At 39.0% G+C, this 72,089-nt stretch overlaps 1 protein-coding gene across 2 annotated transcripts; it reads right to left on the minus strand.

Annotated features, from left to right (window-relative positions):
- Nucleotides 1-17,695: 17,695 nt before the first annotated feature.
- On the minus strand, nucleotides 17,696-46,514 carry CAND1 (cullin associated and neddylation dissociated 1). 2 transcript variants are annotated; one of them, XM_086472017.1, is made up of 15 exons: nucleotides 46,447-46,514; nucleotides 42,239-42,382; nucleotides 30,439-30,593; nucleotides 28,532-28,655; nucleotides 27,855-28,111; nucleotides 27,665-27,770; nucleotides 27,030-27,175; nucleotides 25,692-25,984; nucleotides 24,874-25,015; nucleotides 22,751-24,244; nucleotides 21,881-21,976; nucleotides 19,932-20,101; nucleotides 19,668-19,832; nucleotides 19,326-19,433; nucleotides 17,696-18,245 (listed from the first exon to the last, which is right to left on the minus strand). In XM_086472017.1, exons 1-15 carry the CDS (start codon nucleotides 46,512-46,514, stop codon nucleotides 18,021-18,023), a joined length of 3,693 nt encoding a protein of 1,230 aa, XP_086328143.1. In that variant the 3' UTR covers nucleotides 17,696-18,020. The 2 variants fall into 2 exon arrangements, with proteins under 2 accessions (XP_086328143.1, XP_086328149.1); XM_086472023.1 differs by lacking the exons at nucleotides 28,532-28,655; nucleotides 30,439-30,593 and having other exon boundaries at nucleotides 19,932-20,029.
- Between the last annotated feature and the right edge of the window lie 25,575 nt (nucleotides 46,515-72,089).

Here is a 72,089-nt window from a genome sequence, read left to right on the forward strand (position 1 = left end):
AGATAAATACAAATAGATAATAGGGTTTTACGTCCTACCTTTTCCTAACTATTTCCAATTTCATAGTCAAATACTTAACCCTTGATGCTGTTTGCTCCTAATTCTAAAGCTTTCTGGTTATGAACATCACATGCAAGCACAGAGGTAGGCACTGAATTTGCTGCTAGCTGTTGTTGCCACACTCTTGGAGCACACGCTAAGCACGCATTGCAGAGCTTTGGGGAGTGGGGCCCACGCTCTCTACCAGCCTGCAGGCACCAGCAGAAGGGTTGCTAACGATACACCCCATCTCAGAGATTACGTTCTGTAGATACAAGCCTGTATTTTACTGTATTATCTCTCTCATCTGTCCTGTTCTGCTTTCCAGGAATAACGAATACAAACAGGACAGGAGAGAGATCACCCCTTCTGTTGGGGCATTCAGAGATGAAGGTTCAATTCCCACCTCCACTATATATCTGGTATTTATTATCTAAATAAGAGCATTTAAACAAAGCAGAACAGCTCTAATAAGGCACCTTGAGGAATACTCACCTCAGACTAATCTACAGTCTCATGTTTAGGCCACTGAAACTTAATTTCCTGATCTGAATCAACCAAAGAACAAAAGCAGACTTGAGCTCTGCGAGGTGAAGGTGATGCTCTCACTGCTGCCTGCAATCTCTTCTTTGGAAATTAATAGAAACGTAAAGCAGTGTGGAGATACTATGCATTATTATAATGCATGCGAATATATGAACCCACAGAAAATAATTGAGAGTTATATTTAATTTTCACTTCTGCTCAGTCTAGATCTTCCAATGATTATTCTGGATTTTTAGCATTTTCCAGCAGAAACACTAAGACAGAAAAGTATCACATTTATTCTAGTACTCAAAGAGTCTTTGTGCAATTAAACACGGGATATATTTTAATTTAATTTGTTCAATTAATCATTATGATTCTTTGATTTTCCACAGGAAAGCAGAAAATACACTACTATTTGCAAAAAAATAAGAAATAAAAATAATGTCATTAAATGTGGTAAATGACCACATGACAATGGTATGCCAGCCACTGGCAATCCTGTGAAATAACTGGCCTTTCTTTCACTGGCACCTACACCTGGCTGATAGCCATTCTCCCTGCTCACTTGGGCATGGGTAGGAAATACTCTCATATTTTCTCTTGTAGCTGTCAATATTAGTTAACTATTTTAAAATAATATTTTATCTCCATATGTTTGGGTTTTTTTTTGACAAGGCACTAAAAACCCAGCCCTTTTTTCTTTGAAGGTTGACATTAAATCAGCAGCAGGATCCCGACTTGGCAGACGCTACAGTACCTCTTGTCAGTGATGTCTGAATGGGAGGCTGGGCTCAGCATTCATAATTCTCTTACATGTACACTTTGATAAATTCCTATCAAGCAGCTCTCTGGATTTTAAAACAATAGTACTCTGAAGTGATTTTGCAATAGCACAGAGAGAAACCTGGCAAGGAAATTGCAGTAGTAGCTCTACTAATCAATATTTCCATTATGCTAAAGAAAGAGTCATCTTTGATTTTTGTGTAAAAAGCGATTCTTTCAGTTTTGACGTTACTTGCACCTGAACTTAATCCTGGACAGAGCACCCTATTTTCACTCCTAGCCACATAAAGGGAAATGTTGTTGGAAAAGTACTTGGGGTTCCTGGTGGACACCAAGTTGACCAATACTGTTTAACATCTTTCATGACCTGGACAATGGGACAGAGTGCACCCTCAGCAGGTTTGCTGATGAAACAAAATGGGGAGGAATCATGGATACACCAGATGGTTGCGCTCCATTCAGAGGGATCCCAACAGGCTGGAGAAATGGGCAAATTTAATAAAGCTCAGCAAAGGGAAATGCCAAGTCCTGCACGTGGGGAGGAGTAACCCCAGATGCCATTATATTCTGGGGGCTGACCAGCTGGAAAGCAGCTTGGTAGAAAAGTGCCTGGTGGACACCAAGTTGGCCACAGGGCAGCAATGTGCCCTTGTGGCAGACGCAGCCAACAGCCTCCTGGGCTGCATCAGGCAGAGCAGTGCCAGCTGGTCGAGGGGGGTGATCCCTCCCCTGTGCTCAGCTCTGGTGAGACACACCTGGAGTGCTGGGTCCAGCCCTGGGCTCTCCGGTACAGGAGAGACACAGACATATTGAAGCAGGTCCAACAAAGGGCCACAAAGATGATTATGGGCTTGGAGCACCTGACATACAGAGGGTGAGGGTGAGAGAGCTGGGGCTGTTCAGCCTGGAGAAGGCTCGGGGGGGATCTCACCCCTGTGTATGGGCAAAGGTGAGTAAAGACGACAGGACCAGGCTCTTCTTAGTGACGCCCAGTGACAAGTCAAGGGGCGATCAGTGTAGAATGACAGAATCACTCAGGTTGGAAAAGACCTTCGAGATCATCAAGTCCAACCATCAACCCTACTCTAACAAGTACATCCCTGGACCATATCCCCGAGCACCACATCTAAACGACCTTTAAACACATTGAGGAATAGTGACTCAGCCACCTCCCTGGGCAGCCTATTCCAACTCCTGACAGCCTTTTCAGTGAAAAAATTTTCCCTAATGTCAAGCCTAAACCTACCCTGGTGCAGCTTCGGTCCGTTCCCTCTTATTCTATCATTAATCATCTGTGAGAAGGGACCAGCACCTACCTCTCTACAATGCCCTCTCAGGGAGTTGTAGAATGAATTGAAGTATAGCTGAAACAAAGAAAACACATTTGGGGTTTGGTTTAGGTTTTTTTTTGTGGGAGTGTTTTGTTTGTTTGTTTTCAGTGAGGGTGGTCAAGCACTGGAACAGGTGTCCCAGAAATGTTGTGGGGTCCCACCTTTGAGGATTCTCAAAACTCTACCAGACACAGCCCTAGGCAACCTGCTGTAGTTGACCCTGCTCTGAACAGAGGATTTCTTTCTGCAAGCCTTGCTTTGCATCAGAAAACTGGCACCACCACAGAAAGAAAAAGGCAAATAAGGAAAAAACCAAAACAACCACCAACCAAAACAAGAGAGCACTTTCCTTATTAGCAATCAGCATTTCTGGAATGGCATACACAAACACAGTCTTCATTACCACCACCGAATACACAGACCTCCAAAGCTGTACACCCACGACAGGGCCAGGCCACCTGACAGAATCAGGGACTGATTAGGAAATGCTCTAAAGACTTGATGCTCCACTGTGCCCAAACTCAGCTTCTATGGCACTTCTCTGGAGGCTCTGCAGAGAGTTATTCTTGACATCCCATTCCCAAAAGATTTTATATCACTGGTAAGGCGTAGCTCCTTTGCTAGCATTTCATGGCTAGCTTGTAATCTGGATGGATGAGGGAACGCCCTGCCTCACAGCTCCCCACAGCCATGTACATGAATTTGTTAACCACAACCATATACCTTTATTTATTAAAACGCTGAAAGCAGTTATCTGTGGCGCCATAGCAGCCTCATACAATCTCAGTTTATCCTCCAGCTGCCTCTATTCTGACAGTAATTCACTCCCAAATTCAGGATGCTCCGTCCTTCTGAGAAGATAATCTTTATTGTCAAGTCAGTGCTGCACAGCTGATAAAGCAGCCCAGATTGTAAGAGCTGAGCCAGATAACCTCTGCAGGGACAGAAAAGGGGAACAATGTTTTTCTCTCTAGCTTGTGCAGTTCCTATAACTATTCTGAGGCTAAAGCAAGTTATTTATAAAGTGTGAAATAATATTAAAATATGATTCTCAGAAGTAACTGACATGACAGTCACAGAGGCTAGGTCCTTTTGTTACCCATTAATAGGCATCTTGTGTATTCATGGCCTCTGTGGCCACATAGAGATATAATTTGTTTAAAGAACAACCAAAGTTAAACCAAAAGAGATATATTAATGCTTGTCAATATAAACTGAAACTTTAAAAATCATAAAAACTTAGGATTTTTTCCTACCTAGAGAAATTAACAGGATTACACACAAGGTAGATCAGACCAGACTCATGCCCCCAGTCATTCACTAGAATAAATATCAGCAAGGAACTGGATCTGAAAGTTCAAGCTGAGACCTCATGCCCAGGAAACCACAATTCAGGCAGTAGAGCTGTAAAAACTGCAAATAAAGGCCCATTTTGGCCACAGTGATCCAACGTACCCTCTTTGCCATTACAGAAGTAAATGTTTTTCTGAAGCTTGTGATGCAGGCCCTGTCAGCGAGGGTAACCACCGAGCCACCTGCTTTTCCCCCCCCATTGTAGCAATGGTGATGTTCCTGAGCGAAAGGAGCAGAGAGCCTGTAACCATGTAATCAAACCAGCCTTTATGTTTGTTCCATTCAGCTCCCAGCTGAATTGCATTCAGTTGTTGCCACTGGTTACGCTAGTACAAACTGTTTCAAAATGAACTTCAGTTATTAGAAAAGAATTTAAACTTCAGATTTTCTTCTCATTGACTTTTAACATTATATGAACTCAGTGAGAGGTTTTTTGCATTGCCATCTAGACACATGGGTTGTTAAATGAAGAATCTATGCATATTGCAATATTTGTTCTATCATATTGGACCTCCAGAATAACAGGATACATCTGAAGCCTGAAAAAAGCTCCTTGTTGCCTGCTTGTGCATCTAAAATTACCCATTCAGTTCTTGATAGCCAAGAGCACTCACATATGCCATGTTTATGACATTCCTTGTAGCTTTGTATGCTTTGGCTCTTCTAGAAACACCACACACAAGCTAATAAATACAGAACAGGTCCATAAGTACGGAGCAGTCAACTAGTGCATATATGAAAACAAGTTATCTTTTCCTTTTTGAAATTCCTCAAGACTCAAGATGTTTCAGTTGGTCGTCTCCAGTTCAGGTGTGTCAGGGGCGCAGCAGGAACAACCCTTGCCTTCATCATCTTCTGACAAAGGGATGATATTTAGAGCACCACTCTCTGAATGAGAATAGCGTTGTCAAACTGACTTCTTCAACAAAATTTCAGATAGTATTTTAGTCAGCACCATAAGTGTCATCCTTGACAAGCTGTTCATACAAAAAAAAATTTGTCACGATCTTAGTAAATTCATTGTAATTTTGATGCCTTAAATTCAGGCTGTTCCCACAAGGCAAAACTTGTAGTTGAAACCAGGTTCTGGCAAAAATAGCAAGTTCTGATAGCAAACTAAACAAACTGAGCATTACCATGTCCAGGTGTTAGAACAACTTAAGAATGTATTTGTAATTTTAGTTTTGAAATGTATACAAGTGCTATTTTTCCTTTCCTTTTTTTTTTTCCTTATGTACACATCTAGCTCTAAAAATTGTAGCCAAAGCTGCGGTCTCCTTCAGCACTTTTTCAGCTATAATGTTTGAGCAGATCAGCACTGAGTTTACATTTAGACTCCCAGCAAGCACGCAGAGCCCAGTTTCCATAAGCACAAGAATAAAATCATTCTTAAGCCCCATCGAAAAGCCTTTCCAGTGAGTAAATTTGGTTTCAGTTTCATTCTGAAGCTGTTTTCCAGAACGAGAAGTTGCTCCCCACATTGTACGTGGCAGGAGAAACCACCCAGTGAATGAATCTCTTTATTTAGGTGAAATTCAGAAAATCAAGGCGGATCAGAGAGACATCCTATCAGGTAAGAGAACTCTGTTGACCAGCTACAAAAGCCTGGATGTGATGTACCTTGGCTGTGGAACACTGTGAAGGAGTATGGCGGCACAGCAACAGTTCTGGGCTCAAAGAGACTGAGCCAGCATAAGAATGACAAGTTTAGATGCTGCAGAGCAAAGGGATCCCTCTGCAGGGGAACAGCAGTGTAGACTGTGTATGGATGGTGCTGAACTGAACAGGAGGCTCCAAAGAACAGGAGGCCAACAGGCATACACGCTGCTTGGAGCACCACGGATGAAGCCATGAGCAGTGCAGGCTTGTTAAGCTTAAGCAAACAGTGTAAAATAGCAAGGAGAGCTGGATGAGTTAGAAAATCAGAATCTACTTCAAGTCACCAAACTAGTCCTTCTGGGATGAGTTCTCTTCTTTCAAGATCTACTTGACTGAGAAGGAATAAACTCCTCCAAGCCACTGGGAAGCCAAAGGTAAAACTGTATGGAAAATGGCAAAGCCTGCTCAGGACCACGGCTGGGAGCAGGCGGTGCAGTACAGCCAGTCCATACCTGTATCTCATCTTCAGCTTCCCCAAATCCTGGGTCCAATACTTGCTGCTCTGCTTTTTTTCATTAACAAGAACCTAAGACAACACTCCTCTACAACTCCAATACAATGTGATAAACACTGTACTATCCTAGGACTGAATATGCTCCTCTGAGGCAACAAAGGCACGCAGACCGTTTGAACTTTTTTTGGTCTGGTGCTGGTATGAGCTGTTGGCACCAAGCGTGTAAGTGATAGCAGCATTTGGTCCCCAGATGAGCATCATACCACAGCCAGTGCCGAGGACATATTAAGATGTGTGGGTTAGAGAAAAGCCCTGTTCCAAGGGCACCTGAGGGCCAGGATAAAGGCTGAAATTAAAAAAAAAACCAAACACACACCAACACCATTAACCAAAAAAAAAAAACCTGCACAATTGAAAATGCAGAACAGGTTAAAGGTGAGATAAAACAACCTTCAGCCAGATATCCAAATGATGCCACACAGCAGTCTGCAAGGATGCATTTTGGTCTGTGCTCATGCCCACACTGGACTTGAAGGCTTTCTTTCCACCTCTCCTGCTGCCTGTGTCAGAAAGCAAGTGTCCACCTACAGCCATCACTGCGGTACGGTTGGACAGATCATTCAAAGCACTAATCACTTGGTTTTAAGTGTTCAACAGTAAGTTGAATAGTGGAATAGTCAGATTTTAGGGATTTGAGGGCTTTTGTTTGTGTCTATCCACACATTTGTATAACACAGATTATTCCAAATAAAATTTGGCTTTTGTTGAATCCTATCCCAAATAGCATCTGACACAGCAGCAGTGTTTATTTCTGTACTCGCAACATGCAGTGCAAGCCTATCCCCAGGCCTGCCAAAACAACTTCACCGAGCTTGTGAGCTCCTGAAGCTGCTGTTGGCTTACACACACATATCCAGGCAATTGCCTTCCCCAGTTGTTCTTACAATTATGGTGCAGGCTGTGGTTCATTAGAATTGCATACAGTTTGTTCTGTATTACTACAGTTTTCCTCCTTTCAGTCCATTTCTTTCTGGAATGGAAACCTCAGTTCAGCAGCATTACAGAATACTATGGTTGGAGCTGGGGGCTCGCTGGATTTTTTTGTTTGTTTGTTTTATGGTCAAATTCTAAAACAGTACCTGATGGGATTTTGTTGGTAGCCCATTTAAAAAAAAAAAAGCTCTCAGTAGCCATGGTAACTTGGAATAGAAATACAAATTAAAAATACACACACAGGTGTTTTTTTTTTTAAACTCTAGACTTGAAAATCAAACCAGTGTATTGTTACCCAAGCACCTCAATTTTAGCACTTTCAGGCAAGAAATTAATGCACTCATTCAGAAGCAGGTAAACACTGCTGACACATCAGTCTGCTCACCAGAACCTCACACCTAGTTTTGTTAGGTGTCTCATGTTAAGGACCACCATTCCCATTACAACTGCCTCCTGAAAGCCTGGGAGAAGGGAAATCATTAGCAAGGTAGAAAGAAAACAAGGAATTACACTCTGAAAACTGCTTTTTCAGCTATGTAACTCAGCCAGTGGGGCCCAGTGGTTTATTCCACTCCTTGCAGCAGTGCCAAGCCATCCAGACCATACCACCAAACATCTGGCTGTAGAAGGAGCACTGCTGTGGCGACCACCTACCTGCACAAAACGTTGCCAAACTTTACTGTATGGAAGCAAAGCTCAGAAATGACTTGCAAAAGATTGAAAAGAAACTTTGAAGTGAGCCAGTTGTAACAGAAAGCTTCCATATCTTGTAAAGAAAAATAAAATTACAAGATCCATTTCAAATCCATTCTTCAAATACTTGCACTTTCTTATCTGCAAAGCTATCTTGCTGGTTCCCCACCCCCCACCATTTGTTTGACATTTGTTAATGAGGTTACAGCGCCATCTCCTGGAAAAATATAACTTGCTGGAATTGCTCCAGAAATTTAATTTTCATTTAACTGTGCCCATACAGCCAGTTCATACACTACATTCTGCCATGACAGTGCAACAACGAGAAGTAGCCAGATGGGCAAAACACTGTATTAACCATTTTTTTCCTTAGCAGACTTTCCTTAGTAAACTGCTATAATGAACACAGGGAAAGAATGGAGAGGTTGATTTTAGCTACACCCTAACCCTTTGAGAGGAATCATTTACGTCCTGTATTTGAGAGGCAACAGTAGATTTACAATTATAGAACCAGCACTGGGAAAGCAGAGACCTGAGCAAACAGATCTGGCCATTCATTGATCCAAACAGAAACTAAGTTCTGGTTCAAGTCAGAGGGTATAAAACAAGGGTCCAAAAGGCCAGTACTATGATGAAATTAAAATAGCACCGCCAAATTATTTTAGCTTTCTGTTTGATTTCTTTACAAAAATAAATTAATTGTAATAAAATTACTTTCACATAAAAATGCCCTTGACAGAATTAATTCTAGCTTCTTAAAATAAAATATTACTACATGGTTTTATGTAACAGCATTGGAAAAATATCAAAGTGTATTTTTTTTCAGATGACTGAAACTTCTACAAATGCAATCCTGATTACTTGTATGCAGGAGGAACCGTAGCCTCAAAAAAATTAAAACACAAAGATGAGAAAAACACCCGTTCTCAGATACATGTGAACACATAAGCACACTGATCTAGTGGAGATTTTAGTGTGTTGGATTAGAGTGCCACCTGAAAGAACAGAGCACATTAATCAAGAAATACTAGCAAGCAGGTATCTTAATCCTGCAGCTATATACGACGTTAATACTCCTAGACACTTTGTTATATTCATGGCGCATTCTGAAAACTTTGTTACGTGGCATAAAGAATGTACTTTATCATCTGGGGTTACTATTGAAGTTATGAAGAAACAACAGTTGTTTACAAGAGTATTAACATTATTTGTGTATTATCCCATTGAGTGGGATTGTACCCAGTGTACTTGTTACCACATCCAACCCTATAACTGCCAGAGGATTAAAATACTTCAGTTATACGACAGGATTAAAATATTTCAGTTATTTAAACCAACTTTTCTTTCATTAAAAGGTTTCAGGGCTTGGTATGTACGTCTCTCTCTGAAAAATGCAAAAAGGAAAAAATTATGGTTATTTTTATGATCTAATCAACGTAATATAATAGTCTTGGGGCATCATGTCTCCCTCTAGAAAAATCGTAATGTCTGTAATCACCAAAATTTTATTCATAAACCCCTGCCAAATAGGTAAGTTTGGGCTACAGGAATACCTTGTGCACAATGCAGCATCTTGCTTTTAAGCACAGAAATAACCTTCAGCACTGTGCTATATTTATCAGCACATGATAGTGTATTTACTGATAGAGCCAGGCAGAAACATTTGGGGTTTTCTTCAGCAAAGGCCATTGATGAGCAATGAAGACAGACTTCACTATGAATAGACCAGCTGTAAGAATACATTTATCAAAGATGTTTCTGATGCTGTTCTCAGATACTGTACTTTTAATAAACTTATTTCCACTACTTTGTCAAAGAAATAGCTGGTCTGCAAAATGGAGTGCATTAACTATGACACCTTTGTAGTCGAACGTACTATTCTGCATGCAGACCTCAGACATTTCCTAGGGCTTCTCTGCTTCTGTAACATTAGCTTTGTCAGAAATGAATTCTGGTTTTATTGCTATAGGCTGAACTCTGGATAAAACTACAGAAAAGTATGCAAGATTCAATCAAGGCAAGCAAGACTGGGTTTTGTAGTGACACAAAGCAAACAAACATTCACAATAAAAGATGTCATCTGTTTACAATCCTAAAGTGCATGTGTTGGAACATTTCTCTTGTAAATATACAGCAGCACAGAAACACTGCGGTGACATTTAAGGCTAACTTTGCAAATAGATACTCAAATCCCGTATTATATTCTTTGCCTTTTCAAAGCACTATCTGGAGAGATTGCTCCTTGGCATGTTCAAGTATTAGCTGTAGTCTACAACAGTGACAGGTCATTTTCTGAGGAGAGACGTGATCTCCTTCAAAGCTGATTTAAACAGGTTGCTAAAGAAGGTCTGCAACTAATTATATTTTTTAATAAAGCATAAGCATTCTTGATTTCAAATCACATTTATCCACTATATCATGTTAAAATTCAAATAGAGGAGATGAACATAGAGTAAATGTTCTTTCCCCTTGCTCTTTACCACTTCTGAAGGCAGGAGGTAGGAGGAACATCTGACTCAATTCCTGCAGAATGTTTAAGCTGATCCTGGGAATTGTGCATTGTGGTTTGTTTGCTTTACTTCCCTAGTTGACACAGCAGCATTAAAGTTTCCTTTGTTGGAAATAACTTTGATTTATTGGAATGATCAGAAGTATTATTAACTTAGTTTCAGCTATTAAATGCTGTCAGAGGAATTATTCTAAATTGTATTATTTGAGGTGAATTCTCCAAAAGGGTATCAGTGAACCAAGCCAAATTTTAGGATGAACCTTCCCTTGAAATGCAATTGTGTGCTTACTAAGAACACAATTAAAAATACATGTCAACAGCAAAGAGTACTGCATCCTTACAGCAAACTGGATAGACCTCCAAATGAGTATAACTCCACTACCTCAAGCAAAACAAAGCTCCCTTACACCTACTTAACTGTCACAATGCAAACTGAACGATAAAGTAGACATGACCAGACTTTTCTGCACCGTATCACCCCCATCTTACAACAGTGTCTTTCGCTCAGCATCCACACTACACACAACTATGGGCTCTCACTGCACATGCATTAACAAGCACGTTGAAAACCAGCTCCCAAGTTCTCTTCTTTCTGAGGTACAGAACATACCCTGCTTATAGGATGTAACTAAAACTATAAAATCGCATCTGCATTGTGGTGGCAGCCTTTAGGCTGTTCTCAAACAGGTCTGATTCTCCTCTTAACTCCTGTAGGTTTCAGAGAGACATTCGTTCTCTCAACCAGAAGGTCTGATCCCACAAACATACAGGATTTTACCAGGTCTACTTGGTTAGCCTTACTAAACTTTTTTTTGTCCCTTGTGTGTACCCCAGAACAGTGAACAAAAAAATACTTTGCCCCGCCCCCCCTCAGATTCATTATATTCTGCAGTGTTCTTCACCTTCTATAGAAGTGCCTAAAACTGCCAATGGACCTTTTTCTTTCCCATCCTTCCATGTTAAAAGATAACATGAGGAAAAAATAAACCCACTCATTTGCCCAACTGTTTCTGCACTCTTCCTAAACCATCCTTCTAACTCATCCTCCCTTAATCAAAGAGAACTTGGGTAACATGTAGATTATTTTGTTGATAGCTAAGCTATGAAAAGTCTTGGAGCAGTAAATGCCTAATGAGACCAGTATTAAAAAAAACCCGGACCAACAAATATTAACCATTTGCCAAACAGCAATATAATGTAGATTCCCACTTGTATGCGATACCCTGCCCTTACCCCCCCTTTTAACTTTTAAGTTTCTGAACCAGCCATGTTCACCCACCTAACAGACCTGAAATAAATTATTCATGGACAACCAGAAATTTTTACAACTTCAGAAAATTCTTTGTCCTTACATAGCCCTTGATGATATCCAACTGTTGCATCCTGAATGCATCTATTCAAACCATTAAGAAAACACTATTTTCTCCGTGGATAAGTAATCTCTCCATTTTTCTTACAAAATTCTGCATATAATGACCAAATGCACAAGGCTGAAAGCCACTCAACCGAATTTCCACTTCAAACCACTCTCTTTCCTGGGAAGATTTAAAAGCAAAAAAAAAAAAAAAAAGGATGGCCCTACAGAAATCATCAAATGCCAACATCACTACAAAACTACAGAATTGTGTTTTTTCTCTCATTTTAAAATAAGTTGGGAGAGAAGAACTGAAAAAAAAAAACCTGTCAACTTTCTACAACTTTCCAGAAAATTACCTGCAACTAAGGTCACTCTGTCTACATATATATTCTCCAAAGATCGAAACAGAACAGTGTACAATCTTCCAAGTCAAACAACTTTTTAATCTTCTGTATCAGCTACCTGGAGATACAAATATTCTACCATTTTATTAAAGCTGAATTCAACCCACTTTATATGCCAAAATTGGTACCAAGTGAAAGCAGCACACAGTTTAGTGTTTCACTTTGGCTGCCCCCTGCCAAGGTACTAAAATCAACCATCTCGTCCATCTGCAGCTTCAGTTCCACACTTCTAATTTTGATGATGAGATGGTTTTTGTAAACAAGTCATGATTCAAACCAGACATACAGGTTTTCAACCTACACTGTTAAGAAAAACAAGAACTCAGCACAGGCTCAGTCATTTTAATTTAGCATCTTCCTCCTCATAAAGACTAATTTGATCATCTTTGCATTTGGAAAAAATATGGTAAATGTTTGACTTTGAAAAGGAACCAGGATGATGGGAAATCCAGTATTTTTCTCTAAACACCGGTCAGTTTTCACCCTGCAGTCAAACGTGGCTAACATTTCAAAGTTTGCTATCTGTGTGAAGATCAGTAGCTGTGGAGGGAAAAAAAATCAAAGCAGATCCTCCCGTACGTTCCATCTGTAGGCAGAAATTAGCTGTTACAACACAAAACACCTCCTTACTGGCAAGCTGGTCTCGAGCTGCAGACACAGCGCAAGCATTAAGAAATTGAGGGGCAAGACAAAAATGTACATGAAGCCACATCCCATTAGTCGTGCTGCGCATGGAACAAATTGTTTTATTTTGTCCTTGGGAATGTTTTTAAATAAGGACGTGCATTTTTCTTTTTTTTTTTTCCTAAAATACTCTAAATTCCAGTGAATTTTAGGTATACTAGATTTTCACTACAGAGAAGAGTAGTTGAACTATGAACTTTTGAAAAAATGGCATTCAGCTGCATTTAAGCATAACATTTGAGAAATCCCTCCGTAAAATGAATACTACATGCAACTCATGAAAGAATTGCCTTCATGCACAATGGAAACGCCATAAATATGGGAGGTAAACCTGAGCCTTCTAGCAAATAACCTTAGTAAGGACTGGAGAAAGAAGAACGGTCTTCTAGAGGACTTGAGATTACAACATCAATCAAGGAGTAATAGAATCATTAAGGTTGGAAAAGACCTCTAAGGTCATCAAGTCCAACAGTCAACCCAACAGCACCATGCCCACTAAGCCACGTCCTGAAGTGCCACACCAAGAATCCCCAGGAAGGGTGGCATCCAAAGTAAGAGTAACCAGACAATTAAGAGTCCAATATTTGTTCAGTTGAAGAGAAGAATGGCTGGAGGTTGAATGGAAACTAGTCACATATGAATGATTTATTTTTTTTTAATCTAGTAATAGAAGAACATTGGGAAAAAGTGAATTGCAAACTTTTTCTGCTACAGGAATATCTTTACTGCACTGAACCAAGTGACACAGCTTATTTCCTAAAGTCTGCAGCAGCTGTATTGAACTGCCTCATAATCATCAGCTGGGAGAAATTCCTAGATGAAGAATAATAGCAGAAAAAAATAATGAAAATACAATAAACTTAACTCCTTGAGAATAAAAGTCTTTTCAGAATTACTATGCACTTTTGTCAAAATACATCTGGTTGGATTTTTTTTTTTAAGGCACCAGCAGGGAGTAGAAATTGTCCCTTACATTCTAGGATCATAGAAGTTCACAGCTTGCTAATTACTTTTTTTTTTTCTTCCCTTCTGTATTTCCCATTCTTCAAAAATATGATCAAAGGCAGAACACAAAAGAAAGGAGACTTATTTTAAATGAAAACATCCTCACTTTAAGATTTCACTTTCTCTTCCTCAGTGCTCCATTTCACATAACACCTGTCCTCCAGCATCTGTGTAGTTCTCTAACACACTCTTATTTCTTCTCTGGTTCAGGGTTATGTTCTAAACCACAATATAGAGACTAAAATCAACAGAAAGCCCTTTGTTTGTTTTGGGGGATGGATGACCTTTCTGAAGGCAGTTTTCTCCTCATCAAAGATTATGTGGTAACATTAAAGCCTCATGGGGTGGAAACAAATTTAAAGAAGTCTAACTCCCTACCAAGACAAAATCGCCTGATCCTCACAAAAGCATCTCCTGTAGAAAATTTCCTGCTTCACCAATACTGGTCATGGAAGATTAATTTACTTCATTATTCTCACAAACTCTGATTTCCTTCTCCTCCCCAAAACTGAGATGCAATGAAAAATTATAAATGGATACCAATGAAAAAGGTCAGTTTTAGCCTAAGAGCTATAACTCTATCCTGAACAGCTCTCCTAGAGCAGGGGGCAAGGCTCGCTGTCACACCATCTGTCTGTTTGTGTTCAATAGTGGCACAAGCAAATCTTTCCATCTCACAGCAAGGAGGAAACAAGGACAAAAAGTAATAAACTGACTGGTATTTATCATTTTTCTAAAACTTGTTACTGAAAGTAACAAGAAAAAAGTACTCTTTATCCGAAGCTTAGAGCAACAGGGGAAAATAAGACCCAGGGGCTGCAGGCTTAACCATTTGGTATTTGGCAGTAGCAGGTGTCATTTCAGTCAGGATGATCAAGATTAACAAAACCTAAAAACACATAATACTTTGCTTTTAAAGTCATCTCAAGGGGAGGCAAGGAAGGGGAAGTACTAGTAAATACAATAAAAGCTGCTAAATACTACTACTGAACTAGTTCACCAGAGCAGGGTCATTACCGCGTGTATCTGTTAAGCCAAATATAATAGTAGCAGACAGGAACTTTCAATTCACATTTCCAATTTGAGTTGATGAAATGTTAAAATAATCCTTCATTTGAGAGAAGCAATGCTGCTCACATGCACATGTACTGCTTTGTTCAACTCATGAAAATACAATCTGGAAGTAGTTCAGCTCTTTATTTTGTCAACTGCTACACTAGACGTAACATTTTGAAGAACGATGATAGGAAAAAAAGAGTTATACGTTCTTAAGATAATTTTCAATGTATAATTTTAGAAAAGACCTCCCTTGCAAAGATGGCAAGATTTTTCATGGAAAATCGAAGCATTAAGTACTTTTGAGATACAAAAATAAAGGCAAGAATCTACAATGTGAGGACTGGCCAACCATTTCTGTATTACGTGCAAGCTTATTAACTGGTCTCAATTGCCTGTGTGCAAAATGATGAAAAACACTACAGAAACTTCTAATCATACCAAAAATCTTTCAGAGCAGTCTTTCAGAATTCTAGTTTCGTTTTAGTAAGAGTAATTTCATAGTTTAGTTTCAAGCACTTAGCATTTAAAGAACAGCTACAGGTATTCCTGACATCATACTTAACAGAATTACCTGAACCTAATTGCACTAAATGCATAATATATTGCATTATTAAAGATATCCCCACTGTATGTCCAAGTATTTGGCTAAAACAAACAAACAAAACCTTTCAATCAAGCAATCCAGTGAAAGTCAATGGGATTTGAAGACCTAACCTGGTTAGATTTTTCATAAAGCTAACATATAATTTCAGTAATTATGGTGCAGTTACAACTTAATGAGTCTCTCTTCCTGCGTCACCAAAATAACCAACTGCTACTTTGAGAGAACCATACTCTTTGAATTTCTGTAATTTACAGGGAAGACTTAATTCTTATGTTCCCACCTGCTTCGTCAGTGGTCAAAGTGAATACTGCCCTCTTGCAAGAAAGCATTCACTATGTAACATAGCTCAACCTTCTCTTCTGTCCTTAAGCTTGCTCCACTGTAGCGTACTGTAAACCAAAGCGAAGATCTGGATTCGTATCCACCACATTAGGCATTATGGTAGTTAACACACACAAATCCCTCAACTCTGAATACAAGTATTCTCTTCACTTACCCTCGTCACCTATTCCATATACATATTTTAGCCTCACATTTCATGTTTATCACACCATTCTCACACCTAGCTTTAGGTCTATAAAACATTTTAATGCACTCTGAAAACACAAAAGTTCTAAGATTAGTTTGACAACTAATTAGCACAACAGATTCTTAATTAGGAGGCCTTATATTGCTGTAATTGAAGTAGATGGGTTATACAGGAAGATAAAACGCACCTAATTCACAGTGCTTTTTCTACCATATGGTTTCTCTCTAAAGTCATCTCATTCTTTTTCATGACATTTAGATATGTTGGTACGTTTAATCTCATTTATTTCTACTTCTAGAAGACAATTGTTACATTAGTATGAAGACTTTGGAGACAGAGAAAGCTACAATTTCAAAAATTTCTACATCATTAAAATTGTTACTACTGAATGAGTTCATAGATTTCTTTGTTCAGGTCCTTTCATTAAAGTAAAATGCCCAATATCTCCCCTGCTCTTCCCAAGCCATAAGTGTGTAAGGTGAAGAATTTGCCTCCAAACCCGAGCCCTCACAGGAAACTTATGTTTGTTTAGTCACATGGCAGCTTATGCCACATATCCATGTAACAGGTTTCCAAAATATCAAACTAGCTAAAAAATACCAGTTAACTAGAGAAAAATCAAATTCAGATCTGACTAAAAAAAGACAACTAAGTAATTGCCTTAACCAAGTAATGACAAGTCTCAATTTGAGGCAGTGGCCCCCCATCTTTTGCTATTAAATTCCCAAATCCAGTTCGCTGCAGGACTGCCAGCTATCACCTTCTGGTCCACTTCTAGATCGATCACCTCAGCATATTAGCGGCAGATTTCTTTCTTGTGTCTGTTTGCCATCTCTCTCTCTCCGGTCTTAGGACCATTCCCTGTTTCCTGTCTCGCCAGAATACCGTACGACACTTGCAACACTGCAATCTACTGGTGGTTCCGCACGCCAGAAGACGTTCTGGCAGGCACAAAATGATGGTCTTGCAATACCTACCTAGGTAACACCATATTTTAGTGTCTTAACAAAAAGCTGTTGGTTGAAGAGTAACTTCCTTTCATACTTTTATAACAAAAGCAAAGTTGAATCCAGAGTTCAGGAGCCACTGAGGAGCTATTGTTGTTCTCTGCTCCTTTTACCTCCTTCTCATCTTATTTCCCTCCGATCTTCTGGTTTGTCCACCTCAATTCCAGGGGATCCAGCCTTTGGGAATGAAAAACCACGAGAACTGCAGGAACTGTCATATTTACTGTAAGAACACCTGCAGGGTCGTACTACTGGCATTTAAAAAAGCCAGGTTAAGAAAACCAACCTTCATTCGTCCCTTCCTGTATGAATGGTCTGTATGTCAAAATACCTGAAAACTGCACTGATACAGTAGAAGTTATTTTAACTTGCATTACGAATAAACTGCACATGCTGTTTTACAGACAATATATATTTGTAAACTTGCTCATGCAAAATTAGTGTGCACAACAGGGATATTTGTTTTCCAATCCCCACGCCTTTAAAAGTGACATTTATGTCTGCCTTTTTTGAACTGTGCCCAAACCGTCTCTTGAATATAATAAATCTTACACAGAATTCATCTGCCAGCCAAACCAATTTATGAAGCTGAAACAAAAAAGAATAAAGAATTATACAAAAACATGGTGCACCTGGATGTTTGAATCCCACCTCACCCCCCTTTTTTGTTTACAAGTAGAAAGAGTGAATAAAAGAAAAAAAAATCATGGTCACAAAATTTTGACATTTTAATCCTAAACATTACAGGGCAAATGGATGTTGGAACCTATTTCCATACACCATGCGTCATTTTAATTCCCAAATGTGGCCAAATCCACTAAAACAAGAGTGGTTAACAAACTGGATTATGGAAATACATTTCTGGAATAAATGCTAGAAAAGCAACAATGGGAAAAGCCAACTGTCTCCATAAGGGTAAATAAAGTGGAACAATGTGTAGATTAGATACTTTTTCTGTTTCTTACTCATAACCTGTCAATTCAGTGCATCGTATGGTTCAACATAATGGTCCCCATTTTGGACAAACATCTAACTAGTGTCCATTGATTCCAAGTTAGTGGATGATGAATCTTTTTGGATACTTTCAAAGATGGCTGCCAGCTCAGGGTTAGAGCTTATCTGTGACTGGAATTCACTCATTAATGGACTCTTCTCTGCTTCTGGAATGGTTAGAAGCGCTGCTACTGCCCTCATAGCAGATCGTTTCAGTTCATCTTGCTTTTCAAACTCCTGTTTCACTGAGTTTGCCTTTACCTAGGGGAAAAAATGAAAGTATACTTGAAGTAAGTACTTTTGCTTAAACCTCCCTCTATGCCCATCTTAAAAAAAAAAAGTATCTTACAAAGACCTATTTCCTTCCACACTAACACTTTGCACAGCCTTCAAAATGGCCTAAGCTCTTTAAAAACCCAAACAAACAAAACCTCAAACACCTACTTTTTAGCAGACTTTTTAATCAGTGGTTTACAAATAGACTTAAAACTTGAATACTTCAAGGTAAGCAGAAAAAGCTTATGAGCTACCAAATCAATTACCAAATCAAAACAATTATAGCAGTCAATCTCTAGCTAGTAAGGTCAATAAATGACATTAATCTGATATTATCACAGTACTTCCAGTTTTCAGAGAACTTTTTTAAAAAGTTGACCTTCATTAGAACAACTGCTTAACCTTCTGTTATAATTCCCAAAGACGTTTCAACAATACAAACGTACATTATCATTAAAAGCAGTCCAATTTCTTGATGTGAAATGTAACAGACTACAGTAACAGAAAAGCAAGGTGTATCAGACATTAAATGACTGTCAGAGCACGCAGGTGGATCGAGACAAGAGCAGGAATGGAGACAGACTAACTGCCAAGACACAAGAATCTTATAATATAAATGAAGGCGGGGAAAAAAACCAAAAACCAAAACAACAAAAATAGGACTACTTTACACTGCCTCCATCCTTCATCACCCAAACGCTTGTCTGAAACAACGTAATCATCAGAAGTCAAAAAAACCTCTCAGTATTCCAATTCCACTAAATTATAATTAAGTGAGACTTACAAGTTGCCCAAGTGGCAGCTAAATTTTTAAGGAACAAAAGAAATGGCAAAGAAACAGAAGGTTTTTAAAAAGAAGTTAACAAGTCTATCCCTCCATTTATAATTTAAAGAAACAATACATGTATAAAGACCCACATATTTGTATCATACTGCTTACTGCAGCTTATCAACTGCAACTGAGGAAATGCTGCAGCAGTACAGAAGTATTCTTCATAAGCCAGTTCATTTATATTTTTGTAAGGTAACAAAATCATTAACGTAAGTAAGCTTAAATTTAAATACCTTAGTTGTACACGTAGCACGCAAAGGTTCAACAAGCCTATCCAACCTCTGCAGCACTGCGCTGGGACAAAGAGTAGACAGCCTCACTAACATTAAAAAGGTTAGCATCTAGGTTGAGAAAAAAACACACAACAATTCAACGATTAGTTACGCTCAGCACATGTATGGAGATATATTTCCTACAATGCTGTGTAACCTTTTTAACAGCAACACTTTAATGAAAACGGCAAACATAGTGAAGTACTTAAGCATATGAAGTAATATTTTTACGATTTCAGTCTATTCACTGTTCAAAATATTTTGACTAAGTCACTGCTTACGCAGAGAAAAATGACAGCTAACCTTAATATCATAGTGATCCTTCAGGCCATCTTCAACATGATTTAAGAATTCAAATATATCTAGTCTATCCAAACAGCTATCCAAAAGGGTATACATGCACTCAAAAGCTGCTTTCCTTATGTCCAACCCATCATCAACTGTATGCTTAAATGGTCCCATTTCCACCTGTCAGCGAATAAAAAAACAAAGTTAAGTAGTAATATATTCAGAAAAACAAAGAATCTACTTACATATATTTAGCACTGTTTTTCTAAGTTAACATACCTCTCTGATTAATTCCTTTCTGACTTTTGTTTCGTTGTAAAGATGAGGAAGCACAGTATCTAAGAGGTCCCTTATTAATGACGGTTTATTGTGTGCAGCTGAGTTAAATGTCACTAGGGCTACTCTCCTGACATTGAGATCCGGGTCCTCCAATGTTTTCAGAAAATCGCCTGCAATCACGTACAGAAATAAATCAACCTATGAGGATCTTTTTCATTTGCTGCTTTAAAATTATCTTTGCTTAGTTTTAACCTTCCAAAAAGTCATGTTTAGTGCAGGAGTTATTTTCACGTAACAAAGACCAATACCTGCTATTTTAGCATTGTTACACAAATATATCCATTATAATAAAATGAATAATTGATATATAGTATTTCATATAATGAAACAGAAGTAGAAAACTCACCATCAAAATAAATGGCCAGTAATGATATTTCAATTTTTTTCTAAAGGTATAGTGTGTAAATTAATGAAAACTATATTTAACCTTTCCTTTTCTTCATTAAAAGTCTCTCAGAATATGCATTAGAAAACCAATTCCAATTCTGCAGTTCAAGATTTACAGAATTCCTCTTAAGGAAACTATCAACATATTGATTTTTAACCCCTAAATTGGCTTATATTGAGAATACCTAAATTATCATAAAGTAATTCTTTAAAATAATTGTTAAAAAATAATACTTAAAATATATACCTACTCGGTATATATTAATGCAGCAACACCTCTCTCGTCCCCTCCCACCCTCAGGCATTTTCAAATTAGAATTTCTATAGTTCTATAACACAGCCTTGTTAAAATAAATGCCTTCAGGAATATATCATATTTTTCAACGTTTGTGAAGTTTTACTAGCAACTTCCATGAGGAGTGAAACTTTTAAAAGGAGAAAAACAACAAAGTACATCTTGTAACATGAAAGCAACTTCTACACACACAAAAGAAACTGGGTAAAAAAAAAAAATCTCAGACATCTTTGGTTTTGTAAGTACTGGATACCAATAGTTTTTTGACTGAATAATCAATAAATATTTCAAGAATCCAAAGGGGCAAGGCAGCTTCAGTGGGAGGGAGAGCAACAGGAACAACCCACAAGCATAATCAATTCTTGTCTATATTATTTCTCAAAAAAAAAAATCAAGCTTAGTGATGAAAACAACACATAGGAACTAACTCCACTTCCCCATAAATAAAAACTGCTCTCCACAAGACTGTTTTTAAAGATTAATCTTTCCGCCCCACCCCCCATTAGGTTTAGCAGTATACATAATTTTTTTAACAGATCTTTAAACCTGTAATTAATCCACTACAAAACATTCACCACAGCATATTAAACAAATCTACAATACTTTGTCATACAAATAAGAAAAGATCAAAAAGCCACAGCACTGCAAAGCTTTTTATCATACTGATGTTACACAAGGTCCGATTACCTTATCCCTGTAAAAATATACACACTTCCAAATGCTTTCAGACCACAAGCATTATAGAATCATGGACCTAAATTCACAATTCACCACCTGGTAATACTCAGAATTCACATGTGCATACATATTTTAAGTGACTGAATGTCAAACATTTCCAAGGCCACTGTTCTGGGTAAAGACAGTACCTTGCTACATCAAACTGATACAATTTGGCAAGAGCACGGGAAAGGAAATCTGCTTTTGGGTCCCATTTTCCTAAGAGGCCTAGCTTCTTGTATTGACCATCACAGCTTCAATACATGCAATTTTTAATCACACAACTTCTACTGCTCAGAATTCAAACCAACTAGGACTATAGAAGTAACTGGCTATTATGGAAACATTTTATAACTGTTCCACCACTTATCGTTAGCAGCAAATTATAGTACCTGCAAAATATTTACTTCTGAAAACACAAAAACCAGATTTTAAATGCAATTCTATTGACTGAAAACAAAGAGACTGTCAGTAAAAGTAAAGAACTTACCTATGCAGTTCTTCAAGAGTGGGTCTATGGGTTGTGGATGATCAGAAATAGTGAATTTAACAGCAGTAACCACTGAACTTCGAGCATACGAGGACCCTAATATGAAACAAAAGTGGGAATGTGTAACATTAAAACAGTACAACTACAGAATCTAAATCATGCTCAATGCCATTCTTTTTAAACTTCTAGTTCTCTCAAGAACGCTAAACAAGAAACACTATTTATTACTAGCAATGCAATACGTAACTCAAGTAAAAACATTTTAAACGGGGAAAACCATCATAACATTTGTAATAAGCATTGAATGTTATCTGCTACAGAAAAGTCAAGTAATAAGCCTATTAGAACAGATTTTTTTTTATGATCACACACAGGCCTACAAATAACTCTCTCCTTCAAAGCAGAAGCATATGAAGAAAACATGTGAATACAGTTCTTGATATGAAACTGATTCATGAATTACGCACAATGATCCTTCCTAATCCTTAAAAATTTCAGAATCCTTATCTGAAAATCAGGAATACTGTAATTTACACCAAAAAGTCAACATGTTGCAATTGGTTTGGCAATTTGCTCCTTTGTCACCCACGCTCCTTCCCCTTTAAGTTTATAACTCTTTGCTAACATAACATCATTAATTGAAATACCACAGTCTGAAAGCAGAACATGAAAGTAATTCATGTTATGTATGACTAACAACTTCTAGTAAAAATGGAACCACTTAAGCTTCACACTGTCAGAGAGGTGGGGGGAACAGAACTTTAAGAGTATCACAAAATTTAAGCAAATAATTTGCAAAACTATATCAATTTATTAACAGATAGCATAAGGCCATTTGCTACAATATGTACATGAGTTACTACTACTCACCTGATGCCAAGTATCCCTTGAGTCGTGGAAGCAGAGTCTCTGGGTCTATTAACGTAAGCTTGCCCAAGCATTCGGCAACAACATTCCTTGTACCCTCCTCTGCACATTCGCAGTGTTTCAGGAGTAAGGCCCAGATGTTCTCAACATATGGTTTGAGACCAATCACTGATGCAGAGCTAATTATTTCTTTCAAGGAATGAAGAAGAAGGTATTGCCTCTTAGGCTGACTAGTTATTTCTTGTAAGACAAACGGCAGATACTCAGGAAGATTGCCAACACTAATACTGCCTAATGCATAAGATGCTGCCGATTTGACTTCTTCACTAGGAGAAGAGAACGCTTCTAGTATTACAGACTTCAGCTCAATTTGTCCACTTAAGTCAATGTGATGCCCCACTTCCCCAAGAGAAAGCAAAGCCAAAAGCCGAATGGAATCCGTGGACCTTGAGTTCTTGACATCTTGAATGAACTGACCTACCACAGCTGGTCCTTCCTTAGGGCAGGCTCGAGTAAGGGCAGCAACACATTTGGCAATGGAATAATAAGACTGCTTGTGAGTAAGTGCTGTGCTCTGTGAGTACACTGGACCCGTTAACATGCGCAGTAAATCCATATAGCCTAAATTATTTGTACCAGTCACAACCAAAGCTTGGAAAAATTCTAGCATGGCACTAAGAGCTCCACCCTGAAGTAGAGGCGATCTCACCAGCCCAATAAGTTCATTGAGAATGGACCCACTAATCTTTGACAGGGAGGAAGGATATACTTTAGCCAGCGTTGTCAGGAAGCTGATGGCCATCTGCGATACATGCATATCACTTTCACTAATCAGAGGTGGAAGCTCATCCAGGACAGCATCAATCATGGCAGCTGTCAAGCTATCACTGTAATTCTTAATTAAAATATCTAGAGCAGAAAGAGTGCCCAGTTTCAAAGCTCGCTGGTTCTTCCTCAAAAAAGAAGCAAGGATAGGAACTCCTTCCCCAAGGATTGGTCTCAAATCTATCTTCAAAGGAGAACCAGCAATCAATGTCATGGCCTTGACTGTAGTTAACCGAGTGATCTCATTCTTCAGTCTCTCTAAGAATATCTGAAGTGTACTAGGCAGGTCTGTGCCTAGGCTGTCACCAAGGCTACAAATGATTTGACCCATGCAAGATATTGCCCTTTCTTTCACCTCCTGATCAATGTCAGCAGCCTTTAATCTCTTGATTGTACAAGTAAACAAATCTTTGATGTAAGGAGTAGCATCAAAGGAAGAAGGCTGGTCTAAAGGACGAATGACCTTCACAAGTTGTTGGGTAACCAAAAGCGCCTCAGATGTTATCTTGTAAAATGGGTCACCAACACAAGCTACAACTGGAGGTACCAATGCTTGCACGTGAGGATGAAACACTTGGGGAGAATGATTGCAGAGGATCACGTACAAACAGGACAAAGCATCTATCTTCAGATTAGAAGAACTTGATTTGTCATTCAGTGAAAAAATTATTCCTGGAAGAAAAAGGAAAAATGTATTTTTAGATTAGGTATTTATATTCTCTTAGAACACCTCAATATTTCTGAAGAAAGGCAGCTACACTGAATTCACGTTTTCCTGCTCCCAGCCCTTCTTGAATGCTTCCAAGCCCCTTTCACCATTTTACTCAATTCATTTTCAAGCTTCCTCTACACAGAGGACACGGGTCACTTGATAGTTTGTGATTTATTTTCTTAATTATAAAGTGATTCTGAACTTCTAACTTTTCCAAACTTACTTTTCCTTGTAACATCAAAATTCAACATTTTAGGTCCCTAAACCTAAAATATGGACAGTATTTCACACTGTCGAGATGAGAAAGAACACAGTTTGATCTTGCAATTAAGAAGGAAATTAACTTTTTTTTCATATAGAAGGAAAACAAATCTCAATCTTAGAGCCAGCCCCTGTTTTCAAGATTAATGGAAATATGTCACTAAAATATTTATATGGATCCACACAGTAGATGATTATTTTGCCAATTTATTTTAATAGAAGCAACACTTCAAAGCTTTTGCAAAAATCACAGTCAAGATTTAAAGATTTCGAAACTTTGTATCCAATTTACTAATAAATCTTTAAGTTAATAATATGTTTCTCATACCTGGTACAAGTACAGGAACATGTTGCGTTAGGGCTCCAGGTAATACATTTACTAGCTCAGTCAGCATGTTAAAGCAACACTGACGAGTCTTCACGCTTTTCTCCTTCATCTGTTTGTGCAAGGCTTTAACTATGTTGGGGACCTGTAATCATCACACATCTGTTAATTCATTCAATAGGTGACATTTCTTTCATCTTTGATCACTGGGGGGACAGAAAGAAAGATGCGTGTCCTACCTCACTATTTCTGATTTCTCTACAGAACTAGAGAAGTTATATAAACACTGGGAAATGAAGAGTCAAAAGAATTTCTATCAAAAAAAAAATAGTAATTTAAAAGGTGAGATGAAACAAACCAAAACTAGATTTGCATTAATAAAACTGTAGAGAGCAAGAAGTCACCCAGGTAATTCACTTAGAAAAAGTTTTCAGCGCTATCCTTTTTATTGTGCAAATGAAATATGTTGTAGCAAATCAGGTTTCATCTTTATCATTAGAGCTTGTATCTGCACTAAAGAATGCACAAAATAACTACTTTGCTTTGGTAATTTGGCTAAACTACACAGGACATGCAACATTTACAGGTGATGGTAAACGACCGAAATCAGAGAAACACATTTGCATGCGTTGGTAATTTCAGTTTCCAAGACTGCTACACTTTTCTGGGCCAGTCTACCTAGTTTGCTCTCTGTTAGTGCTACAGTAATAAACTGTAATCTGTGTATGAAGAAAGTACGATGTGGCACATTTCAAGAACTATCTTTATGAACAGGGCACAACTTCAGTGTGTCAAAGGTAACAAAAATCTTGACAAATAACCTGACTCTGAAGCATTGTCAAAGGTGTCTCTCCTTGTTCCATTGCATCAGGATCACAAAGCCAACTTTGCACAGGTCGAGTTTGTTTTAAAAGAGAAAGATATGCATGAAAAACATCTGCTTTAACATTCTCTTCACGTTCTTTGAATCTGGCTATTAAAGCAGGTGATACAGTTTTGTAGAATTCTGGAAGCATTTCATGTCGTGTGCTAACCACAGCATCCAGACATTTAGCAGCTGCACGCCTCACTTTCCAGCTCATGTCATCATCATCACTATATTCATCATCGCTCCCTTGGAAAAAAATAAATTATGCATATGTTCAAGTCTAGACAATAAAAGCATCAAGTTTTATTTTAAACAATTAATAAGAACACACCTGGGCTCCTCGTGTAAGGCATACCAAAGAAACAGGCTCAGAAGTATGTCAAAAAACATACGTAAAAAGCCTTCTAAACTGCCTAAATCGTAAGTCTCATTATTTCCTCTGACAATTTTTTCATGCTAGTCTTACACATGTATTAATTTAAACTGCAAACAGGACGAGGTGGTTCCCATCATATTTATAGTCTGACTACTGATTTAAAGCATATTCCTCTTCATTTGTGACATTAGTGACAATGCAACAATTACTAGCTGATCAAGATTCAACAAATTATCCTGTTTATTTCTTTCTAGGAGTAAATCAAACCATACTCTGTCCCCAAAAATGACAACAAAAGAAAATAAGCAATACAAATTGACTTTTTAAATGCTGAAGCAACAACTATGCAGCTCATTCATTCTTAAAGTAATGAAAATGTTATGCTCTGGGTTCATATTACTTTTGTGTCCACGTTTTCATAAAGCTTACATATGGCAAGGTAATGCCACCATATTAACAATAAATAAATACCTTATGCCTTTCAGTCTAACACACTTTTAATCCTACAAAAAAAAAAAAAACTAAGTGTTTTACAATTTTCAATCTATTCTTACTTTATGCATTAGGTACAATATATTATAGTGGAAAGTAGCGAGAAGACTCTCCCATGGTGAACATGTATTTTCAATTCATTAACTGATGTTCTTCTCACTTTAGTCATATCAGCCTACATGCTTCTGCCTTCTTCCATCTTTCAAGTATTTTAAAATATTGGCCTTGTACTTTGTGTTCTCCCTTGGAATTATTTATCTCCAGTAACAGCATCCTATACTTTTATTCCAAGAAGTAAGGTCATAAGGTATGTACAAAAACAGTACAAAAATTGAATTCAAAAGCATACAAGTCATTTAAATGCTGGTACTTAGTGGCAATACCACACATATCAATTTTCACAGATGAGTGCAGAAAATGTACCTTGATCATCATCATCACCACCATCAGCATCCATAGCATTTTCATCTTCATCTTCATCATCGTAATTGTAATTAGGATCATAAGTAAGATATTTAAGACAAATGTTTATAATAGTAGATACATGAGGATAAACTTCTTTTGGACATCTGCATAATACAAAAATACAATGTCAAATGACTCTGAAGAATTAAAATATTTCTCAAGACTTCATGCTATATAGTGTACTTTGGAGACATTAACCAAACCAAGTACCATCAACGCATCCATCTGAATTACAGAAATTCAGAAAGGAAGGTCAGAAAGGGCAATGTTACCACGCAACTAGATCTGCTAGACTGGAAGGTTGCAAAGGACCAAGATATGCCTTTTTTGTCATCACTACCAGACAACCAATATTAGAGTATTTCCTCCCTCCTGTTTGCATAAGTAGTAATGGCACAGTAGAAAATTTCTAAAGTACGGGCATAACACACTGCTTAATGGTTAAGTTACAAGATAAAGTTATAGGAACCACTTCAGCTCGAAGCTTGCAAAAATATTTTGTACCAAGGAGACTGTCTCTTGACAGCTTACAAACAAATGGCACACTATTAGACCGTAAGAAAGCCTGAAATAGGTATCCGAGAATAACTTACCTCCTAACAAAGGATTCAAAGGCTTGAATGCAATACTCTCGTAGTTCATCATCATCTACATTACAAAACTTTACAACCAAAGGAATTATTTTCTCAAGATATTCACCTGGTAAGAGAAAAAAAATTAGCAAAGTAATTACTCTCATCTAAAAACTTGTAAAGTTACGGATAATTTATGTATTTTTCTTACCTATTCTATGACCTGCTTGCCTACTGATAGCAGCAATACACTGTATATAGGTCCTAGTTGTTGACATGGAATCATTTTTAGACAGCTCTGTCAACAGATGTTCAATGAGGTCAACAAAAACCATATTGCCACAACTCATAACCAGGTGACCAAGAGCAATGATGGTTCTTTTCCTCACAGCAAGTCTGGGGCTAGTCAGCTGGGGGAGCAGACAGGTCAGAATTGAAGGATGGAAGTTAACAAGCAGTCCTCCTTGCCTTAAAACAGACAAAACACAAACTCAAACCAATTGAATCTAGATAACCTTGTTCATATACTGTACAACATTTCCTTTAAATATTCCCAAAACATCACAAAGATTCCAATTGAGTCTTTAAATTTAAGCTTTGGAATTTCTTAAAAAATAAATTAGTTTAAAACATACCCTCAAAGCAATGAATATTAAAATAAGCTTAAAACCACAGTTCTCAGAAGATTAAATAATAATCGATCTATCAATCAACTTATCTTCAATACATTCACTTTTTTTTTCCTAAATGATGTTTCACCTATACTTTATACACCACCATATTATTTCACATAACTTAAAGTAATTTAAATTTAACATTTGGAAAACTGAAGTTCCTTTACAATGTTTTTATCAGCATTCACCAGCATTTTGGAAGAGGAATGTTTACCTGCTCAGCATATCAGCCATGATATCCAGTGCCTCCAGTTGAACAGACACATCTTCCTGCTTGGCTATAGCACTAGTGAGACGCCCTGTGATCTTTTTGCAAACATTAGCTGCTAATGCAGAACCTGAAAGTATAACAAAACCTCAGCATTTTCATAATGAAAAAATATTTCAGTTTTTAACACCAAAGATCACATTTGTGACCATGGAAAGGAACATGATCTCAACATAAAGAAGCTTTTCCCACCCAATAAAACAAGCTTGAACAGCCAGTTTGTTTGCTAATGTAACATATGCTCTGCACTAAAGCTGAAAGGCTACCTATGTAGAAACATCCCAAGAAGCAGAGCTTCTTAACTGTCCCATAAGGTATATACAACAGAAAGGACACCGATTTTGGCAGGGAAAGTGAATGCCAAGACAAGTTCAGAGCAATAAATGAAAGGACTATACATAAAAATAAAGGAATAAACTAAAAGGTAAAGGGAAGCACAGGAGTAGATAGAGACAACTCTAAAAAATGGCTGCATAACAAAAAAGCAAAACTAAATTATTATGCACAAGAAGCTACTTAAATAATAAGTACCTGAAATACTGCTGAAACATTTGAGAAAGGGGAATAAAAATGTATACCCAAAGTATTTTAAAATTCAAGTAAAAATGTCTTTACCACAAGTCCATAGCTCCCCCTTCCCTCAACTGTCCAGCATTGTTCAGAGTAATTATGAGAAAGAAAGAAACTCATGTCATGGTAACAGCAACCCAACAGCTAGTGCTCATCTTCATTTGCATGAAGTTTTTTTAATCACACGTTGGGAATTTCAATGTGAAATTAATACCATTCCAACCTATATTAAATCTAGTTCATATATATTTATGGCTTATTCTTAACTATATAACTAAAACATAAGATAACAATTGGGCAGTCAAATGTGTTCCCATAGAGGCTAAGAAAAAAGGCAACAGCCTATGTTTGAGTTAAGAGCAAGAAATAACACCTAGGTTTCTTTTGTATTAACAGTACTAATCATATTGAAAGCTTTTCCTACATTTTTGTTTAAGCTTTACTTCCACCCCAAAGTCTCCTTTTGCTTTGTGTAGGCAAACAAAATAACAAAAGCTTAAAACTGATCTACTTAAGATTAGTTATTTATCAAATGTTATTTATTTAAACATTATTTATTAAAATGCATCTCACTAATGCTTGATAGAAGCAAGAGTTACATGTGGGCTTTCAACAAATGATGTTAAAATGCAGAGCTTTTTTACTTTTTAATTTAAGAAGCCTCAGTCTCTAGAAAATGCATTTCCAAAACCTTTTTAATCACTCCTCTATTCTCATTCATATCCTACACTACGATATCTGAAAAGCACTTGAATAAAAAAGTAAGGCCATTAACTGACGAGCTGTTCATCACTACTCTCTCTTTTGAAGGAAAGACCACCTTCATTTAAAATTGCAGGTAAGCATTTCAGTAATTTAACAGGCAATTGTTAGAAACACAAGGTACTTTTCAAAACACTTACCAGAAACTGAGAGGAGAAATCAGATCATTAAAGAAAAATACCCAAGTTATAATAAATTTTAAAGTATACTATCAATCAAAAAGCAAGATGAGATTTAGCTATTACTACAGCCTAGAAATGTTCTACCAGCAGTTATTAAAATAGGCTATTAAAATGTTTTTCCACATTAACACCATTCTTCAGTAAAAAAGTTTTTAAACAAGTAAAATCTGGAAATACAGTCAGAGAAGAAACTAAAAGGATATTTGTGCCATATGTTTTTCCTCTTTCAGAAATTAATTCCAATGTTAAATGAGCTGAATTCTCTTCATTAAAGGACACAGCTTTTGCATTATTTAATTAGTAATGAAATGATACAGTCCTGAGTACAAAATGCCTTACCACTGGAAGCTGGGGGTAGTTCTCCAATCACAGTTTTAAGGCCAATGCTTGAAATGTCACGTAACTGTTCTTTATCTGAAAGCATGTTTGTACAGAGGGTATCTACAATGGTCTCCACTTGATACTCCTTCACTTTACTCACCAAAGGACCAAGGCTGTATAAACAGAAGAAAAGTATTATATCTGCAACCTTAAAGAAAACCCCTCATTTTATTTCAGATTTTGCATTCAAGTCACAAACTTAAGGTTGGTTTAGGTAGCAATATAAAGCAGAATTTTAACATTTGAAAACCTTCAGCTGGTTGGGTTGATAAGCCGTCCCCATAAACCTAGTAACAAAATACTGGTTTAGTACATGGGTTATCATCTGGTGGTGGAAACTGTTTTTGCATGACTGTTCTGCTTCAGTCTCAAAACCAGAGTCCCTCTTACTTCTCACTTAACACCAAGATTTGTAACAAAAGTTACCTAGCCAGAGACATCAGTTTATGTGCTTGACCATCAGGTGCCTGCTTAGTTCACAGACAAGAAAGCAACCTTCTTAATCACCGCATCTTTATTCTACACAACGCTTGTGTTCAATTTGATACACACTCAGACTCATTCTATACTTCTTTAACAGAACGCAAATGGAAAAATAAAAACCAATGATATGGCACGCCCTCCTTCACAGACTCCAAGCAACACTATGCATGCAGCACATAGTAACATTTCCTCTCTTTCCTCTGAATTGTGAGTTTTTAGTCTTTCCAACTGTTTGGAGGATCATAACGATCTTGTATTCATCAAATACTGCCATTGGTTCAAAATACTAAAACTGCAGATGTCCCAGTAAAGTCTAGTTCATGGCTAAGAAATACAGCATCCTTCACCTTCCTAGCCTTATCACCAGCTCTCAGCATCTCTCCATTGTCAATGTGCTGTTCTAAAAGCGAAGTCACACAAAACCAGAGTCTTATATTGTCTCTATTTCCTTCCATTCATCTGTGAAAAACCTCCATAAGAACTCCCAAGAACTTACTCTTTCTCCTACTATCACTCCCACTTCTCACTCCAAATTTGCTCACCTAGTTTCTCCCTATTTTTAAAACACCTGCCTTTAGACAAAGCATCCCAGAAATGGGAAATTGATTTTAAAAGACTTTAAATTACTAAGTATTTTAATCTAATTTAACTCCCTCAAACATACTACATTAACAATGAACACATCAAATGCTGAAAAAAAAAAAGTTTTACAAGTTGTGCTACAGGCATTCCTACAACATTCCATGAAAAAATAGTACAGTTAACCTATGCCTACAGTAACTACTCTGAAAGACATAGCTCCCTTGTTTTCTAACCTTCTGTTCTCTGTACGTTGATCTTGCCAACTATTCTCATTAATTCTCTGTGGTGACATTTATCCAATCAAGAAACCGTGCTTACTAATAAGACATCAACACTAGCAGCAAGATCTGACATGAAGCTAAAGTCCTACCAAGCTTAGGGTCTGCACTGACCGCAACAGAAGTGAGGGCAGGAGGACAAGAAGCTACGTGAAACAGTCACATAGGAAAAAAAGCAATGGCTTGAGGCAAGAATGGAGGCAGCCATAGCGAGGACTACCTACAGAAAATGTGGGAATCATGAACTGGAAGTGTAACCCATCAGCAGAATTAACAGAAACACAGATGTATCTCCAGAAAACTACTATTTATTTTCCTCTTCCATCTGAATCAAAGGGATAATGAATAGCATTCTGACTTGGTCTTGTGCACAGACCATTCTCTAGATGTTTTGCAGCTGCTCCAGATGTCCCACAAAAAAAACCCTAGAGTCTGATTCTCAACAGCACCTCAGTGTTTTTCCTCCTATAAAACACACTTCAAGTTATACACATCACCATCAAATTCAACTTCAGCCACAGCGAGAAAGCACAGATTTTCAAGAGATTTTACATGTGTGTTCTCAGTGTGAACTTTGATGAGCAGTAAAGTGTGAGGATTGTAAGTAAGCCCTTTGTAGCGAAACAGTCTGGTGAAGACTTTGACGAGTGGAAAAACATGCACGAAGTTGCTACTTTTTAGGAAGCATTTTTCAAAAGCTTAGGTTTTGTTGCCATTTCTGTGAAAATCAATGCCCAACTTGCAGTACAGAAGTCAAAGCAAGCCCGTGTAGTGGTTCCATTAAATTCGTGCTGTGAAGACAGAGAGCGTTAAAGTGGTTTCAAGCGCTGAGTGAAGAAGCCAGGTCTCCTACTGCAACTGACAGAGCCAAGCATCACAGATCAGAAACAATGGATGTTTCTGTGGCTTACAAGAGAGGATCCAAATCTGGCCTTCAACATTGTACACAACATAAGCAGACCACTTCTCTATAAAATCAAACCATAAAACCAAAATTCATGGAAATTATGTATGAACAAATGCAGAAAAAGGAGCACCTTAAAGCCACTTACAAACTATATTAGGACTACATCAGAATGTAATGCCTCCATATAAACTTCAGTTTTTTCCACACTGAACTTTAATACTGTATTCATCTGCTTTTCGTTAAAGTTGATTCCAGCAGAGCTAACTGATACTAAAATGATGTCTATAGGGTTAGTAAACACTAATGGTGGAGAGTTGAAGTCAAATGGAAAGCTTAGAGGAAAAATGAACCAAATAACTTATCAAAACAAGACTAAGATCAAGAAAGCAAAGTTTATGAATTTTCAAAAACACGCCACTATTCACAAGTATGCCAGACATTTCAGATTGCAATGATTTAGGGCCATAGGGTCATGACTTATTGAAACATCAGAAGTACAAACAGATCATTAAATTATTTGTAAAACAGATTAACATAATTAACAATAAAACAACTTCCCACTAGAATTTTTTGCCTAGTTTAACTCCTTGTCAAATGCAAAGGGAGTGTTGCTCCCAAAGATTGACCTTTTTTCCATGCTTAGAAAAGTAGTATTTAGAGAGTTTTAATATATTAATTTACACTTAAATTTTCATTGATTGAAACAAATAGCAATTATTAAACTTTTTAAACAGTTCAGCCACAAGTTAGTTTGATATAGAAGGGTAAATACTTTTCCCCCTTCCCAAAACTAGCTTTTGAAAGTACTTTACAAAAACCAAACAAACTCAAGACGCTAAGAAAAAGATGGGAAGAGAACTTTCAACTTCATACATTTATGTATATAATGGCATATATATGTGTACACACACATATAATATCCAATTTCATTACATTTGATTGTACACGGTAATAATGGAGTTGCCAGATCACGGTACAGAGCTAAACCCCGATTAACAAATACCAGTATGCAGTTCTAGTAAAATAATAAACTCAATACATCATATTCTAATTGTACCAGATTACTGGAAAGAAACTAACCGGATGCAAAGTACTTCATTTCAGACCTTAGTGACCACAATGGCGGAAAAAAAAGTTTTGGTTTTATTTCACAAGATTTGGAAAGTTATTCTGATTGAAGTGCAAGTTCCACATTCAAAAAAGCACAGGCATTAAGTCAACTGCACAAAACTAGAGGGGGGGGCCAGGGAAATAAGCTATAGGCAAGCAGAAATTCTGTCGAAGCTAGCAATATACTAAGCTCTCAATTAGGACTATTATTCTGAAAGCAAATAGTCCAAAATCCGAATTAAGTAATGCCACCCAGGCAAAAACTTACTTTACGCTAACTATTTAAATCATCCAATTCCCACATTATTGTACTATAAATGTTTTAAGACAGAAAAATGACTCGGGTCTTTACAGTCTGAAGCAGAGTTCCTTTCTTAATTTATATGTATTGAGAGGCAAGTACACAATGTATAAAATGACAAGCGAAATGGTTTTTCTTGTTTTACTGGAAATGTCTCTGGAGTTTAAGTCTAACTCTCCAAGAACACAGCTGGACCCTGGGTCCACTACTAGCTAATAAAACTGTCAGCTAGGCAGCTGTGAGGGAACACACAGGTCACAGATCACTACTCAGAAGGAAAGGCTTGAGGCTATGGCATTCAGCATAAAGGCACTGAAGTTAGTTTAGAAGCTTAGTACTGTATTTGCCAAGAATGACAGCAGGACAACCTCACGCGGTAGCTGGTTACTACCTTGCTTGTACAGCTGGGGAGAAAAGACAAATTCCTGCATTACTTTAGCAGTGGAGATCTGAGGATGAGTAGCTTAATTCCAAAGTGCTGTTAACAAGGAAATGTTATCTTGTATTTTTACTTGTTGACCTATCATGCTTTGTATTATCACACCATTTTTTAATGTGACCCAGCACCTTGGCCATATACTGAATTAACCTCCAAATGTATAGTCAAACTTGACAATGAATTCATTCATTTTGAACAAGTCACTTCAGCAATCCCCACTTCTGGTCAGAGCAACAGTCCTTTCGAGTGTGCATGGGGAAAATAAGAGGTACAGTCTGGTCAAACACAGTTTAAAAGCACCTACAGGGTAAATCCAAACCCTCGTGTTCCAAGTTCCTCTGAAACTCAGTCTTCTCTTCAGTCTCAGAGCATCAAGTTTTCCATTCCTCTTGCTACAAAGGCTCCCAAACACACTCAAGAGGTCCCCACACCTTTCACACTTCCTGCCTTAAAGTCCTCTCAGTCATTCCAAAGCCATCCTTCTCCACCATAGCGCTCACACCACAGGACAACTGTACACCCTCAAAAATCAGTTTCACCCAATCTGGTCACCTGTTTTCTCTACTCCTGAAAAAAAAAAAAAAAAGACAGTGTTCCTGCAGCTCAACCTGAACCATTACACACAACTCTTGGAGGGAGCTAGACTGAAGGACTCCGATCAGATTCAGAAGACTGCAAGCCAGTAATTCCAGCTGGACTCAAAAGCCTGAGATCTACGGCCTTCACTCTTCGGACAGCTAGCAGGCATGGCTCTATACAGTAGGACAAAACCAAAATACATCTTCCATCCCCAAACCTGTTTTATGTACCCCACCACTGCTACCCTTCTTTCCCAGGTCCACAAATTCACAGCAGCAAGAGCCAGTTATCATTTTAAATGTCCAAAAGAAGCAAACGGCAGCAAACAAGAAGTACAGACAGCAGAAGGACATGGATAAAGGATATTTATCTATTACATAAACCAAGCCCTTGCATTCAAGGCACACTAAGTGTGACTTACAATATGACAGTAACCATAGCAAGGTTCAAAGTTTTGGCATTAGCGGTCTGTCACCATGTTAGGCAAAGTTAGAAGCTTCTCTTTCAATGGCCATGCTCATAATGCACTCGAGACATAGCAGTTAGATAAAACACCCAGGAATATGCAATTCCCAAGACAACCACACCTACCGCTTTCCATGCCTTCCTTCACAAACTGTAACCTGCTTGGTTTCCTTCTCTCCTTACCCACCAACACCCTACTCATGTGGCAGAACCTCCTGAATTTGGAAATTAAACAAACAAAAAAGCAGCAAAGGCAAAACATATTTACCAAAACCATGCACTGAAATATCACATATGACTAATTCAGTTTTGCTAATGCACAAAACTTTGAACTAATTTGACATTAGTCAAATTAGGCCACGGACATCTGAAATCGATGCATTATGATCACCGCAATGCCATAACTTCAGGACAATTGTAATTTACTCATTTTGCAGAGGATTTTACCGAGATACACGGATATCTTAAAAATAAATACACAAAAATGACTTTGGTGCAACATTTCTAGAAGATATAACATACAGATAATCTCAAGAGAACTGTTAATTGAGATACCAACTGGTATCTGATGAAAGGCATAAAAAGAAGCCTTTTAAGTGCAGAGAAATGAAGACATAATGGAATGGTTTCTCACTTGCTTCAGCAGGTATACTTACTCCTGCAGAAACGAACAGGTCTGACAGAGCACCCTTTGTTAAAAGCAGCCAAACCTCAGGCTCTAATCTGACACTGCCCTTTAATTTAGGACAAGAGCACTGTACTGTAATCTTTAAATTCTGTCAAACTACCTCCACAGCTTCTAAACCCTTGAGAGTAAGGGTTTAGAGGACCTCATCCACAATCTAATCTGCTCATTTTATTGCTTCAATCATGCTAAATTAATACTGCAATCTTATTAAACTAATTTCTGGGCACTGAAACTTGCAAACACCTTTTTCCTCCAACAGATAAATTCCTGACAAATTTCTCAGGAATCCTGATAAATTCCTTACACAAGCATTTGCCAACACACAGATTGTTACCAAGAATCACCTTCCAGACTCAAATACATCAAGCTATCCCCGACTGCATTCCTACAAGTTGAATATCATTTTCTCCAGTTGCTCAAAAAGCTCATAGTTTTCTCCACAACTTGATTTCACGCTTCAGCTAAGCCTTCCCTTCACAGCATTTCACTGACACATCACTAGTTTCTCTTGAAATGCACACCACTGTCAGTCAGCAGCTACTCACAGCGCTGTTGCCCTCATCTACTCTTGATGCATAGTAAAATTGTTTTGCAAGCGGTGCAGGCCCTAGTCACCTAGAACAGAAACAATCACAATTCCAAGGTATGATGACCATCCACAGAAATTCCCTGTGCATTTCAGTCAGCAGACTACGGTATACAAAGGTGTGAGTGCAGAATCTGTAGAAACCGTTTCACATCCGTAACGCTGCATGCTCCAACAGAAGCACTGTAAATAGAAGCACTAGCAAGCAGGAACAAGAACATTATGGAAGCATATTAATCTAAAACTGAGTAACACTATCCTTTCAAAAATATGGCAAGCCTTCAGAGTAGCAATCCTGAAAGTTTGCTTTTCATCAGTAGTGAGCAAGTTTGCTATCTGGCTGGTGAGATTCCAAGCGGCAACGCCATCCCCTCTTTCACTGCCAGAAAGGTCATGTCTTCTGCTTTTTGCAGTTTGCAATGACTTGTGCAACTCCGTGAAAATACATCTTCCACATCCTAGAGATGTGCAGCTGACACCATCCTTTTATACACTGACTTTGACAAACCAGAAGCAGATCGCCACCAAAAAACAATTGTTCCATAAGTGAAAACATCCGAAATGATGGTAAGGATTTTTTGTAATCCGGAAATATTGAACAACCACTAAATTCTTCTGATTTAAATGTTTACTTTTCAAGTGTAGCCTATAAGTAGCTAAAATAATCACAGCAAAGGTCTGTCAATTAGATCCATCTCAATTAAATAGAGGAAACGCTTTTTTGCTGATGTTTTAAAGATGCCCAAACCACTGAAATGACAATGTCATTAACACAAACACTTGAAATTACAGTTTCTAGAAAGTGTTAAGCCATATTTTACCTGAATTAGTGTCTTCAGTCTTATTTATTCAGCCTGTTAGTTCAAGAACACTGACATACCAATTACGAAATAAATTTTTAAAAAAGACTGCCTCAAGCTTTTCTGGCCTTTAAAATCAGTAGATATCACTTACAGACCTTATTATTAGTCCCAGATGACAAGTTAAGCTTATCAGAAGTTGGAAATAAACTATTACCTTCTATTATAAAATCAATTCTGACTACAAAGCTTTTTGCACTTAAGCATGTATTTTACACACCCGAATGCAGTTTCAGATATTGGTTTAAGTGCTCTTTGATCTTTTCTCTTTCACTAGCCAAGAATTTGTGTCCAGTTTCTCTTAAAGTCAAAAGCTCATTCAGCTGCTTATGGAAATAAACAGTGACTGTAATACATTGTCTCCTTTAAGTTACATAAATTTGAAAATAAAGGTGTTCATAGTGTAGCTCCTTATTAGAGAGGGACACCAGCTCATAATCAATTATAGTCTCAAACTGGCATATCTTAACAGCTATCAAATAATCACTTTTACTCACAGGGAAGAGTTAAAAATCACAAATGGAAAAAAAATTATTCAAATCACCAGTATAGTGTGATGTGCAGCACTGTATTACCACAGCATCCAAAACGCTTTAAAGCTGCTGAACCGGATCAGCTGCACAACAGCCAGTATGTGCATCATCCTGTTCGCACTAATGACTCACACTCACAGCATCAAGCAGGTTTCCCTATATTGTACTGCCCAGAGAAGTCACACCAATAAATGCAGAGAAACTACAGTATCATAAGGGAGGAATATATATATATACACACATACATACATATATATATATATAGAATATATACACACGTTTAGGTTTTTACAGGTCTCAGGAAACATTTCACAGTGCGAAACAACAAAAATTTGTAAGTATAGCTTTAACTGGCAGAATATCAAACCATAGATAACTGCTCAGAATGAGAAGCAGTTAATCCTTAAATGCAACACTGAACATGAAACCATTAACGTGCAATTTGGGCCAACAGAACATTACCAACATTATCGGCAATGAAGAACAAACAGTCCATCCAACACAATACCTACGCTTAGACAAGCCAAACTGCGTGTCTAATCCAGATGCACGTAATCTTGGGACAGAGCTACAGGCAGTACAACTACTACTGCCATAAGGTGCACAGGATACCATGCTGGACTACACTAACAGACTTAAACTAATATCCTATAACAATGTCCAATAGCATTTTCTACACTGGCTGACTGTAAAACAGCCTATGACTATCAGATGAAGCAAAAAAAAATCCTCCAGAAAAAAATGCAGACAACAAGAATACATTTAAAATTTTACATGCTCTTAAGAAGAACAAGATGAACAACCTGCAGTTACTGACCTAGTTTGCATCTACTGCCTGCAATAACAGAAGCTTGACAAATACACTCCTTTCCCTTCTGTAGGGTCAAAGCTTAGAGTAGGTTGACTTTTACTCCCAAGAGAACTAAGGCAGCACATTAATTTTCATTTTTATGCAGAAATGAACTGCACGATCAACGAACATAGCTACCCAAACATCCATGAACTCTCAACCTGATTTCTGCTAACCAAAGAACAACATGTTTTATCCTGTCCAAAACCAGCATCATATTACTGAAAGGATCAAGAACAGAATCACTAGTGTGCTCTGAAGAGATAATAAGAAACAAGTTCATCAGCATTTTAACCAATAGAGCCCTTCCTACACATATGTGAAAGCAAGCAGCGGATAAGGCAAAATCAGGAACACTGCTTACTTGTTGCTATGTGTGCCTAAAGACAAATGCTGTTTTAAGGCTGCTCTGAATTGTTTAAAATCTGCTGTTCAGTGACCTCAAGAGTCAAATCTTGAAAGAACGATCCTCCCACAACAGATCCTTACCTGCTCAAGGACTGATCAATACCTTGGCCATTCATGGCATTTCCATTGATCTACCTGTAGAGGAAGTTCCCTAACAAACTGCAAATCTTTCCTCCCTTCCTCAAGGAAAAATCTGTCCCAAATACAGCTTCAAAGGGTACATAGCACTGCCTTAAATCCTTTTTCTATGAGAGATGGAATTTATACCTAAATTGGTCTTCAGGTACCAGTCCAATAAAAGTTCCTGTTTATAGTCTCTAAAGTTTACCAGACCATTTAAATTAATAGAGATCTAAACACAGTTTATGCTTTCCTCAGCTGAAAGTGCCAGCAAATCCAAACCAGAAACATACAAGAATGACAACACAAAATATTTAAAAAGCAAAAAGTCAAGAAAAATATGCTGGCTGAATTTAACTTCCCAACAAATCAAGCTTAAACCCAGTGCTGCAGATGGAAGACTTTAGACCAGTTTGAACTGTCTTAGAAAAACTACAGCTTAATAGTATTCAATCACCCCCATCCTTCACCCCCCACTACCGTTTCTACCAATGCTCATCTGATTGCAGGAGAAGAGCACTAAGCCAGAAGAAAACCAAGTCCCCAAACCAGTCTACAACGAAATCAGACAAGCAACAGTTCAAGAAGAGGCACAAGGACAGCAAAAAGAGCAGAGCAGCAGCAACATTAGCTTAGACTGACTTAAAACTGCCATGGAACAATACTATGAGTATAAGCTGCCTGAAGAATAGAAGACTCCTTTAGGGTGTTTTCTGTCCTCAAAGCATATCTGCAAGTGATTAGGATGCCAAAAAGCTTGATATGTTCAAGAACGTACACATTGTAGATGAATGTTCACAATTTACCTGAAAACTTTTCCATCACGTTTCTTGTCCCCATTACAGTAAATTTAACACTGTTCTTTAACATTATTTGGTTTTCTCAGAAAGACTCCAAATTTCAAATAGGTCCTGCCACTTTAATTAAATCCAAGAGTTTTACCAGTATGTCAAAGTAAACTTTAAAAATAGAAGAACAGTTAATAAGAAAAGAACAGGACACGTGCACATGCACACATACACAGGCAGCCACCTATTTTCTCATTCTCTTCCCTTTGCAGTTTATCTTCAATGTTTATTAAAATATTGCTTGTACTTCAGGTCCAAAATTCAAACATTTCCATTAAAGATTGTGATATGTAAGCTGTGTCTGTGCATTAATCTAAACTTGAGAATAACTTTAGGATGTACATTAAAGATGAGTACTGCATGTACACCGCAACATATTTTTTCCACAAAACTCTGCTTCACACAAAGACAATTCTAAGCCTGAGCCAAGTTTTGTAATAATCTACTCTTCTGATTGAGTACAAGCAATCTGTTTCAGAGCCACAGAACTTAAGCTGAACCACAAGGAACTCTGACATTTCAGAAGCTTTAATTAAAAAGACACATGGCATTTTGTGTTGTTTGTTAAAAAAAGAAAAGGGGGGAGACATATTTTAACAATACTGCAACCTTGGCACGAGCAGTGAAAAAGTAATGACAATTACATTATTATACTGCTAATACAAAACTTTGGCTTGAAACCTACTATTCCTACACTAGTTTCTCTATGCAAGGTTTTGGTTACCACTACCTAAAATATTTCAGAAGCTGAAGCAAGCACAGCTTCTGAGTACATAAGCAGATGTACACACAGGCTTTAATCTTCTGCTTTGCTAGTCTGATAGGGCAAACTGTAAAGAATAACAAGCTGAAACAAACTAACTCAGCTAGTCACACTGCAAAACTCCTCTTCAAAGCTGTCCCAAGCTCTTGCATAACAAGTTTACTTCAATTCATGCCTCATGGAATATAACTAACATACATGGAGTATTAAAAAAAAAAAACCCTGAGGTCACAAACAAGAAACATTCTCAGGAACACCAGAAGCTTTTTACCAGAGAGGCCCTCTTTAAAGGGCACAAAAAGTCAGAAGGGCCAAGGACAAAGAGTCATAATTAACACAGCACCTCTTCAAAGGGTGCTCTGGAAAGCCACACCACATGTAAAGTTAAATGAAGTGAGGAAGCGAGGGTACTGAAGCAACAGAAGGCTCTGCACCCTGACCCCATAAAACAGCTACAGTTCCTGTAAAGCACATAAATCCATTAACAAAGTATTCTGAATGTTAGTAAAGCAGTTAAGTTCCATATTTGATAACTAATACCATAGATTTACTTTATCACTGCTTGAAAACTACTCCAATACTACAATTCCTCTCCTACACATCATCTACCCTCTTACAGTCAAATATCAATGTGGCAACTACCAATGAACTATAATATTTTTAAATTTAGCATTCAAGAATGATCACCAAAGAACAACTATGTCATTCATGTACTTTCAGCAAGGACTGCATGCGCTATTTGTCACCTGAAACCCCAAATGTTAATCCGCAATGTCAACAAAAGATAGTTCTGTAAGAAACTACAATTAAGGCAGGTAGCCGACAAGTACAAGGGTTCCTCTGTGGACACCAGTTTCACAATTACTTTGCATAAAAGTGGTCCTTTAAGTCTTTCAAAAGTGCTTTATGTTGTTCAGTCATTAAACAATTCTTTACACCACAGAAAAAGAATACCTACCATTTGACAGCTAAGTTTTGCACCTCACCATTTTTATCTTCCAGTAATTTCAAAATCATCTTCACGACCTTTCTTTCACTGTCATCATCCAGCTTGATAGAATCTTTCTGCAGTTCTGTCATCAAGTCATTAGTAGCCATAAACCTGACAAAAGATAAGTCAGATAATTATCGCTAAAAGGATATGGGTTATTCACAGTGCTCAGGATTCAAGACTCTCAGTTTTCACTATTTGTTACGAAATAAATCACATTTCATGTTAGATTACTGTTACCTGTTTCATGATGCAAGTAGCATCTATTTGAGTTATAGAATAAAAAGGAGAAAAAAATTGTATTTAAAAATGACAGTAACTTTTAGTTAGGTCATCATCCTTCCCTGATGACAACAGTTACATATTTTACTTCCACTGTTTACATTATATTCCAAATTATCTCCACAAAGAAAAACTGACACTTCTCTGGATTTTAAGTAGTCCTTTCATTAGCTATGCTGATGTTGTAAAAAAAACAGGCTTTAAAAAAATTTTGTTGAAAAAATTCTCTGCTCTGAGTTTACTTTAAAACAACTTTAAAGCAAGAATGAAAAAAAAAAATCAAGAGTTTTTCAAACATTCTCCCATAAAATTCACAAAGGCCAAACATTAATGAAAGAAGAAATAAAAGTGAATCTATATTTTACATGTTTTTCATTTTCTTGCTCTGTACAGACTAGTTTGTTCATAGTCCAGACAACGGTCGATCACATTTATCCAGCCCTCAATTTGGTGTGCCACATTAATGATTAATTCTTAAGACATCAAGCAATTAAAGTCATCTTTCATATCAATTAATTTACTATTCAATAGCACTGTCATATCCACCAATACAAGAACATACTGAGAAATTACTTTCCAAAAATATTGCTTTCATGCCTTTCATTGCTTTTCCTTCTGTAGTCTCTTTTCCAATCTGTTCTTCTTTTGTAAGTGCCCTCTCTTCGCAGAAGAAGTAACACAGATGTACTACTCAATTATGAATCCCATGGGCTTCAGTACCAATCCCAACCCCCATTCAAATCCCCAGACAAAAATGGCTTGTAATTAAACAGTTAAGGTTGACATTTGCACTTCAGGCACATCAGCCTCAAGCAGACATCACTTGAGCTCAGGTCATACTTGGAAGGTTACCTCTAGAGCCTGACATGCTAGATACTCTGCGTAATCTTAACACGCATCACAAGCACCAGATGCCTGCCCTCACATAATAGACCTCAACTTGTCCTGTCTTATAATACAGTAATTCCAGTCTAACAGTCTCAAGGTGTTTCTAAGATAAGACCTCACTCATTTTTCATTCACTCCAACAGTCCCACTGAAGCAAGTCTGTAATCTGACAGGAACCAGATGCGCACATAAACAGATGATGAATGCAAGTGGCATCAGCTTTTGAGCACAGCAAAGAAAAAGTTACTTGGTAAGTAAAGGTAATGGGTAGATAGAATGGGAGGAAGGGTACACATGAAGTCACACAGTGCTAGAACATTCAAAAACTGTCTCAATCTTACTGCTATATCTACCTCCTAAACCTTCTTAATAGCCTCCCCTCACTTCCTTGGTCAATAGCTCCCACTTCCTAGCCTTACGAGTTCACATGACCTCATCACCTACTTGTGACAAGTTCCTAAACTAAGCAGAGCTTGCACATCCTCGGTGCATCAGCAGCTTCTGTACTCAACTACAACTGAAGAGTCCTCCTGGCAGACTCCTCCATTAAAAACAAAACCAACCCAAACCCCACAATGGTGTGGAGAGGCCTGGCAACTTTAGTTTAAAGTAGCAGGTATTTAGAAACACGGCTTTGAGTAGTTTAGAGGTGGCCTTTAGTCACAACTGCTTCCTCCTCAGGCACATTAAACTTTACCTGGTGCAAAGCAGCAGTATGTCAGCAGCAGTATGTCAGCAGCTCCTCATACCTTGTACTCACAGTAGTCATCCTCGCCCTCCAGTGAGGGCATTACTTCTCCCACAGCCACACAGTAAACTGCCACCTTACATTACTGCCCATTTTAGAAATTAAGTCTGAGTTTCCAGACAATAAATGCCACAAACATTTGCATCGGACAAGTCAGTTCATCCAAAAAACAGAGGATTAAATTTTACAGTAAAGTGGTTACATGAACTGTGGTTTATACTCAGCTCCCTGATATCAACAAGTTAACTACACCTTCCCTCTTTAAATATACATGCTCTAAGAAGAAATGCGCTTATAATTACTAGTACTAAAATTTTATCCATTATACAAATAGACAATACACAAAGTTTCATAAAATGTGTTATTGCATAACAGCCAGTTTGTAAAGGCCTATCAGCACTCATTTTTATGGTTTGTAAAGTCAGACTTTAATCTATACTAGGAATTTTTTTTTTTAATATTTGAGAACTCTAAAGTTGTTCACAGACCATAGAACAGGTAACTTCTAAAGTGTGCTCTCCTAAAGCAACTACAAAACAAGTTTTAACTACATGTAGCTGGGAGAAAAATGTGCTGGCTACAACCGCATTTGACAGGTGTGACCTACCCCTTCTATGCAGGAAGGTTTAAACTCATCAAAATCAGTATTTGGTCCCGAATCCACCAGAATTCTTTATAAGTCATCCTCCCCATAAGCACAAAATGGAAAGCTCACTTAATCAGAGAATTAAACTAGCATGATAAAAGTAAAAAAAATCTTCAGGAATATTTAGAAGTAAAATGTTTGAATCTATTTTTAGCACAATTTAAATAAATCAGACAATTCTGGACTGTCTCTTTTTAGACTAATCAGTATGTTTTTCTACTTCCAAAATTTCTAGCCTAAATTCTCCAGCTAATATCATGCTACTAAAAGCTGAAAGAAATTGGCATGAAAAAAACATGAATTTATCACATCTGTGTCCAGTGCTACAACAGTTTGTCAAAAGCAAACAAGATTATTCAAAATCCAACTCTATGATTACTTAATCATCACCTCTGTTTTCCTTTAGATTTTAACACATTAACAAGAGGCTTGTTTGGATGCCAACACGTTCTTTAACTATAAATTAAGCACCGTAACGCTGCAGCAAAGCAACAAAACCCAAGCATGTTTTATGCCTTTTCCCTGTCTGTATTTATGTATCCTCTCGGACAAATAAAGGCTTCAAATGTGAATTTCTGGTTGCACACAATACAAAGAAATGTAATGATTTTTAACCTAATGTTTTACTAGATCTACTGTGTAAATTTATTACTTCTGCTGGTTTTTAATAGCTTACTTACACCATTTCATTTTCTGATACTTAAATGTTTGCATTTTATCACAAAGCAAGCGAACGATGCAATAAAAAGGAGCATGACAAATCCTAAGCTCAAAGTTAAATACACCAGTCCTGTCTCCACAAGACTTAACTGGACTTCTCTCTCTGGATACACACAGGCTTTTAGAGGCTGTACACAATTACGTGAGGAGCACAAAACCTGTCTACAAGCTGCAGCATCCAGGAAGCATGTGAGCTTAGGATGTTCAAGCCTGCTGTGCTGTGTTCACCCTTCACACTCCTATTCGCAGAACCATAGGATCCATATTTCTTGCGGCTGGGAAGGGACCCGGGCAGGTCGTCTCACCCAACCTCTGCTGCTCAAAGCAGGGTGAGAGACAGCAGGTTGCTCAGGGCTTCGTCCATTCGGCGTTTGAGCATCTGCGAGGACAGAAATTCAAACGCTGGCCTCCTCCCTCGCCTATTCCCACGCTGGTCACCAAACTTGACGACCGCTTAGCTCCTCCCGGCTGCCCGGGATCTCTGCCCACGACTCGTGGAGGCCGCAGCTTTTCGGGCAGCGCCGTGCCCCGTCCCTCACGGGCAGCGAGAAGAGGCGCTCCCCTCCCGGGAACTTTCTTCCCAGGGTAGCAGCAGATTCGCGCCCAGCTCCGCAAGGGCGGCCTGGGGCCTCTCCCACCCCGAAAGGCGCCGAGACGGGCACAGCCCGGGATCGCGGGACCGGGCCCCGCTCGGCCCCGCAGGCCTCCCCGCCGCCAGGCACCTGCCGCCGCCCTGACAGAAGCGGCGCCAGGCCCGGGGCCGGCGCGGAGGCGGCCGTGGGGGCAGGGCGCCGCGGGGCCTGCGGGCGCGGCGGGGCGGGGGCCGGGCGGGCGGCGGAGGGCGTGGAGGGCGGGGGGGGGGGGGGGGGGGGGGGCGACGGCGGCTCCCACCTGAAGTCCTTGTCGCTGGACGTCATTTTCTCCAGCAGGTTGGAGATGTGGTACGAGGCGCTCGCCATGTTGACGGACCCGGCCGGTGGGGGGAGGGAGAGGAAGAGGAGAGGAGGAGGCGGCGTCTTCCCGGCCTCGCCGGCTCCGCTTCGCCCGCTGCTGGGGACGGCGCTCGGCGGGGCGAGCCGGGGCCGGGACCGGCGGCGGGGCGAGGGCGGCGGGGGGAAGGCGGGCGCTCCGCCGCCTCCTGTGGCTGCGGCTGACACGGTGGGAGGGGCGGGGAGGCGGGCGGGCAGCCGCTCGCGCTCAGCGCCGGGTCAAAGGTCGGGAGGGGCCCCTTCGCCCTACCGGCGCTTTTGATTGGCTCTCAGAGCGGGTGGGCGGTGCCCACGGCCGTGTGACGCCAGATCGTACGTGGCGCAGAGCGTGCGCGGGAAGTTTAGGCCGCCGTTGGAGAGCGGCGGGGAGCGAAGGCGGGAGAAAGCGGCCAGGCTGGCGAGGACTACGCTTCCCGGCGTGCACCGCGCCCCCCTCGCGCCCTGGGCTATTGGCGGTGCGCGTCGGGACGTGTAGTTTAGGGGGACGGCAGGGCCTCCGCGGCGCGGTGCACGCTGGGATGCGGAGCCTCGCTTTGGTGCCGGGCTGGAGCCCTGCGCGGGGGGTCGCGGTGGCGGTTGGCGTCTGTCAGGGCTGGGCTGGGCTCGGGGGGTGTCAATAAACTTCCCCTCCAGCCCGGGTGGTGTCCGCGTCAACAGGGTTCCCTGACGCTGCGGGTGCCTGGCGGGGCGCTGGGCGGGGCCCAGGAGCGGTGCTTTTTGTGGTGTGGCCACTGCAAACCTGCGGCGTGCCCTGGCGCTAACAGAGGCCGCGGCTGCTGCTCCAGGCCCTCTCGTACGTGTGAGGTGGCTCCCGTCATAGCTGAGCAGGCTCTGAACAATAGCTGATGGAAGCTGAAAGTGATGACGTGACAATTTTCTTGAGAAATAGAGGCATGCTTCCATCAGGCGTCGTATGCAGCTTGGAAATGTGCTGCGGGTGCTTTCGGAGGCTCGTTGCGTACTTGGTTACTGCTCCTTGCTTTTCTGGGCCTAACCTGTGACCTGTCTGTGCATGGGTAGATGATACGGAGCAGTAGAAGAACTGGGGAAATACTTCCACATGTTACATCTTCCTTAAGGTTCATATTAAAATACAGGAACATTGAATAGCCTTAATCCTTCTTAGTTATGTGTGTGTACAGCAAAACTCCTAAAGAAATGCTTTTTGATCCCTTTGTTTATATGAAAAAAAAAAAAAAAAGACTTGAACTAAAAAGAAAATATCTTTAAACTAAAAAGAAAGTATCTTTAAAATAAAAAGAAAATACCTTTAAAATAGGCATCTATTACATGCAGCTTGCAGGCAGCCTTGTGCAGCAGCTGATAGAAAGCATGTGCTCTTTACTCAGTTGGTGGAGAGAAATCGTGTGTCACCACCATGGCTTGTCACCCAGCCACAGTGTACAAGCAGCTATTTCAGAAGATACTCATGCTGTTAATTGTCTGGCAGCTGTGTTGGAGAGAGAGCTTAACATGTACCGGTCCCATTCCCCAGAGCAGCTGGCTGGTAGGTTGGCACTGGGTGGCAAAATGATGGACGGGGTAAGAAGGAGGTGGGCAGTGTGGTGTTGGGTTAGTGACATTGCGGTGTGGTGTGATGTAGGGACGGAGTTAGGAAGATAGGAGTAGTCAGGAGGGGGGCAGGTGTCCCGAGGAGAAATGGGGGAATGTCGTTATGGGTAGAGGAACTGCAGTGAGGGGCAGTACTCAGAAGGAGAGCTGGCCCAATGCTGACTGATTTTCAAATAGGCCATTCATTCCTTTGATTTGGGAATACTTAATTTAGAGGTTGCCTTTAGAGACGGAAATTCTTTACTTCGTTTTGCTTGAATGCTTGTGTTGGATGCTCAAGGAAGCCAGCTGGAACAATACAGATGAAGATAGGCGCAGTCTTACTCGGTTGTGACGGCTGAAAATGGTTTATGATGTCTGAACTGTGATAATATTATACCACACAGAGAAAACCTCTGTAGTTCTTCTTTGAAGTACTGAGGCATAAAACGTTGAAGTACAAATGTTTGACATTTGGCACATTGATTCATATTTTGCCATGTGAACCTTAGCGCTATTCTAAATCATTTTGGTGACCGTGACTTTTGAGCATCTTAACAGTTCCCAAGAACAATTTGTTTCTGAGATGTCAGGTCACATTATCAGTTCTCAGATACTGTGGGAAAAGACCATTCTAACCTGTTCTTTATTTACATTCATGACTTTGATACTAAATGGGGATCAGGTGGTTATGGAGTCGTGAAAGATCATCTCTTCCAAAAATGTTCTGCCCACATTGTTACCCTCATGCGTTTTGTTGGATAAGCATGTTAGACCAGCCAGACGATAGAAAAGGCTCTATGATAGATAAGGTCTATTATCTTGATTGCTCTTGGGGAATAATGCGTTGCCAGTGGCCCCTGTCAGCAGATCAGCTCAAGTTGGGATGTAACTTTTTAAATCTTACTGTTTCCAATTAGACACTAAACCAAGCTGTTCCTGACTTTTGGAATCCTACATACATTTGCTTGTAATAAGGGAGCGTAGGAGAGAAAAAAACCCAACAGAACAATTCTGTCTGCTATACGACCTTGAACGCTTTTTATTTTAAGATCCTTTAACATCATCCTTCCCATGCTGGTTTCTATACCTCAGCCAGCTTACCCTGCCACACCTTAAACCTGATTTCCTGTTACTGCCAGAAACACAGGCTGTCGTGGAGGAAGTCAAAATATCTTTTTATTCAAGTACGTTTATTACAATTGGGATTCATCTACAGTAGATGCAACATTCCAGAGGAAGTTAGACACAGAGAGAGACTAATTGAGAAGAGATTTTTTCCAGCTGATAGCAAACAACTTCACAGATGGAGTGGTACTCCTGATCTGTTCCCTGTAGACACACATATTAGATGCTCTTGGTTCATTCACAAAGATAGCTGAAAGCTTAATTAAATGCTGGAACCTGAAAGGATTTATCTTGCTATACACTTGCAAATGTATTCCCCAAATGCTGAAGATGAGAGAAGAGCGGAGTTAGTTTAGAGTTGCATTCACAGCACTAGAATTTGAACCCTCACCAATTTGCCCTTTCACTTCACACGGGAGTTGTGAGCCTGCTGATGGGCAGAGTACATTGGGAATGTGCTGCATCTTCATCTGTCAGCGTGGAAAGAGCTATACCACACAGCTTTACTCAGCTTAAAGGGAATCTTTTAGGATGACAAGTTTAAAGCTGGTTATCGTTTTTTACAGCTGGTTTTGAGGAAATAAAAGGAAAATTGCTGCTCTAAGTCAAAAGCTGCTCACTGCTGCCAGCAGATATTTGAGCCAGAGAACCTTACAGTAGTGGTTTATCACTTAGATACGTGACTGGCTTTGTACATCTGAACTTTGAATTTTTAAAAAGATGCCTGGAAAGAAAGTCTTTACAAATTTATTAGCTGATTGTATTAACAAACCACAAATGGTGTCAGAGAAGTGATCTAGTTTTAAATATGAAAGAAACAAAAAGGAATGGTATAGCAATCTTTAACTTAAAGCAAACAAATTGAACAAGCAGCATAGCCTACACTAGAACAGCCACGTGGGTAAATGTGTGTTTCAAGGCATTAAGGTTATCACTGTGTTGTGTTACATAAAATATTATGTTCCAAGAGATAAAAGTGAGTTAACCATAGAACTAAAAACTTGTCCTTGGAATCTCAATCATAACAATGCTGTTTTAAGGGTGTGGGTTTTCCCCCCAATATTTTCCGCTTTTCTTATTTTTAGAGTTAGATGATGTTCCATAGCAAATGATAGCAATTTCCAAAATAGTGCACATTTGCAACTAAATAAATCATCATCTGTCTTTCACCTCATAAGCCAAAGTTTTAGTTAAGTTTTTCTTTCTTCCTAAAGCTGAAAATTTGTTCACATTCAAGTTTGGGAGGAATCCCAAAGCATCCTTCCAAAAGCAGTGGATGCTACTGTGCTGATTCTCACTTAAGACTGTTTCATTTCTGGACAACAGAAGATACTGTTGGTCTTATTTAGGAGAGATTTCTGCACACTTACCAAGAAGAATAAATAATATCTACAGCTGTGAACTGCCTGGCCTTTCCTTCCTAACCCAGATAATCTGCTTCTGTAAAGCAAAGTAAAGCAAAGCAAAGTGTTTAGGTGTCGGATTCCATCAGCTTTAAAAAGACGCAGATCAGGAAAACAGTGCTGAAAATAATAGATGCATCTGTTTAAGTAATGGACTGAAGCAACTGCCAAAAGGGCTGAAATTGCCTCTCTAAAAGAATAGATAGAGCTCCAATAGCACCCTCATCATAAGATTAAGTTTCAGGAAACAGTGTCTTGAACAAAAAAAAAAATATAACAGTCTTTTAATTAAAAGAAAAAAAAGAAAGCACAAAAATGCTAAAAGAAATCTCTCACCTGGTTGATAAGCACTGCACAGCTTTTTGCTGTGTCTGTGGTCAAAATTTTCAAATACATGCCACAGCCATACAAAAATTTAAAAAAAAAAAATCTTTCAAATTAAATCTGATTTGAAATATGAGACAGAAATTTAGATTCAAAGATACTTTTCATTGTATTATTTTCATGCCAAATGAAGTCAATTTACAGAACAGAAGATCTTTTTCTTCCTTAATACCTCTCTGAAAATCAGTCCAGGTTGTTTTTCTTTTTGTTTGACCATTTGCAATTTCATTCCTTATAGCAACTCTAAATTTGTGATTCCTTCAGAGCCAGTTATGTTTCCCTTTATGTCAGCACACCCAGCTTTCTTCATGTAGCGATCTCAGCAATACTTGTACTAGAGACACTTGTCTCCAGTAAAATTAAAAGTGCTTGTTTAATTGGAACATCTGGGAGTGTTGATCTGCTCGAGGGTAGGGAGGCTCTGCAGAGGGACTTGGACAGGCTGGATCGATGGGCCGAGGCCAACTGTATGAGGTTCAACAAGGCCAAGTGCTGGATCCTGCACTTGGGTCACAACCACCCCATGCAGCGCTACAGGCTTGGGGATGAGTGGCTGGAAAGCTGCCTGGCGGGAAAGGGCCTGGGGGTGCTGGTCGACAGCCGGCTGAACGTGAGCCAGCAGTGTGCCCAGGTGGCCAAGAAGGCCAACAGCATCCTGGCCTGTATCAGAAACAGTGTGGCCAGCAGGAGTAGGGAGGTGATCGTGCCCCTGTACTCGGCACTGGTGAGGCTGCACCTCGAATGCTGTGTGCAGTTTTGGGCCCCTCACTGCAAGAAAGACATTGAGGTGCTGGAGCGTGTCCAGAGAAGGGCAGCGAAGCTGGTGAAAGGCCTGGAGAACAGGTCTTATGAGGAGTGTCTGAGGGATCTGGGGCTGTTTAGCCTGGAGAAGAGGAGGCTGAGGGGAGACCTGATCGCTCTGTACAGCTACCTGAAAGGAGGTTGTAGTGAGGTGTGTGCTGGTCCCTTCTCACAGGTAATTAACGATAGAACAAGAGGGAACGGACTCAAGCTGCACCAGGGTAGGTTTAGGCTTGACATTAGGAAAAATGTTTCCACTGAAAGTGTTGTCAGGCATTGGAATGGGCTGCGCAGGGAGGTGGTTGAGTCCCCGTCCCTTAATGTGTTTAAAGGTTGTTCAGATGTGGTGCTTGGGGTATATGGTTAGGGGTGTACTTGGTAGAGTAGAGTTGATGGTTGGACTTGATGATCTCAAAGGTCTTTTCCAACCTGAATGATTCTATGATTCTATGATATTGAACAATACTCCTTCTGTTTCAGAAGTTGTAAAAATACAAATTATTTTAAGTGTTTGGACTATTTAGTCTTATTAGAACCAGAGGTAGCTGTGCTATGGATTTTGTTTATTCTGGATCCCACATTTCAAGAATGCCTTGACCATACTGATAGTTTAGAAATTTCAGTGTTAGTACATTGACTAATTACAGTATGAGTCAATGTTTGTCAAAGTGGACATAAGGACTAATCTGTTTCATTTCATAACATTTTAAAGCACTGCTGTTGTTTTGTTGATTCTTGCTTAAGATTGCTTCATTTCAGGCCAATAGAATGTGCTATCTCCCTCCCTCATTTATGAGAATGTCAGTAGCAGCAAAGGTGAAAAATACAAATATCATTATTCTTCCATGAATCAAGGTGAACAGCAAGAGCTAAAAGTAAATTGGAGTGAATGAATCTATGGAATAGAGTGTAACTTTGTAGAGTCTGATTTCTTGGAGCAAAACTGACTCATCCACGGGATCGTCCAAGGTAAAGTGACTCAGTGACTCTTCTCTTGGAGCAGATGATGCCCGTTGCCAGCCGACCGTCACTTGAACAACGAACATAATCCGCTGCCTGTCAAGATGTGTCTCTGTTGACTGCCACAAACTGACTCGTAATTTGATCTTTTTCGTACTCTGTGGATGCTTTACTGAAGGGCTGTATTAGTCTTTTAACTTGCATGCGGAATGGCGCTGAATGGCTCTTCATATATGATGTATTCTTTTCTTTGAAATTTGCTATTTGAGAAATAAATTAATAGTAATGACTCAATACACACTGTCAACCACATTCCTACAGCAGAAGAATCTAAAAACATCCCCGGGCTTCCATACGCTCTGCAGGAGAGATTTCTCTGTGCATCCTTACATAGTTCTTGGGCCTGATATGTAATACCACTACTGTCCAGGTCCTCCTGAGCAGGAACACACACTTGACAGTCTTTATTACAGGCTCTTCTGGGACTGAGAAACTCTACATTTGATCAACTTAAAAGTTCTTTGATTTTTTTTGAGTGAACTGAAGTATATTTAACACATAGTAAGTGGTTATTATCCACAAAATCTTGTTATAGGAGTATTAAGTTCAAGTACTGATTAGAGCCTATCTGTGTAGTTTCCTCCTGTTATTTATTTTTGCAAAGAGAACAAGGGCATAGCATGGTAACAGACTGGAAAACTGCTGTAAGATTGCTCTTGCTGTTTGCACCACAGAACTGCCACTTCTCCCTTCAAAATCTTTCAGGCTTTGAATTGAAACCCTGACAGAAGTCAAGATCAAACCCGCGGAACACATGAATGTGCTTTTGTGTGAGAAAGCTACATACCTTCTTGTCCTCATTAGAGTTTTACCCAAACTTGGTTAACTCAGCCTAGCTCATTTGTTCCACGAGTGTTTCCACTTCACCCTGGGCTGCTGAAGGGGCTGGGGTCTCTGGGGTCTTTCAGTTTTCTGACTGTCTCTTCAGCGGTCTCTTCAGCTTCGCACTGAAGGGCTCTGTGGGTGTCAACAACCATTTGAACAGAAACAAGAATTAATTTAAATTGTCAATATTCTCACCGTAACCTATTGAACCTTGGGGCCTAGTGTTTTTCAACATTATATTGCTCTTTGATATAATTAATTAACTACATGTTTGTGTGCTAAAATTAGTTAACACAGAGTCGTAAGTGTTAAAGTTGTTTAAATACATATTATTAGGCTATTCATAGCATTCTAGGATTAGTAGCCATGTATTATAATAGCAGGGTATAGTCTAAGTTTAGAAGATATACAAGACAGCATATGTTTGAACTTGTCAGAGCCACCATTAGAATTTTTAAACCCTCTGGGTATGTACAATTTCTCTTCTCTTCATAATGAATATGTATAAAATTGAGTAGGACTATGAAGTATTGGTGGCTCACTTGTGAATTTATGTATATGAATGGCAAATACAAAACAAAGTATCAAAAGAAGCAAGAATACCAGCCAAAAATCTCATACATCTCATGTGCATTATTCAAGCGGGAAGAGAAAACATCTGCAATTAGTTATAATTCTTTTGAAATCATTACATGCCAGTAAGAAAAACATATATCAAAAAGAATATGTTTAAATTTCAAAACAATCTTAAGAAATGCCTCCTGTTGTTTCGTTATCTCTCGGGGGGTTAATGATGCCAGTAGCTCTCACTGAGAGAACTTGCATTTTTTAATGGCTTCTATCACAAAACTCAACCCACACTGCTACAGTCTGATGCAGAGGAATGTAATTTCCAAAACAAAAATAATTCTCCAAAATTTTGTAGTCTTTTCGTGTATTGAAATGTTAAGTCCTGTTACTTAAAGTTAGAAACAACGTCTCCTGCCTGTCACAGTCAAGGTGACCTATATGACGTTTAATTTTTTTACCACTTTTGGAACAAATGTATTGTAGAAGCAATGTCATTTGGAAGGAAGAGATACAGAGAGACAATTGTCTGCTCACATATCGCAAGATAAAGATGATTTTGTCTCCCAATGATCTGTAAGAACATCCTCAGAGTCCATTCCTACAGTGTTTCTGGAGGCAGTGCTTTCTCTAGCAGTAGAAAGCAATAAGCTGGTTTCTTTGTTTTCTTGTACCTGACGTCATCATTTATGCCAGCACGTACTCAGTGTGAAAAAGCTGATCAGATGGCATTTTGCAGTCACTTTGTCCTGTTGTGAATAGTGGCACTGTCTGCAGCTGTGAGGGGCATGGACGGAAGGAAGATGCAGTTCTGCAGCCTTATCCTCCATCAGGAGGTCATCAAAGTGAGCTGTCCAGACAGAACCACTGTGAGAGCAGAAATTAGTGTCCCTCCACTCTCTCTCAAAACCTGTGCTGCCAAGGAGCAGAAAAACTGATGGAGAAGCACCTACTGTAATCTGTCAGTCTTGTGTGTGGCCGAGTTTGTTGTCCTTCAGACATACAGGGCATTATCCTTTCCACATTTGCCGTTGTGAGTAAACCACAGAGGCCCATTGCTCTCAGGTCTTTTTTGTGTTTCTTCCATTCATTGCTCTCTCGTCCCCTCTGCTTTTCTGTGTGGTGTTAACAGGGTCATTTTGCGAACCCAGCAAAGGCCAAGAACAGCATGACATTTGTATTATGTTAAATTTACACAGCATCAGCAGCTGAGTTTGAAAGAGAATTTTCATTATCCCTTGGCAGTGTATAGTCTGAGGCATCTAGCTGAGAAGCTGTGATAACATCTTGGAGGAATAGTTTGTACATGCTTCAAGGTCAGCTTGTAAATATAGCTATTTTATTGCGATGGAAATAACCCATTTTAGTCAATGTTTAGATTCTAGTATTACTAGAAGGCCAGGAATACTGAAGGAGGTAATTTTTTTCTGTTCAGAACTATTTGTCCACAAACTGATGCAAAGAGTTTTTGTTTCAGGAAGCCAACTCCAAAATTACATTTCCTTGAGGTGACTCATCTAGTAGTGTGGTAGTGCAGTACCTGCGGGTTAGTCAAAGCAGGTTGGCAGTGGTCCATGGTATTTCAGGCTTCTGGGAGAACAGCGAGTTGTGGACATAGTTGGGTTGTGTGAGCCATCTTTGTTGATTCAAGGCTGGCTTAAATAGAACAAAGCAATTAAGAACATTGCTTAATTTTCCACCAATCAGAGTATTCTTATGGCTTCACGTTAAGCGTGTGCATACATACTTTGCTGGAGAAAGATGTTACTGTGTATTGCAGGTGTATCAAGCAGGAAGAAAATCTCTATCACTGTTCGCTCTATAAGGTTTGCAGCTCAGATCTTTCTTTAATTAGTGTATTTGTTTTACATGCTTCAGAGGTCAGGGAGAAAAAAAAAGGTTTTTCAGTTTTCTCAAGGAGGGCCCTGTTTGTCAAAGTCCTTAGCTCAAGTTAGCACTCTACAACTTAAATGCCATTTTCAGCATCTGGCAGGATAAAACCCTAACTGATACATTTGCAAAACCAATCGAAGCCTGGGATGGTGAATACATTTCCAGAACAGTGGGAACTGATCGAATGCAGCATTAAATCCATTTGATTCCCTTTTATGGGCAACCACCTGGATGTCCAGATAGGTAATTCGGAACAAATACGTTCCTTTGAGTGATTAGAAATAACTGGAATGAAAATCCATCTTCACATCAATTGCTAAACACTGACCAAAGGAACTGAACCATGTTCTAATCTGGGGGCGGGGGGGGGGGGGGGTGTAGGAATAGGTACATGTGTATCTTTAAAGATAAAGCGTTGGGCCATGTACGATCCACTGTTGGAAGACAGAGAGGAAAAGAGCTACATGTTACAATTATTCCTACATTTCCCACCAAGTAAAACATCTCGTGTAAAATTGCTCTGTTTGTAGCTTCTGCCTCGTGATAACTTTTGCACCTGCTGCTCAAAGATTAAATTACATCTGTTGAAATGAAACTGCCACTTGGGGTCACATATGTTATCAAGTGACATTTTTGTTTATTTGTGCAGCTAGGGCTACCGAATAGGAATTCTTTATTTTGAGCTTTACTGTGGATCTTCATCATAAAATAATTTTTTTGAGCCAGTGAAAAAGTTGAGGCTCTAAGTTCTATAGCAGGACAAAAAAAAAAAAAAAAAAAAAAAAAAAAGGGCATAATTTTTTCCTAGATTTCTCTACAATAGTATATCTGTATTATTAATACTTCAGTCAATATAAGTAATTCTATATTCATATATCTGCTTAGATACCCCAGAAAGTTATAGATTGTCATTATCAAATACTTTATTCTTTCTCTGTTATCTCTGCTAAGTACTTTACTGTCTTCCATCCTTACCCCTTTTAATGGCATTGTTGTTAAAGTAATCTTTATGTCAAGCACCAATTCAGCATCCTTCTTGATGTGTGCAGAGTGTAGCATAAAAGCAACAAGAAAGTAAGAACAGAGGCTACTTCTGAAAAATAAGGTTTATACATGGAGGTGTTTCCCAACATATGTCTTTTAGAATATTTGCAGAAAGCAAAGTAAAATAATGTTCTTCTAAGAAAGTTATTTGTTGGCAGCTATAGTTCTTTAACTTTGTACAGGTCTTACTCTAGAATAATTCTGTCCTGGTTTGAGCAAATTCATTTCTGGACATACGCTCAGTAACATTCAACAGTAGTAAACTACACAGTCATCTACATTCAGTTTTTTAATATGAAAAAGCTGACTAGTTAGAGTCCTTGACAAAAAGGCAAAGGAATAATGCCTGAATATACACCACTGCTTTTAACAAACTCATATGAATTGCTTGGTCCCTCAGTGTTGCCTCCTTTGTGATACTTTCTGTTTTGACAAGATCATTTGCTCAAGCTGTGTCTCATTTAGCACATACGGTTGGTGACACATAGGGTCAGGTAAGCCCCAGCTTTTCATCCTTTTTCCTGTCAGGGAGTAAAATTTCTATGTAAGCAGAAGCCGGTGATGATTCAAAATGGAAGTTAATAGTTCGATTTTATGTGTTGCTAGACCTCACAGTCTTGGTATGCATTTGGAGTTACTTCCAACTGAAATCCAGCAAACTTGCTATCTATCTCATGTATATTTGTTTCGTTTACCAATAGGTCTCATGAAAATCTAATGCAAGAGGCTTAAAATGTATTTACAATAATTCATGTGTCTCATCTTAAGAGCCATTATAATTTATGCTCAATAAAATTGCCTCAAGAATAAGACCGCATTTCTAGAAATGGGAGCAAAATAGGGCTTCAGCAAAAAAATATTCTCTGGTTGGGTCATCAAACAGTATAAGATTTCCCAGTGTATTTCCAGTGATTAGGGAACGCAACAAAAGTGCAAAAGAAAGGAATGTTGCCCCAAGTGTTAAATGATATCAAGAACTAATGGAGCAATCAGCCCTTCTTGTTCCAAAAAGCCATCTTTTGCAGTAGGAGAAAAATTATAATACGATGATGAAAGATACAGTGAGAGTGATATTCCATTAAAGTTCATATTTAATTTTTCACTAAAGATCAACAAGCTCAACAACAGCTGAAATCAGTTTTTTATAGACAGCTATTGTTTCAACTGTCATTGCTTTTTCATTACTTGCCATCAGTGAGTATTTTCAAGCAGCAGATCTTGTCTTTAACTTAGCTGTGCTCAACTGATGCACCAAGACACACTCACAAAGGAAATGCTGGAAGATTATTTAATAAGCAGTGATTTAAACATGGAGAAGAGTTGAAGGAAATAATAAAACCAGTGTGCACTGAATTGCAAACAGGAAATAGTTACTTTTTACTAGTAGGGCTACATAAAAATAAAGGCTTAAAGCAGTGGATGTGCTTCATGTCCAATTGATGCTGACAGAATTAAGGTTCCTAATATGTAAGGTTGAGTCACACTGTGTGCCAGTTGTGGTAGTTTTTATCTTGCCCATAAAAAAATCTTGTGATTCCAATAATAAAAACAATTTCACTCAAATACTGCAGCTTAATTCTTATCCCTTCAAACCAAACCCAAGGAGCTGATGGCACAGGAGATACAGGAATTATATATCACATCAGTGCAGAATGATCTAATTTGCTCTGATGCAGAAGTCCTGAAGAAATACTCAGGCGATCCAATCAGCCAGGGTTTATTCTTTTCCTGTTCTAGTTTAGAAAGCAAAAAAATGATCTGAAAACTAAAGCCATGCCCTCCAGAGAGTTACCTTATCACAAAATCAGTCACAAATGGAATGCAGAAATCTTGCAGGGAAAATAAACATCGAATCCATCCTGGTGGTGTTCATTTTAGAGCTTCAGTAATGGTATTTCAGAGGAATTCATAATGAACCTGCAAAAAGGGAGAAGTTTGGAAGTTTCACTTTAATTTCATACATGAGTTAAAACAACAGCTCCCAGACTGAGACCGTCCTCTCTAATGATAGTAAGCAAACCTATGCCTAAAGAACTATGTCAAAAAAATCTTGCTAACGTAAATAAATTGTACCAGAATATCTTCAGAGTTCATTTGGCCAAATGCAAAGGTATTGAAGTGTGATGTCTCTTTCTGCTGCTAATAATAGAACCAAGTATGAAGATCTAGAAGGCTCAGTGTGCTCACGATTGGGCATGACCTCTTTTGCATCCAGGGTAGCAATTCAAACCCAAAATAAGTGAATACAGCAGTGATCGAATTCTGTTTCCACGTTTGCCGTCAGTGAATTGGTCTCAGATTTTCTGATAAACAGGTGTTATATCACATACAAAATGTCTCACCATAATTGTCACCCTCCTAATCCTTGGAGAAAGAAATAATATAGACTGAAGCAGGCAGGAAGAACAAAATTCTCACTAGTTCTGTAGGTTGTATCTCTTTGTGTAACAGATTTACATTGAGGAATTGGGCCAGGAATAGCAAAAGAAAGCTTGTAACACTTCCCACCTACAGCTTTTAGTATCAGCCTTATGCTTAGCCAAACTTGGTCAATTTTATTTCGATATTCTTCATGAGCATTAGAAAGCTATTTTCAGGTCTACACAGGACCACTAAATGACAGCTAAAAACCCAGCAACTAAGGAAATTAAAGCAAGTAATCTATTTTTTCCACTCAAGAAAATACATTTCAGATTTTCATTCTACTCGTTCTCTCTCAGTAATAATTTATTCTTTAGTCTTGTGCAACAGGTCATTAACCTGCTTAACAACCCTGAATCTAGATATTTTCCCTTTAGAGAAATGTAGTGAAAATACCAAATCTTCCTTCCACTTCATTTTCCTGGATAGTTTAGGGGAATACATGAACTGGGAGTTTTCTCTCACAGTGGCAAACAGTAGTTTAGCTATTAACTACACAGGATCTAGATTTGGAACCCTTACTACGTCCATGTACAGTCTTAACATCTGTTGAGTCTGGTTATATTCTGATCAGTATTGTCTAATGACTGTGACCACACAGGAGGGATGTTTCAAGGATATTTCAACTTCCATTGCCATTTGACAGTAGGCAGAAAGTGTCACTGTGAAGTTTTTTGTCCATCTTGATCCTTTTTTTTCTAATCAGAAACAAGAGCAAAATTCTTGAGAGGATAATTCAGTTTCTTCATCCCCATCTCCCATGTTTTACCGGCAGCATAAACCATGTGGTTGTTTAAGAGACTGATCATGTAAAGAAAGTGAAAGGTAGAGCTACTCCTAAAAGCCTAGTGATAGTTCAAAACCCCTCCTAACTTTTGCCTGTCTCTTATTTGGATTGGTGCTTTATTAGAAGTTACTATTCTTAAGATATGTTAAGATCTTGTAAGTTTCCTGTGATGTCTTCAGTCTTATTTTCACCTATATCGATGTTCTTTTCAAATTTATAACCTGGAGGCAAAGGCCAAAACCTTTCTAGCTGTAGAAGCAAATGTATTACTCGTTTTCTTGAAGTATTATAAAAACCCATCTCTCTGCCAGAGACATTCACTGAGAAAGATGTCAGCCAATATGGTGTTCCAGGATTAATTAAAGAGTTTGTCTGCCAGACATTCTTTAAGTCTGCTTTTTCTCATTTTATTTTTACTTTTTGGCATGTAATAGTATTTCCATAGTTATTAAATCCTCTCTGATAATTACATGCAAAAGAGCAATTAGCAGCAGACAATTTAGTGGCAAAGAATTTATAATTTGAACTGTTTACCATTCAGAGATGACTGAAAGTGATGGCAACTTGTTTCCAGCCCATTGGACTTCTCAGTTGTGAGAGTGATGGGGCCCTATAAATTGATGTAAAACTGCACCAAATGAAACTTCATGTCAGTGATATTGTTCTAGTGGAGCTTCCAGCTGAGGTGGTCTCTGTTTCTTCAGCCTATCTTTGTATTAAACATAAAATCATTCCTGTACAGTAGACAGTTACCTAAATGACGTGCAGTATATCGGGTGTTTCCTAAAATAAAAACCTGATTTTACTGCTCATCACCGTGTGTTGAGTGACCTGTCAATGTGCTGCCTCCTGTTCTTACTAGAAAAGAGCCCAAGTGTCATGAGTTAGCATAAATGATATTTCTTAGTCAGAGAAACCCAGTGGTGACTGAGATCTATGGAAGTTTTCTGTGCTTGTTTTCTATACTCGTTTTAGCAGAAACTTTAAATATCTGTCTGCAGGAACATAGTTTCTGTGTTCCAAAAATAATATTGCCATTATAAGCACAGTCACTAGGCCAGCAAATGCAGAACCTGCATCAATCACTTCGTATCTGAAAGAAGGAAAAGGTTTGATGATTCATACAAAATGCTTATATCGAATGAGAAGTTCAGGGCAAGTGGTTGAACACCTCTCTGATCATGGGCTCAGCAGGAACCAGAATGTCCCACTTTTTTGACAGCCCTTTGGGCTTGAAATGTTTCCGTGCATTTATGTATGGACAAGAATACGCACAGGCGCTACCAGTTTTATAAGAATAATTATCAACTTTCTTTGTCTCTTCTAACGTGCATCAGATAAAAGATTTGAAAATGGTGCTGGATAACCAAAATGAAGGAGAATGCCTGGAAAAGAGAAGACAACCTCCAGGCTTTGAGGCTTGATTTCTTTCTAATATTGGATACTTTAGTCCCTTGTTTTTTTGCCTTGTTTACATTGCAGTTATGCAAGATGACTTCTCATGTGTAAACCTTGCTATCAGTTATCACTTTTTACAGTCAGCCATCCCACCAAAATCTGCACAGAATACTCGGTACATTTATGATTGAAATCTCATCATCTCCAAGAAATTTGGTACCACTTTGTACAGTAATACTAGGAAAGAAAAGACTGAGATAAGGACCCAAGTTTACAGGTCCCTTTAAGATGGGCAGGTAGCAGAATATAGTCATGACAGTTTTAATGCCCTTGCTCCTCTAAAAAGCCACGTAGATCTTAGCTGTCTATGTCAACCTGAAGACTTGCAGTGGCATAGTGCCCTTTCAAATACTGGTTTAAGGCTGATACAAAAGGGAGTCTGCTACCTACTGATGAATGTTTCCTTTCTGATGCATCTGCTATGTCTTTCTAACCAAGTATTGACCTAATCAAAACTCATTTAGCTTATGAGATCTGATGTGACTATGGCCTGGCAGGTATGGTTTGAAATATTTCAGAACTCAGCAGAAGAAAACATGTCCACTTTTTATTTTAAACATCCAACCCTGAGCATGCATTTTGATTCATTATGAACAAGTTCACTGATGTTTTTAATAAGAAAGCAGAGAGAATCAGTTTTGAGGCTGTGGTGTTTTTTAGATTTATTTGCATGTGTAAGTACTTTTTCAATCTAACTGACAAAACAGGAAACTCTTGTTTGCTTTACAGTTTTAAGTGTAATGAAAAACATCCTTCAGCATCTATCATGAATATACACAACTGTGGCTCCATAATGAGCTTTCAAGACAAAATCAGGGAGCCTGGGAAAGCTTTTGTATGGCTATACTTGTTGCATCAAAGTCTGTGGAGCATGGCCTACGCTGTTCTTACCAGCAGTTTTACAGCACCAGGAGAGGTTTTAGCTGCCACATCAATGATCTATTGCAGAATGATAACTGCAGACACTTGATTTAATTCCTCTGAAATTAATGTTCACTTTTAATTTGCTAACCCTAAGTCAAAACAGATAAATCCAGCAAACCATTCAGACAAGTTTGTTTTAAAGAGAAAGAGTGTGTTTCTTTAATAAAAAAATGAAAGACAACCATGCAATAAGACAGTTAAAACTTCTGCACCTACACAGAGGCTAGAAAGCATAGTTAACCAGGCAATATTACTTATTTATATTATAATAGAGCCTCCTGCTTTCCTGAATGGAGGGTCCTTTCTGGAGGAGATCCCTACCCCCAAAAAACTAATTCAATCTGTGCACACAAAAAAGGCACAAAACTTCTCAAAATAACAAAGGATCATTTGGGCATTGAGATGTTACGATTTCTCTGTCTGAGTCTGGGAAAAAAATTAGTCTTTATGATAGAGGAGTCCATCTGGTATGTGTGGTGGCTACCAATCCTTTCCCCTGTTAGTGGGGAGATGTTTGTCTCTCCCCAGAGCTCATTCTTCCCTGCCCAGCTGCCTCTGCATTAATAGCCAGGACCAGAAACCCTTCAGTGATTGATACCAGCTTATGCTAAACAGTTTCCCCTCCTGTTTCCAATAAACATGGCTGTTCAAATAGAGTATAGTGTCTCAGAGCATTCACTTCCCCCCCCACCCCCCCACCCCCCCCAGCCTGCCTTAGATGTCCTTTAGCTGCCTCTTTGTGATGGTAATGAAACTAAACAGCATTTCAAAGCGGGGTTTGATTAGCATGATAACCGTGTAGTGGCTTGATGGCCAGCATGGAATGATTATCTAGCCTTCCAGCACCAACAGCTTCGAAGAAAAGTTACACAACCTGTTAAAGTGCATGGATGTAGGTGTATATGTATGTATGTGTATGTGTTTGCACTCACACAATACATGCAGGTATAAATCAGGTATCAATAAAACCTGACAAGGTCCATTCATTGTTATTCCCCATTAGAACAGTGTTTTATTGATGCACAGGCTAATTGCACCAATTTGCCACAATTTGCCTGGGTAGTGCATACGCATTTAAATAGGGGACAGGAGGTGGGATTGCAGCAGAGCTTAGTAATTACTCATCATGTAGAGCATCATCAGACGCTGCTAGTCAAGCCACTGGGCATCACTGGAGATGGGACATCTGGAAATGGCATACAGCAGGAAGACTGCAGAAAACTCAGTGTCTTGAGACCCCTGTAACAGTCTTAGCATGCACACCAAGGGCTGAAACTAAAATGCCATGGCACCACTAATATAGTCCTCCAAATCAGATCATTTAGGGCAAGACCTTCAGCTGCAGCAGAGTCGCATCTCCAGCAAAATGAACAAAGATGCCTGAGTGTGCTGAGAGCATGTCCCTTTCTCCCTGGTAATATTTATTCCTTCCTTCTGAAAAATAAATGCAAGACAAACCTTCATTTGTGTACTGTTGTTATCTGACATGGGTTGTAATTTTAAGAGGTTGTAACCACACAACCTGACAGGATGAGCAGCAGCCCATTGGCTATTTCACAGTAGTTAGACTTTATGATACATGACTGAGTCCTCTGGTTTCGCTTCTTTTTCAGTTTCAACTTTCATTTTCCCCTTTTAAATTATTTCGAGCATGAACATGAAAAATTGCCTTAATTGAAATAATGTATCCTCTGGATTTCCTTTTTATAATGTTTGTACATATTTTGGCAGCCCTTCAGGGTGCTGTATGTTAAGCAAAGGTATGACAAGTGACATCTTGGTAGTCTGCAAATACTTAAATGCCAGAACATGGAGAAGCTTCATGCTATCTATATTAGCAGTGTATGTATCTGCAATCCAAGCAGAAAGTAAGAGATGAGTAGGTGTATTACAGAGGCAACATCAGATGAATTCAGCAGCAGCATGAATCTGATCACTGATAAAAAGCAGCACGTCATCTCTGTAAATGTACTCAGAACTGGGGGCTGTGGTTACTACAGAATATCAAAAAGCCTTACAAAGAGGTTTATCTGGTTTATCTCTAGAAATACAAACAGCATGAATCCAATACGCAATTTGGAAATGTTTTTTGATTAATTTCTTGTGTGACTGTTTTTACAAAATTCAGTAACTGGACGTTAAAATAACAGAAAAAAATCAGTAAATTCAGGTGCATGGGGAAAACCAGTCTTAATTTCACAAATGAAACAGTGGGAGTGTCTAACTCAGGAGTTAGATTTAGGAGCTATAATATATGTGTATTTAGGCAACTATTAGCTAGATACTCAAAACAAGCCAACAGAATACAAGGAGTTATTTGGAATAGAGAAAGAAACAGAGTAGCCTGATGCTGCTGTGTAAATTATTGATGCAGAGGGCCTTGGGTTAACAGCTGGATGGATATGGGGGGACTTAACAGCTGGGGAGCAGCTCTGCAGGAAAGGGCTGGGGCTCCTGGCTGACAGCAGGCTAAAACCTGAGTCAGCCGCATGCCATGTGTAGTGGGGAAGGCCAGGAGCATGCTCAGCTGTGTCAGTAGGACCACCATGGCCAAGAGGTTATCCCCCTTCACTCAGCACTCATTAGAGCACAGCTAGAATGCTGCCTCCAGTTTTGGGCCCTACAGTACAAGAAAGACATCGATAAACTGGAGTGAGTTCGGTGGAGGGCTGCCATGATGGCCAGAGACGGGGCACTTGCCCTTAAAAGAGATACCGAGGGACCAGGGCGTCTTCAGCTTGGGAAAGGGATGGCTCTGGGGTAACCTACCAGCAGTACCTACTAACCAGTGCTAACTAACTAGTACCTACCAACCAGTACCAGTGCCTACTGATTAGGCAACTTGAGAAGCTAGAGCCAGGCTCTTCCTGGCAGTATATGGCAGTAGAATAAAGGACGATGGCTGTGAAGCGATACAGAGCTGAAGTGGCAGATCTGACTGGGTGTAAAGGAGAGTATTTTTCTGATGATACTAATGAAATGTTGGAACAAGGCGTTTGTGCATTCTCTGCTCATGGAAGTTTTCAATACCCAATTGGATAAAGCCCTGTGCAGCTTGGTCTGTCCTCATAGCTGACCCTGCTTTGAGCCAGAGGTTGGACTACAGACCTCCTAAGGTCCCTTCCAGCTTCAATTATCCAGTGATCCTGTGTTTCACACAACGCATAGCTAAGCTGTACAACTCTGCTGCAGGATGCTGCAGACACCGAGGTCAATGTAGGTTTCTGAATCTGGACAGGCTGAGAATTGTTAAGAGGAAGTATTACTGTAGGTTTGCTACAATCTCATATTCTTTCTTGGGCAGCATCTTATGGCCATTGTCAGAGATGAGTTACTGGGCTAGATGGACTGGCTGTCCATCTCCCAAACCATTACAGCTCTTATTGTGTTCTTATTTATATAAAATACTCCATCAGTGTGAGCTACTGTTTCAAACCTAACATTTTGCAGGGCTTTTAATTACAGGGAAGCACAGTTTTTAGAACGTCATCCCTACCCTTGGAAGGAATAGTACAATAATGAGGCTTTTCAGAATATTTTTTTTTCAGTTAATTTTCATAATGACAGTATTTGGGGGGAAATTGAAGATTGTAGCTTGTTACCAGAAAGTACCAGAAATGTTGTAAAGAGATCTATTTTCATTTATGTTTTTTTACTCTTTCAAAAGTTCAACAAGTTCACTGCAATCTGCCTTTCAAGGTCATCTATCTGAATCAATGATCTTCTTAGCTCCACCAGTTCTGATTTTTTGAATAAAATTGTAATTACCAGCCTTTTAAGCACCAGCTGCTCTATTGAAACATGATACTGGTGGTGTACTCAGTCCTGGTGGAAAAATATCTGTGAGCTGCTCTTCACTGAAGCCTCCTAGCTGATTGCAAGAAGCATTTATGGTCACAGAATTAAAGGGGCCACGACAAGATCCTTTACGGATACAGTTACCTCTCATTTTGTGAATTGCCCTGTTCAAACATGCATTTGAACCTCCACTGTACTCATTCCTTATAAAATAAGGAGAAAAAGGAAAGTACAATGTAAGAAAATATAATGTGAAAAGGAATGATCTGTTAGCTTGTCCATGTGAGGAGCCACACGATATCAATGCACAGAAACAGAAATACTTTAGGGAAATGTTTCTCTGTCAGTACTTAGCAGCACCCATTATTTAGCAGTGTATACCATCTTTATCAACAGGAGACCAAGATTAACATTTAAGGTGAAGGTTACAGTCTATGTACGGTAGGATATGGTGCTAGAGAAGAAATCAGTGATGAAAAGAGAAGCTGAAGAAGTACATTTCTAGCAGGGTTTGCAGGAGAATTGAAAGGCTGATTGGCACAGGAAGCAGCATGGGGAAATAAAAGCAAGAGGTAGAATTTGTCTTGGCAGGAAAGTGATGTTCCACTATTAGAAATGCCTGCAGGCCAAAAAGAAAAAAATCCTATGCTGAGATTTAACATAGATTTTTCCAACCACTTTAAAGCTCAGACCCTAAATTAAATGTCTTCCTCAAGCAGATACGGTTTTAGCTGTACTGAAGTTTTCTGTCATGTTCAGAGAAGCCAGAGACCAGTGCTTATTTATCTTCAAACTGGGATTGTGGCAGTGTCTGGTGCAGATGGGAGAGATGAGAGGAGCAGTTGGGCGCTGGGGTGCACCTGCCAACTGCTGCAGCCCTGCCTCCCCTTCCTTCCCCTGAAAGATCTTTTCTTTACTATTATAGTGTATTTTCCCTTTTTTCCCTATTTTTAAAAGAAATTAGGACAGTGGTAGTTTAGCAACACGCCTGAACAGCAGCTCCTGCCAGGTCAGAGTGCTACCAGAGGGCACTCGGGCCTGAGGATGCAGGGGAGGGAACTTGCCGTGTCAGACACAGTATCTGAGGCATTGCAGGAGTGCTGGCTGATTAGGCACTGCTGTATTTTTCTCTATTAATTACATGGCCTTTTCTCTCTCCAAAGCCAGGAAAATGTCCACACTGTCAGAAGTCTTTACTTAGGAGGACACTCATCCCTCTGCAGTGTCCTCTCAGGAATCGCAGTGTCTGGCAAGTCCCTGCTCTCTGTAAATCTTTCACTTACACAACAGACCTTAAGCAATATTCCTGTATTCAGTGCTCCTGCCAGTCAGATCATTAACTCATAAGGTCCCAGTTCAAGAAGGCCTTTATGCACATCATGACATATCTCTTTTTCTAATGATCACACCTAGCATGCAATCATTATCCCTAAACCTGGCCTGAAGAAGTATTTCTTCCTGAGTAAGAGATAAGTGAATACCTGGAGTGAAAAGGCAATCACAAGGAACAGTGAAGGAATGCAATAGTATATTTTTTCTTCTTTATTACACAGAAATTAATACAGAAAAAGAGAGAAGTATATTTCAGTTGGAAATACTAGTACAATAGAATGGCGCTAATGAGGTTATTTCTTTTGTGCCACCCCGTCTATCCCTGATTGCAGATATTTGCTGTAGGAATAATATTTTACTGCTTTTGTGTACAGCACCTTTTGCCACAGTAGTTCTTTATCTCATGCAGGCTGTCTAGGCACTCCATAGCACAAGTAATAATAACTGGTAACAAGTATGGAGGACTCCTGTTGCTCATCATTAAGGTCTTGCTGAAAAGCAATGAGGGGAAATTCAGAATGACCACATGAATTAAAAAAAAAAAAAAAAAAAAAAAAAAAAAGTATATACAGGCTAGAGAGCTCAAATTATTTCATATAAGGTAAAACAAAAGACTGAGACTACATCTTTCTTTTCAGAGATGCTAATTTTGTCACTTCTTTGGTATTTGCCCGTGCTTTAGAGTGTTTTCAGGGGTTCTATGATGATAACTGAGGTTGAACAGAGAGTCTTTTATTTTGTGAGATATGTACCTAGTGCCTCACATCTTCAGAAGGAGCCACTGCAAACAGTCAGAGCACTTCCAGTTCCTGCTTCTGCACCCTGCCTGGCTTCTGCTAGCCAACACGAGGTAATTTCATCTTAACATTTCATTGAATTGGTGCGTTAGTAATGCATCAGATGATGTCTTAACGAAATGCAACAGTGGCATACAGTCATGGCATTTGAAGGCTGTGTAAGAAAAAAATGGCTGTTTACTCTGCATGGAAAAAGAAGTCTGCTATTTCTTCTTCTGAAAGTTGGAGGCTCCAGCTCTGGAGTAGGCGAAATGCACAATATACATTTGGTGTTATGTGAATTTTAGAGCTGGTGATAGACGTGCAATCCCAGTCAGTTGGCAGAGATTCACAGAGCAGGCAGAGGCTGCTGCAACCAAGTAAGCTTCCATATGCTGCGTTGTCTCAAAACTACTCTGGAAGCAGGCAGAAAATACTTTGTCATAGTGTGGCAAATTCGTGGCTTCAGAGCCAAAAATGCTGCTGGAGTTTGTGACTAGCATCAAACATGTGGTACTAGGGTTTTTTGCATGGATACTGGGTGGAGAGCACCCGACTCATCCCCTACAGGTCATGGGGTGGTCTTTAGGAGCTAGCAGTCCTTGGCCACTAGTGACTAGCGGCTGGTGTTGGAAGAGGAGGGAGTTCAAGGTGAAGGATCTCCATATACCACTACCTGTGCTCTAGGCTATCCATCTTTTGTCAGAACGCAAAGGTACAGAAAAATAAAGACACCCAAACTGAAAATGGATGTTCCATTAACTTCTGCTAACAATGTGATATTTTTTCCTTAACATATTATGATTTGTTCACAGCAGTCTCCTTTTTTTTTTTTTTTTCCTTTGTGAGATTATAATCTTAAAGAAACAAAAAAGTGCTCCTGCCACCTCTTACGACAAAAGGTGATTACAGGAGTATTATATTTTATTTCTACTTGAACAAATGTTATACTTTTTTTACCCTCTGTTCCTGTTGGTCGTTTGATATCTGAATGTGTTTATCTCTGAAGGTAACTCTCCCAGAGATCCTGAAGAACTCTTTTCCTCCAGGGTCTTAGTTTATATATTATTTACAGATGCAATACACACAGCCTATTCTCAAATGCAGTGTCTTAAGCTTGCAGAATGACTGATTGAGCTGTTGGCTCAATTTGCTATTTGATCATTTAGTTGATAAGGTGAATCTTGACTCAGTCAGATTTTCCATGGCAGATTGATCAAGTGATAGAAGCTGAATACTGTATTTTCTCACCCAAAGATAACCATGGAAAGGATCAGCATCATTAGACATCTATTTTGGTAGGCTGTTTAAGCTCTGAAGCTTGATTTTTATCAGCTATTAATATCCATGAAAAATAACTGCATATCATAATGGCAGCATTTATACTCACTCTGCTGTTGCATAAATAGCTGTGTGAAGTGCACAGGAGCCATGGGCTGACCCTAGTGTGTTTCATAGCAGTGACCCACTAAGTCAAGTGTGTTTTACTGGTAAATGATTTTGCATGAGATATTGCTTACAAATGACTAACAAGTGAAACACTCTGAAGTAATAATAGAAATGTGCGGTAGAACTGATCTACCCTGAGAATCACATTTTGACTTTTTCCTTTTAAAATGAATTTGATTTCATCTGGACTAATTCATTCCTCATTAGCAAGAAGACAATAGGAAAATTACTTTTGGAGGAACATAAAGGCAAAGCCAAAAAAAAGGACACAATTTCAAAGTTCCCTTTAGCTCATCAAAACTGAATGGTAATCGAATGAAAAATAGTTTCCATCTTAATATACCATTATTCTCCCTTAATATAGAATATACCATCAGTTACTGAAAATGCTATTGAAACTATGCGTTAAATTCCTTAAGTACACTATATGACATGACTTTTGGAGAATATTTGTTATCACACTTGCCTAGTTTACACATTATTCTTTCCTTTCTTCAAAAAGTTTGCGCATCACAGAATCACAGCACGTTAGGGGTTGGAAGGGACCTTGAAAGATCCTCTAGTCCAACCCCCCTGCCAGAGCAGGACCACCTAGAGTAGGTCACATAGGATGACCAGGAAGTCAAGACAACACCCACCCTGTGCTTAAATTTTCACATTTTATTACAAAATTTCACAAATCTTATGGATCATTGTGGATATCAATCCCTTTTGAAAACAAAAATATTGTCCTTTCAAAAATATAAAAAATAAAAAATACAACTTTTTGTAGCATTGTAATTAATTGTAATAATTGAAAAATGAGTGAGTTCTTTTGTTTTTGTAAAGATAAGGAGAATTTTTAGTGGTACAAGATGTAATAATTAATTAAGAACCCAAAGAAACGTAGCATTCAATCCGTTGTCTATATGCATCCTAATAAAGTTTAATTAGTTGCAATCACCTTCTGTCATTTCTCTTCTCCTGCCTTCTGAAAGTGTGGCATTATTAAAAACCAGCTTGCCTTTTCATACAGGAATCAGTTTCAAGAAATCAAAGATCATAGAATCGTTAAGGTTGGAAAAGACCTCTAAGATCGCCAAGTCCAACCATCAATGTATGTCCAACCGATGTATTTATACGATCTGAATTTCTGGATAAATAAAGGTTCTTGAACTACTGACCACTTTAAAAACCTCTGAGCTTCTTCCTTAGTAGGTATTGCAAACTCGTTCTCTGAGACTTCTAATCTGAATGTCTGTTATGTGCTAATAAATCTATCAAAGATGGAATTGTTGCCCGTAGCTTTTCTGCACTGCATCTCTAAGTCACCAAAATTAATACTCCTGCCAAGCTCATGTATATTTGGTTTTGTTTACCTAGATGAGCAGTTTTCTTATATGCATTTTTATTAAAAAATTCCTGTAAAGAAACCATGAAATGGCAGTATTTAGTTAAAGGAGATGTGCAACTGCTTGAATGCAAAAGTTGTTATTCTGCCTTTAGGCCAAATCAAAAAGTTACCTTTCTTAAATACAGTCTTCTGGTGTGATTATGTTCCAGCAAAACCTCACCCAAATCTACACAAGACTGGTAGTTTATATTATGAACTTTCCTACTGAAAAAGGAAAAAAAAACCCCACTCTTATCATTTTTAGACCTTTGTGGAATTCTCTATACCGAATGGAAAGGAACTCTCTCTTATCTGCTCAGAGACTGATGTGAGAAAAAGCAATATTGCCTGTGAATATATTATCTGGATAAAATACCTGCTTTCCAATAATGTGAGAAACGGATGACTGTGGCCATGATATCCACATGCCTGTAAAGCTCTGCATTTTGCTGATATCTTTATTTACACATCAAGCAGAAAGATGAATCTTCCAGTTTCTAAAAGAAATGATGCTGTGAAGTGGTTGAGAACTGGGTTTGGCAAATTTTTTTCCCATCACTCTCTTAAATTAGTCCCAAAGTCTTATGCTTGCTTGTTAGGCTTATAAATACA

Source organism: Leptosomus discolor, chromosome 1 (assembly GCF_034619465.1).
Source record: "Leptosomus discolor isolate bLepDis1 chromosome 1, bLepDis1.hap2, whole genome shotgun sequence".
Classification (NCBI taxonomy): Eukaryota; Metazoa; Chordata; class Aves; order Leptosomiformes; family Leptosomidae; genus Leptosomus; species Leptosomus discolor.

Excerpts from the sequence above, each read along its gene's own strand:
- CAND1 (XM_086472017.1), bottom strand. The coding sequence starts at position 46,514 with ATGGCGAGCGCCTCGTACCACATCTCCAACCTGCTGGAGAAAATGACG. Across the intron at positions 24,245-24,873 it reads TGTTCCTGTACTTGTACCAG|GAATAATTTTTTCACTGAAT; the intron begins GTATGAGAAACA and ends TTTTTCTTCCAG. Across the intron at positions 19,434-19,667 it reads AGGATCACTATGATATTAAG|ATGCTAACCTTTTTAATGTT; the intron begins GTTAGCTGTCAT and ends TTCTCAACCTAG.